This window comes from Macrotis lagotis, chromosome 1, assembly GCF_037893015.1.
Source record: "Macrotis lagotis isolate mMagLag1 chromosome 1, bilby.v1.9.chrom.fasta, whole genome shotgun sequence".
NCBI classification, from domain to species: domain Eukaryota; kingdom Metazoa; phylum Chordata; class Mammalia; order Peramelemorphia; family Peramelidae; genus Macrotis; species Macrotis lagotis.
Window position 1 is genome coordinate 117,389,796 of NC_133658.1, and position 72,089 is coordinate 117,461,884.

The 72,089-nt window shown below is 35.7% G+C and overlaps 1 pseudogene; it reads left to right on the top strand.

Moving 5' to 3' along the window:
- The first annotated feature begins 43,765 nt into the window (after window positions 1–43,765).
- Window positions 43,766–44,626, top strand: LOC141514586 (small ribosomal subunit protein uS2 pseudogene; annotated as a pseudogene).
- The last annotated feature ends 27,463 nt before the right edge of the window (window positions 44,627–72,089 follow it).

Below are 72,089 nucleotides of genomic sequence, written 5' to 3' on the forward strand. Positions count from 1 at the left end.
CTGCCAGAGGTAACTCTCCCAATGGCAGAGCACTTTCTGTCTTGCCTAACTTTAGAACTGATTAACCTTGCCTTTTTAAAGCCATTAGGGGAATGACTGATTTTTTATCCATCAAGGTTAACTGAGAAGTTTCTTCATACCTCCTAAAGGAAGAAGTATAAACGCATTTCTTTTCCTTATATTTCTTTTATGTTATATTTGTATTTATCTTGTATAATTGTATTTATTATACTACTAATTATATAAGTGCATTCTCTGTCTTATATGGAAGAATGGAAGTTTCTTGAGAGCAGGGACTGCTTCATTTTTGTCTTTGTACATGCCAGCACAGAGAAGGCATTTAATAAGGCTTATATTTATTGATTGATTGGTTGATTGAATCAGCTCCATTAGACCCTCATCACCTCTTTTCAGAGCAGTAAGTATGTATTATGATCTATTCTTTGAGACTAAAATTACCTCCAGAACTTTTTCAGACAAACTGCTAGCTAATTGTGTCTCCTCTAATCTTCTATTTATGAGGTCAGTTTTTTGGACCCAGATATAATACTTTACATTTATCTCTATTAAGCTTATTAGCCTTGATCCAAAATTCAGTAATGCTGAGATAGTTTTTTTTTAAATCTGACTCTGTCATTCAGCATATTGGTTAAATGGCCCAGTTTTGAGATATCTACAAATTTTATAAGCATGCTATCTAGTGTCTTTATTGCTCATTTAAAAAAAAATTAAGCAACACATGCAAAACACAAATTAGTGGACACCCTACTATAAATTGCCTTCAAAGTTGAAATCAAACCAATAATGACCATTCTTCATTTCTATCCATTCAACCAGTTCAGAATCTAGCTAACAGAACTATTATATGATCCATATTTCTCCATCTTATCCACAAGAATGATATAAGAAGTTTTTTCAAATGCTTTGTTGTAATCTAGATAAATTATATCATCAATGTTCCCTGTATCCAAAGCAAAAAAAGAACCTGTTAGTTTGGCATGACTTATTCTTGAAGAAGAGATATTGGCTCTCACTGATTAAAAAATCTACCAGGAAAAGACTCTAAGAAACTCATTAATATTAAGATGTAAATGCTTAGAAAGTTTAAGCTTTGTCTTTCTCAGTGGGTATTTTAACAGGTCAAACAAAGCCCTTAAACTAAAATGTCATTCAGTGCAATTTCTGGCACTTGGTAGTGATGGGGGAAATTTGGAAGTATGGGCTGTAGCAGAACCTTCCCAGTGTGTGAAGAGAATTACATAAAGTCACTCATTCTGCCCCATGTAGGGGTTGGCCTGATCCTTATAAGGGCAGACTGGTACAGTTGTCCTGATTTCATGCCCCACGTGAGATCCTCACAAAAGCCTTATTTACACATAACCACTGGAACCTAAGGAGTGAGGCATGAGTCCAACTTAATTCTTATTTTTGCTCTGAAATATGATCTGTTCACAGCAAGTGTTAGCCTCCTCAACAAAGAGAAGAGTTAAACCTTAGCCACTGCTGAGTCTATCACAATGGCATAACTGAGAAAGATTGTTAGCAAGGTAGTTATAAGGACAGAGCAGGATCCAAAAGTGGTGGGAAGGAGTCATCAGAGCATTGATTAGAATCCTACCCATTTCAATTCTAGTTTAGGAGGATAGGGGCAGAAGGAGGAAGAAGTACAGGCATTTCTATATGGGAAAGTTGGTGGAGAGAGAGAGAGAGAGAGAGAGAGAGAGAGAGAGAGAGAGAGAGAGAGAATTACTAATTTTCCCTGTACAGTTATTACTAACATTCCAATACAAGATGCTGTAGTACAGACAACCAGGATAGGGGATTTCAATCCTGGAACATTCCCTCAAAACCTGGTTTAGTTAAGTGAGCCTATAATTCAGTCCAATGTCTTTTTCTGTAGTCACTTGAAAGTCCCATTAATTCAAAAGAAATTCTAGATTCCCAGGGTTCCCAAAGGATTTGAAGGACTTTATTCTACAAGCAACTCAGATTCATTCATCACCTTCAGATTCATCAATTTTCCTTTAAGAGTAATTACTCTGATGTTTTCTTAGTCCCCATCCTTATCTCTCCTCTGATCTGTGTATAGGAGGGGGCATACTAGTTAAGTAAGTAGCTTCCTCCTTTCCTCCTTTTTTCTTTCTCTTCATTCTCAAATAGTCTTGCCTAGATGTACATGTGTCATACTGATACCTCATGAATAAAGCAGTCCAGAACTGAAGATCTATGCCCAGGACAGGAACAATAGGGGAATGGGGGTAGGGAAAGGGGTTTTCATCCTGAATTTCTAGTGTCTGGGAATGCAATGATTAGTTTCTATTAGTGGGTCTGTGTACCCCCAAATATCTAGCAGGAAATAAAGGCAAAAAATAAACTTAACATATGCTGGAGGACTCTTGGAACCATAGCAGTCATGTACTCAGGTAAGCAGTTAGCTAGTACAAGTTAAGAGAGCTAGGGTTGAAGTCAAGAAGATCTAAGTTCAAATCTAGTCTCAGATAGTTACTAGTTGTGACCCTGGACAAGTCATATAATCTCCGTCTACCTCAGTTTCCTCAACTGTAAAATATGAATAAAAATAACTCCTATCTCTCAGGGTTGGTTGAAAGGATCAAATAATATTTGTAAAATGACTAGCACATGGATCTTACTTAACAAATGCTTTTTTCCCTGTCCATCTTCACTATATTTGGAACCTTTGATTGCCCTTACCTCTCTCCTAATAGAGTGTGAATATGAGTTGTCTCAGTTACTAAGTTGACCCAAGAGGAATTAGTTGTTTGAGAGTCATCTGTGAATGCCTCCCAGAGGGTAAGTTTCAGTGAAGGGTCTGCATTCTTGATGATTTGGTTGGCTCAGATTCATAGGATGTAGTCTATTGAAAAAAGACACTCACTACTGACCCATAAAAGTAAGTCAACAGATCTATTCAGTTCATTATTGACTTCATTATACCTTTACTTTGGATCTTTCTTTCAGGAGAGATGATGGGTATAAGGAAAAAAAACCCTTCCTCAATAATAACTGTCTTGAGCTAGAAGAGCAAGAGAATTCCTTATGAGCCCTGGTCTACACACCCAAAATGAGATCTCTGAAGAAGCTAATTTCCTGTGGCAGTGGATCAGTGAATTATTAAGAATTATTCAAAAAGCCCAAAACAGAGGTGCTTATCATGGTCCGAGACAATTCATAGTGTTTCTGAACCCTAGTTTTCTGTAGAGGATAGATTTTTTTTTTAATTCCAGGGCACTATAAATATGGAATCTATTTTTTTTTCCCAGAGAAAGGAGATTACTTGGGCACCATCAGTCTTGGGGATTACCTCCTAATGACTCAAATCCAAGAATTTTATTTCTCCATCTATCATCCATCCATCCTTCTATCTCTCTGTCTGTCCCTTTTTATCTATCCCACCATTCATCCATTCCTCTATCCTTCCTCCATCCTCCATTCATCTATCCCATCTGTCTGTCTATCTACCCATCTAACCATCTACTCATCTACTTATCTATATATCTATCTATCTGTCTGTCTGTCTGTCTCTCTATCTCTCTACATATATGTGTGGGTGTGTGCTAAGATAACATGCTTCCTTAGGAAAGAAGAGGTCAATGTAGATAATATAACATAATGTACATAATATAAATAGCACTTTAAGATTTACAAAAAAATTATATATTAACTCATTTGATCCTCATCACCTTGAGAGATAGTTGCTATTATTATTCCAATTTTTCACATGAGGAAACTGAGGTAAACAGTGATTGTGATTGTTCTTTTGGGAAAACAACACCCTATTCAGCAGTTAGAGGCTTAGTTCAAGAGTTCTAGGTAACCCAGGGTCAGAGGAGAGTGAAGTGACTCCTGCCTCTAAATCAAATCTGGCAGGAAGCAGATTGACACAGATATGGAGAGGCAATTGATAAGGCTAGTAAGCAGCTTCAAGAAATGACATCTGGCAGCAGGAAAAAAAAAGGAAGAACTAGCTATTGTGATCAAAAGAGCAGAAAGATCCCTTCTTCTCCACCAAAGAAGTGAAAAGACCTGCCTCCTGCCTTCATTTACGTGAATCTTATTAACTCTAGTCTTAGTTATTTGAAAGCCTCTGAGGGTAGGGTTAATTTTCAATCTAAGCAATAGTTGTCTTTCCTGATTCAATCAGAAAAAGATGTTCATATTTCATATAAGAATCTTAGAATGCTAACATGTTATCTAGACATCTATGATGAGATGCAATGAGTTGGGAAGGGGAACCCTTTCCCTCTACACTAGATCAGGGTAGGGGAACACTCACTCACAGTTGTATAAGGTCCTCAAAATCATTTGGTCTGGTGCTGCCAAAGCAATAACAGGAGGGACTCAAAATTTAGTAAATCCAGGAACTTTTTAAAGATGAATTAATTAAATGGTTGACCAAATATAGCAGGCTAATTTTTAAGTTGATAATTTTATATGATCCATGAATGATGTTATAAATATCCAAATGACCCTTGGAAGAAAAAGATTCCCCACCCTTTCACTAAATTATAAGTGAATCTTGAATATTTCACTGAGGAGATTCAACTTTTTATTGTAGGCTACAGGATATATGATAGAAGGTTCTTGAGCAGGGGAGTGGCTTGATTTCATATAGTGTGATCATCTTATTGCTGAATATATCCTTGCCCCCTACTCTACTAGCTCTTGAAATCATCCCTTGGAATATAGATTTAAAAGGAAAAAGAATAAAAGACAGTTCTGCAAAACTAACAATTACATCATCTAAGTCTAATAGTATAAATTACAGTTCATCATCTCCCATATCTGCAATGAAATGAATGAGGTGCATTTAATCAAATTTTCTCAATCGACAAGCTTAATCATCATTCTTTTTGTTCTCTCTGTTTACATTGCTGAAATAACTATACATATTGCTTACCTGCTTACTTTATTCTGTATCATTTCATGTAAGTTTTTCCATGATTCTCTGAACTCACTTTTTTTACAATGCAATATTTCATTATATCCATGAACACAATATCTATAAATCATTCCCTGATGAATCATACTTTGATTCTTGTTCTTTAGTTACCACTGAAATAGAGCTGTTATGAATACTTAGATTTACACATGACTTTTTTCTGTCTTTGACTGACTTGATATTTGCCTTGGAATCTTTAGGTCAAAAGGTATGAATATTTTGGTTACTTTTTTAAAATCATAATTCCAAATTGTGAGTGGTTTTGGAACAAAGAATAGAGATGTTCTTCAGGTTCAAGTCTGTTTTTTCTTTGAACTTTATCCTCCAGGACTTTGGGTATCCATCAGAGAATGTATCTTAGTTTATGGGGTACATTGCCTTTGTCTCATGGTTTAAACCTCTGAAACCTACACTATTCTTGCTCACACAAAGATTTACCAAACAACTCTTGAATTTGAATTTCCCACTTTTCTGCTACAAAATTCTTATACTCTCCTAGTCATGTAAATGAAGAGGTAGAGATATTGCCTCAGGAAAAACTGAGATCTAAGAAAGACCTTAATTTAAACCAAGATTACCCACTACATCCAGAGTCTTTGCCAGTCATCTTGACTTAAAAGTCTTGCCACTGGATTTTAATAACTCTGGAGGCGAGAGTGAGACTTTGGGCAGCTCTGTCTCACCTTAGTCCAATTCATGCACAAATCATTATCCTCATGATGTCATTGTTCCTGCAAGGATGAACGTTAAGCATGACTAGCCCAGGAAGCAAATTTATTACCTCTTTCATCAATTCATCTATATTCTTGGTCTTTCATATGCAGATTTGGCCAAAAAAGCCTAAAAAGGTATTTAATGATAAAGATAAGATCTAAAGTCAGTTCTGCCTAATTCTTTGTCTAGTATACTGTCTTTCCATGCTTATCTGCTTCTTTTTCCTTTTCTCTATTTCTATCCAAGCTTAACTTGTATAACCCAGAGTCCTTATTGGCACTTGGAATTTGGAATGGTAGATGCTCCAAGCTCCTAGAGAAAAAGCCTTTAGGAAGAAGCTAACATGTAATGGAACCAATAGTTCGAACATGTCCCTATTCCCCCAAATCTTTCTCTTCCTCCAAAAACCTCCCCCATAAAGAGTTAGAAATATATGTATCTTCTAGAAGCCGAAAACTGAAGAATTCTCCTCTTCCAAGTTCTTGGTAAATACATCTACTCTACAAAATATGGCCATCAACACAGATATGGAGCACTGAGTGATCCCTTTATAATGAAGGGAATCTTATGCAAATATTGAACCTTGGTTTACATTAGTTCAGTAAAACTCATTTTCTCTTCAAAAGTTTTTTAACTTTAAAAAAAAGTTTTCAGAGTCATGAATTTTCAATTGCTCTAAACCACCTCCATCTGTTTCCCTTCTTTTGGCAAGTCAATTAATGAAAAATTCAAATGATCAAATATTGTCCCTCAAAGTTGAAGTAAAGGACCCTCAAATGTACCCTTAAACCTAAATGATGAAATGTGTGAAAGACAAATGAGAAAAGGAACAAAGAAATGAAGGATTTATTAAGCATCTACTATGGGTCAGGCAGTATACTAAACATTTTACAAAGATTGTCTTATTTTATCCTCATCACAACCCTGGAAAATACTATTATTATTAACCCTATTTTATAGGTGAAGAAACTGAAACAGAGGAAGTGATTTGCCCAGCTAGTAAGTATCTGAGGTTATATTTGAACTCAGGTCTTCCAAACTGCTGATCCAGAGCTCTATTTACTATACCACTTAACTTCAAGAAGGCAGTAAAAATAAATAATGAAATACTTTTGCCTTTTTTCAGAAGAGAGTTAAGGGACTATAGATTCAGAATGCCATATGTGCTATAAGATACAGATGTTTTATCAGTTTTGCTTGGTTAATTTTTCTTTTTTTAATAAATGAGGGATCAGAAAGAAATGACAACTGTAGAAAATAAAAGGTATCAGTAAAAACAGTTTTATTTAAAAGTTGTGGAATTTTAAAAATTTGCCAGTGGTAATGTTTATCATCTAAAAATCCAACTATTAGGGAAGGAACTTTCATTTCACTTTATATGGTAATTCTATTAAAAAATAGAAAAGTTATTCATACAACCCTGTATCATGACTTTACAGTCTATAGTTTTAATGGTTTTAGTGTCCCTATAAATGATTATATATTCTAAAATAATACATTAAAAAGAATCAGATGCAGTCACTGTATTTCCACTCAGTGATCATTCAAAATGAATATTGATATATACATGCTAGTCCCCAGCACAGACTTCTACTTCTGGACTATTTAGATTGAGACTCATGAACTTCTGAAAACATTAAGATAATATGATGAAAACCAGATATTTTTACTCTGTTTTTGCCACCCAACCCTAGCATCACCATGTAGTTGTTCTTAAAAAATAACCTCTCTCTCTCTTAATATAGTTATAGATATGGGAATTCTTTCTCTCATCATTAAAAAAGAGAAATTTTTATACATAATATGGTGAAATGAAATGATTTAAAGTGAAGTTTGGGGAGGGGGGGGTTGTTGGTTTGTTTGTTTGTTTAAGAAAATTAAAACTGCCTGATAATTCTGACGAAAAGAACTTTTTTAAAAGGTGAATGAGAAAGCCTCACCAGAAAAGCAGTAAGAACTGGCCTTTCCCTAACTCCAAAGTCAGAGCAGTTCAGTTGACCTGATTAGGAATTTCATTATTAAGAAGCTTAGGGATAAGATTACTCTTTGACTTAAAGAATATTTTATTGGCAGCCAGTTCCTGAAGAGATCTTTTCTTTAAATATTCACTGCTTTCAGCATTTCCTAGCAGCTCAGGGATTTACTGTGAACTCAGGAAAAGTCTGTTTGCATTCTTAAGTAAAGGTTAGGCATTTTAGTTGTGGGTTTTGTGGATATGTGGGTTTGGTTTTTTCCTATAGACACAATGGAAATCCATTTATCAAAAAAGAAGCTTGTTTTTCTATGAGGCAGCTCAAACTAACCAATCTTTTTAAGGTTCACAAAGCTTATCTCTAAGGCTCTTAGTAATCTCTTAGTATCAGAAAGGTTCTTAAAGTGTCCTAGCCTTCATTTTTCCTCAAGGGTTCAGCAATAGCCACCCACTTGTTGGTATGTCCATTTGGATCAGATCCAGGGGAACCATATCAATCATATTAACTTAAGTAAAGTGAAAGCCCAAGTAGTTCTGGAAAAATTCAAGGATTACAAGGTTAAGGAGACCCTAGGAGATCAACCATGAAGGTTGAATCACTCAAATTAATTTGGTAATTTAACAAACAATATTTAACGACAGTGACACTCCAAAAGTGCTCCTCCAATGATTTCTCAAGATGTGATGTGTCTTTACATTTTGAAAGTGGAGTTCAAACTCTGTTCTATCAAGCTAAAAAGGTTTTATTTGTGGACTTTGTAAAGGACTGTATGTCTGATGTTCAAGGACCAGCCTAACTCACATCAGAGGGTTGGCCCCCAAGTGATGATATTTTGGGGGGGGGGCCTCCCACATTTACTTCCTGGGTGACAACAGATAAGTCACATAAACTTTCAGGGTCTAAGGATCTAATATATATAAAATAGGAAAACTAGTATTATCATAGAATGGATACCACTTCACCTGATTTTAGCCATGATACCTGAGTTAAGTGAAAACACATCTCAATCAATCATTCATAGGCTTTAGACTAAGCACTTAAAAGGTCTTTTAGAATACAATTGGAATGACCTTGCACAAGAATATTATTTGATAGGTGGAGGAAATTTGACCACATCTCAGAGATTTATCAAGTCAATTGGATATAAGTTGATTTCCAGAAATTAGACCAAGTGTGGCTTTCTGGAATGCCTTAACTCTGGCCTTAGTCAGATCTCCTCCCCTTCTTCTGCTTCCTCTTCGGCCAGAGGAGGACTTAGGAATTCCAAAGGTTCTGGAGAATTTTGGCCTTCCCTTCCTCCCATCTGCATTTTAGCATCATCATTCCAGGACAGAAGTAGTTGGTGGCAGTGCCAGTATCAGGACCCAAGGACCGATTAGATTCATTACTCTGCAAGGAGCCCAGTAATAAAAATGAGAACTTATACATACATACATATATATTTACATACATACATACATATGCATACCCATACATACATATGTACATGCATGAGGATAAGAGAAAAAGACTTCCAGCAAATAAGAACTAAGAGTTATCTCTTTGCCATATTTGCTGTCTAAACTTGAGACTCAATTTCCCCTGGATACTGGAAGACCTTATGGGAAAGTGTATCACAGACCTTGGAGAATGAAAAATACTTTATACCATCTATTCTTACCATACACCTAGTTAATATAAGTTTTTAAAAGCTAATTAAAGTTGACAGGCTAAATTGATTATCAATGATAATAGGGAGTCAGGCAATACACTGGTGGGGAGGGGCTCAAATCAATGGCTTTTGAGAACCACCTCCTGACCCCTCAGGGATAATCTTAGAACACAGAATGGGAAATAGAATCAAGTGAGCTCTGGGAACCTGACTCTTCTGTGAGAGTAGAAGTTGGGATTTCAATGCCTCAGAGTTTTCATGGACTACATTTATACTTGTGCATTCTAACTCATGGGAATAATGTTAGGAAAATACTCTGAAAGCTTGAAGGTGCTATATAGATGTGAATTTATTATTATTATTATTAATAATAATATTTCTTTTTTGGTGAGTTTATCAATACAGAGATTCAATTCATACTTGCACTTGTGTCTAAGAAAGTTGCAAGGGTGTCAGGGGGGAGGGAGAGTGGAGGCAGAGAAGACAGGCAACAAGAAATTAAAGTAACTTGTCCAAGATTTCATAGTGAGAATGGGGCAGAGGGCATGTTATTAAGCCATACTGTCTATCTTTTATTATTATTGCAGTAGTAGCATATATTAATTAATATTTGAAATTAGTTTTAATAATTTAACTCTATATATTAATCTATTAAATGACACATAATAGACTAATAGATAATTACATAAAATTATAATATATTGATATAATTATCAGTTGATAATTTACCATTTTGATCTTTAATATTTAAAGTTAATAATTAATAACTATTGATCATAATTCATAATAAACTTACTCTCCAATTACTCATTTGAAGTATTTGTATAAGATTTATGGATTTATTCTCTCTATCCCTTCCTCTTTTTTTCTCTCTCTCTCCTACATCTCCCTCTCTATTTCTCCCACCCTTTCTCTCTGTCTCTCCATCTCTATGTATTTTTCTTTCTTTCCCCCTGGACTGGAACTGGCATATATCCACTTGCACCCACTTTGATGGATTGGCATCTTCTACTTCTCAATCTCCCAGAGTCCTAGCGAAAACCTTTGTGGGCACCTATTTCTATCAACACCATATCTCATGAGACTCTTGGGAGTTAGATGGTACATAGATAGAATGATGGCTATGAAGTCATTGAGACCTGAGTTCAAATCCTGACTCATAGTTCCCTCATCTATAAAAAGGAATTAATAATAGCACCTACTTTACAAGGATCAAATAAGAATATATTGTAAAGTATTTTGCAAACCTTAAAGGACTATGCAATGCTCATTATTATCATTATTATTACTATTTCCCATGAAGAAATCAGCTACTATTATTCTATCCATCTTAAGCAAAACACACTAAAAATTCAAAGCAAACACAGAACATTTACACAAAATATATAAGGCTAAGTTAAACTCCTCCATCAAAATGCACAGTGTTCATGGGGAGAATGAGCACATAAGTAAAATTTCAGGATAATAAAGCATTCATGTAAGGAATGCATGTGTCCAACAAAACTCACAACTGTAGAACCAAAGATTTTTTGGTGATGGTTAACTTGCCCATATAAGTTCCTGATGAATTTAATTTCTGTGTTAAACAGATGCTTCTAGCTCTAGCACCATGCTGAGGTGATCCCAAACTGTGGTTTACTAAAACCTCTCTAAGCATACTACCTTAGCCAGATTAGTCAATCTTTGGGGATATTTCTCTAATTTTCTACTTCTAAGTTGTTCCTCTGCTCAACTGAACTTAAAAGCTAATATAGTAACTACATTAACTCCAGCTTATACTTCCAGCTAAAGTAGGGTTATGCTCTTTTAAGCAAAGGCAAGGACATTTTCCCAAAAGTTGGCAAAAGCCTCTCCTATCATGTTTCTTCGCAGGATTATTCTTCTCCTTCTGACCTTATCATGAAGAGAAATATCTTCTCTTTTCTTCTTATCGACAAATCACAATAGAAATCAGAGGATATTCACTCTACTTTTTCTTCTCTTTAGTAAGTCATAATAGAAAGCAAAGTATATTCTCTCCCATCCTTCTTCTCAGCAGTAAGTAGCAGTAAAGAGGTCTCAGGTTTCTCATTGATCAATCAGTCTTCTTGGCAACAAACTACTCATGGTTGTTGTGTTCCAACTCTTCATGACCCCATTTTACAGATGAGGAAACTAAGGCAAACATGGTTAAGTGACTTGACCAGGGTCACATGTCTAGTATGTGTCTGAGTCCAAATTTGAACTCAGGAAGATGAATCCTCCTAACTCCAGACCTAGTGCTCTATCCACTGCACCACTTAACTGCCCCTAGCTTTAGTAGCCAAATTCTCAATTTGGGTCTATTACCATGTGTCATAACCATAGAACAGTTCTGGTATTCTAAAATTTTTCAGTTCTTCATTTGTGAATCACTGAAGTAGACTGTGTATTTTATTCATTCCAATGTGAACTCTAAGTCAGACTTTTCTCTTTAAGAACCTTCAGGTAAACCTAAACCCCAAATAAATGAGCTGTCAAGTCAGACAACTCAACAACTATATGTTCTCAGAAAAAAACATGCTCCAGATGAAGATAACCTCTTTATATTTATCCATATATGTGTATGATACTTGTAAATGTTTATGTACATACATATATATGAACATAAATACACACACACAGAATAACATAATCCATTAAAATATTAAAGCATATCCAGATTATTGAAGAGAATATCCATCCACAGCACCATTGGAATATTATAACATTATGAATATGCATATATATATAATCAGAATATACATAAATACATACATGCATAATATATATTTACTTACACCATTGCCCCTAACTATAACCTCTATAATTCAAGCATAAAATACATCTGTATTTCCTACCAGCACATAACTCAAAAGACTCAGAATTTTGCATCCTTTGTATTTGAGGCCAAAATGCTTGGGAGAAGTCTTTGTATGGTTTTTTGACTGTACCTGAGAAATATTAGTCACAGAAGGAAAGCTGAAGAGAATTGAACTTTCAGACTTCTCAAGGAGCAACAGACAACTCTCTCCTCAAGACTTTAATAGCCAATTTAGATATTTTTATTCTCATTTTAGTAAAGAGATTGTTTTATCTATATAATAGTGACTCTCATTTCTAAAGGGTTTGAAGGTTGGTATTCATTGAACCCATTATTTCATTGATTCTCCATCAACTTTTCAAGGTAGTGTTTTTTCTTTCTTATTTTACCTCTAGGTACTGTAATGAATAGAGTATTGGCACTGGAGTGTGAAAGAGCTGAGTTCAAATCCTACTTCAATTACTCACTGTGTTCCTTGGGCTACTCAGTCTCTCTCAGACTCAGTTTTCTCACCTAACAAATGGGGATAATAGTTTGTATCTCTCAGGGTTATTGTGAGGATCAAATGAGAAAATATATATTTAAAGCATTTTGAAAATCTTCAAGCACCATATAAAGGCCAACTATAATTACATTTGAGACTCAGAGACATTAAATGACTTGCTTAGGGGTCAAAGAACTAGTGAGTGTCTATGATAGGATTTGAACTCAGTTCTTCAAGACTTCTATCCCTCTCTCTACAGTGAATGAATAAATTTTTTGGATCTCATAATGTTGACTTGTTGAAATATTATGGGAATGGGAGCATGAGCCAACCTAGGTATGAATTGTGATGGAATTGAATTATACATTAAAATTAAAAACCTTGAAACAAATCCAAAAAAAACAACTATGAGAGTCTATAGCCTAAGCACCATTTGGTAGTCAGAAAAATGAATGAACCACATCTTTGGGTCCTGAAAGAACTTGCAGATGTGATTGCTCAGTCATTGTCAGGAATATTTGGAAGATCAGAAAAAATGTCAGTGATGCCACAAGATTTGAGAAAGTTAAATGTTCCAATTTTCCAAAATAAGGAAGAGAGCAGAGCCTACAAATGATAAGCCAGTGTCCTTGACTATGATTCTTGAGAAAATTCTAAAACAGTTTTTTGATGATATGGTTGGCTAAAAACCTAGAAAGGGAAGTAATGATTACAAGGAGTCAATATGGTTCATCATGAACAGGTCAGACCAGAATAACTTCATTTTCCTTTTTGATGATATTTCTAAAAAAGTAGAGGTTGCTGTTGTTCAGTTGCTTCAGTATATACACTATTCATGATCCATTTGGGGTTTTCTTGGTAGAGATTCTTGAGTAGTTTAATATTTCCTTCTTCAGTTTATTTTATAGATGAGGAACTGAGGCAAATAGTTAAGTGACTTACTCATGATTACATGGCTAGAAAGTAGCTAAGACCAGATATGATCTCTGGAACATAAGCCTTTCTAACTCCAAACCTCTATTCATTATGCCATCTAGCTTCCCCTTTCCTATTTATACACCAAATAAATAGTCAAATTTTAGTCAAGATTTTGCTAAAGTATCTTCTACTATCCTCAGGGAGAAAACAGAAAGAGATATATTGAGTAATAATAAAATCAGATGGTTTTTAGATTAGACAGAGGACTAGACCCAAAGAGTAATGTTTCAAGGTCAACATGACTGGAGGCTTCTCCACTATTTAACATTTTTCTCAGTAATTTGAATAAAGGCATAAATGATATGCTCACCTAATCAGGTTGTTGTTAACATTAAGCTGGGAGGAATAATTAACACACTGGATGACAGGGTCAGGATCCAAAAGAATCTTGAAAAGTTAGACCACTGGGTTGAATCTTAAATTTTAATAAGGGTATATAAGAGGACAGCAGTTTCCTGATTCAGCTTCCTCCCCACCCCACCCCCAACTTAGCCTTAGATTTTCTAGAGGCTTCCTCTGGTGAAGTTTCAACTTCTCCACAAACACTGAATGGTCCCAATTTCTCTGATGCAGCTCCTGCACTACTTCAATTCTGCCTTCCTCATAGAATGCAGCCCCCTCACTGATGAGGGCATACCATGCTGGGCGATCCTGAACTATTATCTCCCATACTGAACAATCAATTCTAAAATTCTTAAATAAGACCTTCAGGCTGTCCCAGTATCGCTTCATCTGACCCCCTTTAAGACTTGCCCTGTGTGAGTTCACCATAAAATAATCTTTTTGGCAAGCATATTTCTAGCATTCTAACAACTTGTCCAGCCCATCATAGTTGCCCTCTCTATAATAATGTTGGAATGCTGGGCAGTTTAGCTCAAGAAAGGACCTCAGTGTTTAGGAGCTTATGGCAGGTGATCTTCAGGATCTTCCTAAGACAATTTAAATGGAAGCTATTCAGTTTCTTGACATGGCTCTAGTAGAATGTCCATGTTTCACGGGCATATAGCAATGAGGTCAGCACAACAACTTTGTAGACCTTCATATGGTCATCAGTCTAAAAACTCTTCTCTACCACACTTTCTATAGAAGCCTCCAAATACTGAGCTAGCTCTGGCAGTGGGAGTGTCAACTTCATTGTCATTGTGTACCTCCTTGGAAAGGACAAGGCCAAGGTAAGTGAACTTGTCACAGTACTCAAAACTTCTCCATTTCCTGTAATCAATGGTGCCACATATGGATGGTGTAGTGCTAGCTGATTCAGCACTTATATTTTCTTAGTGTTAATTGTTAGGCCAAAATTAGCACGAGTAGAGAGAATTGATGCTTACTTTGTTGCCTCTCAGCTTCAGAGGCTGCATTGAGTGCACAATTGTCTGCAAAACAGAAGATCATGCACCAACATTCCTCCACTTTGGTTTTGGCTTGTAGCCTTTTCAAGTTGAAGAATTTGCCATCAGTGTGGTGGTAGCTGACCTTGGGGTCATGTTCATCCTCACTGAAGGTGTTAGATAAGATGGCTGAAAACATCATGCTAAAAAGAATGGGAGCAAGGACACATCCTTGTTTCACTCCATTGGTGATTGGGAAATCTTGAGAGCATTATCAACTCTCCAGAACCCATGCAAGCATGGTGTCATGAATCTGATGTACAATACTGATGAACTTCTCTGGGCAACCAAATTTTGACATAATTTTCCACAATCCTTCATGACTGCCAGTATCAAAGCTGGTATCAAAGTCAGATCTACAACTGTTCTCTTCCTGGAGTTGTCAGGTAGCAAACACCATATCGACTGTTCCTTGACCCTTTCTGAAGCCACACTGGCTCTGAGGGAGGTGATCAACTTCCAGGTGACCATTGAAAGATCAATATATTGAGAAGGACTCTGGCAAGAATCTTACCAGCAATGACTAAAAGAAAAACAACACTGTATTTGTCACAGGCCAATCTATTCCCTTTATCTTTATAGAGATGGATGATGGAGGCATACTTGAATTTCTAGGGGATAACTTTTCATGCCATATAACCTGGAAATTTTCAGGCAGCTTTTGGATGAGCAGTGGACTCCCACCTTGTAGATAGTCTCAACTGGAATAGAATCAGTACCAGGTGCTTTGCCATTTGAAAAGAGCCTGATGGCATTCAAAACCTCTTCTTCAGTGGGAACTTCAGCTAGAGACTGACTTCAACTTGAGACAAACAATCATTGGCTTCTGCATTGATTGATGATGGTCTGTTACGAACACTATGGAAATGTTCAGCCCATCTCTCTAGGATCATGTCCCTATTGTTAAACTAATCTATGTGAATCCATCAGCACTGAACATCTGAGATGCACCATAGGTCTTTGGCCCATAAATAGCCTTCAGAACATCAGAAAACCATTTTGTAAGACTTAAACTGAAACTGAGACTAGTGGTAGCTCAATTGAAGAGGTAACACTGGAATTAGGAACTTTCAAAATGTGTTTTAGAATCTGTTCTTTGTTGTCACTTGTTTGATTTAAGCTACTTTAAAATTACCTAAGTTAAATTCTTAGAAAGTTAGGAGAGCTGTTTTAGGAATGGAGCTCAGAATACCCTAATATGATATTCTTTGAGATTGAAAGACAAACATCATCATCATCATCATTATGGTCCAGGCATTGTATGCTGTGCTACAAAAAAAGGCAATAGACAGTCCTTGCCTTCAAAATGTTCACACTTTAATGGAGGAGATAAAAACAAATATATACAAGCAATTTATTCATACGGTAACAAAAGGAAATGATAAATAAATGGATAGATCAATAAATATGATGCTATAATTAAGAAGGATTGGGAAAGACTTCACTTTGGGGGATTTAATTGGAACTCAAAGGAAACCAGGAAAACCATCAGGTAGAGCCAAGGGGAGAGAGTCTTTCAGGAATGAGGTACTGCTAGAGAGTATGCTCTCAGGGGAGAGATGAAGTGTCTTATTGTGCAACAGCAGAGGACAGTGACACTGGGATCAAACAGTAGGTATCAGGAAGCAAAGTGTAAGAAGACTACAAAGGCAGAATGAGTTTAGGGTAAGAAGGGCTTGAAACACCTTGTATTTGATCCTGGAGGCAATGGGAGGCCACTGGAGTTTATTGGGGTGGGGGTGTTATATGACATGATCCCATCTATGTTTTAAGAAAATAATTTTGGTGGCAGAACAGAGGATGGTTTGGAGAGGGGAGAGATTTGAGGCAAACATATCCACCAGTAGGCTATTGCAAGGTGATGAGGGCCTGCACTAGAGTGCGGCAGTTCCTTAGGATAGAAGGGGAAATGTTTAAGAGATATTGGAAAAATGAAATTGACAGGTGAAAGATTAGATATGTAAGGACTGAGAGATAATGAGGAATTGAGAACAATACCTATAGTGCAAGCCTGGACAATAGTGTTGTCCTTTATATAGTAATAGAGAAAGTAGGATGTGGGGGAGGTCTAAGGGGGAAATGAGTTTGATTTTGAACATTCTGAATTTAAAATTTCTATTGGAGATCCACTTTGAGCTGTCTGAAAGGCAATTGAAGATGTAACATTAGAGGTCAGTAGAAAGGTTTGAATAGGATAGGTAAATTTAAAAAGAGTCAGCATAGAGGGAATAATTAAATCCATAGGATCCCCTAGTGAAGTAGTATAGAGGGAGAAGAGAAAAGGGCCTAGGTCAAAAGCCTATTGCTCACCTTTGTTTTGAGGGCATGGTCTGGATGAAGGTCCAACAACAGAGACAGAGGAGAAGACAGGTAAGAAGACAATGATATCCTGAAAAAAAGAAGGAAGAGATCTACTGAAGAGGAGAGGGAGATAATAAGCTGTAGGGAGATCAAGAAGAATGAAGACTGAGAAAAGGACATTGGACTCAATTAAGAGATCATTGGTAACTGAAGAGAGCAGTGTTGGTGGAATGAGAAGATCCAGAAACCAGACTGTAAGAAATTTTAAAAAAGGAGGAATAGGAGAAAAGGTAGTGGCATCTATTGTAGATGGTCATTTCAAGGAGTTTAACCACAAAAGGAGGAAGAAGGCAGTTGAATATGAATGTAACCTATAGCCTAATACCCTAAATAATGAGCTTAGATCTACCCCATACATGAGTAAGAATCCTCAGACGCCCTTCAAACATTCAAGGTAACAATGTTTATGAGGTACAGGATGACCTTTATTCCATCACAATCAGGAATTCCCCATTTTCAGTCCCTATATGCACAAAAGCAAGTCTTCCATCTTGTACCTATCCCTAACATCATGCTATAATAAAAATCCATAAAAACTTAACAGAAGAAAACATAATTTAAAACAGCCTTAAACAGAGTTATTAATAGTATTCATTAAATATTATTAATGAATGAGACACTACTGCAAAATTTTAAAAAAGAAAAAAGACATTAAAATGTAGAGCTACCCCAGACTTACCTTTGAAGTGTGAGTGGAACGTCCAGGAGGGACAAACAATTCTAGAGTTTTATCAGTTAGACCTAAGGTGCTCCATGGGGATCAAGATGCTTCACAGATCAAAACCTAAACTACAGGAAAAAATCCTTACTGGATTAAAAAAAGATCTCAGAAAACAATAATATTTAAAAATCAAATGTAAATGTCTCAGTTATAAAGTGAGTGCTATACTAGTTACACTGAAAGATATACTGAATGTTTTTTTTAAATTAATTCAATTATCATCCATCAAAGCCACTACTAATACATCCCTAAGGAAGAATTAGTTGGAAAGAAAATTATTACAAAACTGGTGATCTCCAAAGCTGACTGAATAATGTATGTATTACTTTTTTAAGCAAGGTATATCACCAGGTAATAATGATGGTAAAGCTTATATTGATTAACTGATTTATAATAATAATAACAACAATTTCTGTTACTTATATAGCACTTTAAAGCTTACAAAACACTTTATTAATATTAGCTTATATGATTTTTACAATTTTTTGAGGTTGTTGCTATAGTTATTACTTATTCCCATTGTATAGACAAAGGGGCAGTCTTAAAGAGGGGGAAATGACCTAGTCATGAAGCTAGTGTCAAAAGCACGTTTTGAATGTAAGTCTTCTCTCCTCCAGTTTCAGCATTCTTGCCAGTACATCATGCTGCCTCCAAAACAACCAAGTTCTTACATAGTGATAATAATTTTTTAAATTAATTTGTTACTAGCACCTCCATTAAAGTTCTAACCCAATAGCTTGTTGTGGAATGGAGGAGACTCTAGGTTCTCAACATCTTTGTTGATAAATCAAAGTTTCTTCAGGTCCTACTTAACTGGAAAAGTTTTGAGGGTGGACCTAGTAATGGATTTAGATTGAGGAAAGTCATAGTTTAGTTGTCACCATGTGATTGGCCACTAGATGGTGTAGCTTTTGACAGCAGCAATTGAAAAAGTTATTAAATTATGGAGAAAGCTGAAATCTGTGTTGATAGAGTAATAACTCACATGGATGGAATTACCCATCCCTGATGTATTGAGGTATTGCTTTTGATGGCTGATGTAACAGAATATAAGTTATCAATTCTAGTACCCCATTTAAACAGCACTAAAGATACTCCCAAATAAACTTATAAAGGTAAATTTAGCTGACTGGATAACAGTGAGACGCTGCAGACTTCCCTTCACAAGGTCCCCTGGAAAGAGAAGGTCCAATCCTTCTTAGAAAGAGATCCTGGGACTTAAGACTCCATAAAAAGAGAGCTTAAGCTTAAGGACCCACCAAGAAGATTGTGAGGTGGGCTGCTACTTTGGAAGAAATCAGGGCCAGTCCAAGAAAGGAAGGGTTTCCTTAGTTAGAGAAATGAAGTTCAGTTGTTTCTACCTACTATAATTTTAAGTCATTTCCCTCTAAATTTTGGCTCTCTGAGGAAAAGCTCCAGTGATCCCCATCTAATCTTGAGAAGAACTTTATTTTTCAAGTCTAAGCTTTTTTCATATTAGATTGGATCAACTTGAACTTCTCTCAAGATATTTCAACACATCAATATTTGATATTTGTAAAGCTTTCTCTCAACTTTAACTTTTAACTATAAATTGTTTCTGAGCATAACCTCCAATGGTTTCATAATTTCTAGTCTTTGATTTCCATTTTTGCTAGTATTTATAATGTCACTGATCTGAAGAAGAGTTACTGGACTATTATAAGAGCTATTTATTCCTTAGTGTCTGTGGCAGTAGTTTCTAAAAAATTAAATTATTTTTATTAAGCTTCATACTTAGACATATATATATAGACATAGTCTATTTATAGACATATAGAGACCTTTAGAGACATATATAGACATAGATACATACACATACATACTTAGACATACAACCTAAACATTTTTAAAGCTTGTTCATTTCACTTTAAAAATGGTAATAATACCTGTGTCCCCTTCCTTCATAATATCTCAAATCCTTACCATTTTAGTAAAAATTTTTTCCAGCCAGCCTGATACAACAATCTCTCTATGTTTTTACTTTTCATTAGAATAACCAATGTACCACAAACTGTAAATTGCAAGGTGATCTGAGAGATTATATGAAAATTTCATTTGTAACCAAATTTAAGAATTCAATTCTGGATTCCCCAGGTTTCTGATATTTTGATTTGACTAAATTACAACTAACAAAATACCGTACATGGATATTGGTTATTTCCATGGAAGTCACTAGAGGGCGTGTTGTGACTAAATACACTTCAGGATTATAAAGAGAATTTCTGGAACTGGAGACCTTAGAGGTCATTTAGTCCAATCTTCCCCTCAACCAGGAATCTTTTCAACAGAGTCCTTGGCAAATGTCTAGTCAGTCTCTATAGTCTTCTTGAACATTCTATCTCAATTTGTACAGCTCTATTCAGAGAATGGGAGTGTGTCATTCATTGAATAAATTTGTTCCCCACCCCTATCCCTGCCAGCCCACACATGAAAGGTCCCCGGGTTAGGCACAGCATGGGTATGAATCTAATACAAAACTATCTGCCTTTACAAAGATAATATAGCTAACATTTATATATATAATATAGTTTGCTTTACTCCTTGATTCATAGCATGGGGGTGAATTTGGCGTAGCAATATCATACAATCATGTAACATATAAACCAAGAAACACAGAAAGACAATGCTACTTTGAAAGATGGAGCTACAATATCAGCAGGTGATCAAAGATATGGAACCCCAATATAATAAGTTTAGAGTGTAGCCGCTGGGAACTAGGGTGACCTAAAGTCCTGGAATATATTTAGAGAAATAAATTTTGGGATCTGGAAAGCTCCAATTCACTCAGAGAGAGTTCTTTTGGGTAGAGCAAGGATTTGGCTGTAGAAGAGCACTCACTCTTCCTCTTTACAATTTACAAAATTTGCATTTATTCATATAAAATATATTTTCTATATAAAATATATTTCAGGTATTTGCTATCTAGGAGCATGATGTTCTTTTAGATTCAAAATAAAAGCATTTTCTGGTTACTCTGACTTTGATGTAGTCTTACCCCAGACCTAGAGGATAATAATTGGTTCACCCCATACCCATTTAGCTCTCTCTCACCAAATGCTTATTACACAAAAGATCATCACACATATCAGAAAAATATAATTATCCAAGCAAGAAATAAAAGAAAAATCAAGATTAGTTTAAATGATAGAATACACAAAAAATAAATGAGGTTTTCGACTCTGGAGTGAAATAAAATCTTAGCTCAATTAGTAGAGAATGATCTCATCAAAGAAGACTTTCTCTTAGCAATATCTAAGGTTGCTGATTCTTGGAATCAACAGCTATGTTGGAAGGTTGGTTTCCCCCATATATTTGTGGCTCTGGGGACTCCTGATGACCATTCAAAAGATTCTTGCATTTACTCTTGCCCCATCCCTCTAGGGTGCTGCCCTCTCCCAAAAGTTTCTCAAAACCATCCATCTCTCCATCAGTCAGGAATCACATTTCCCTCTGAATTCATAACACACAGCATCACAGGACATATGACAAATCTCCTTGGGATCATAAGAAGGCATCAACCATCTAGTGGGATGAAAGCAAATGGAGATGTTCATATTCTTTTGAGAGGAAGCAGATCACAATAAAAAAAATCAAAGTTTGGAAAGTAGGCCCACAAAATTGCATTTTCTTAGGAAATATTCATTCATTGATCGGTGGCAAATTGTTTGAGATTTTATTTCAAAGTTAACATTCTTTTTAAGTGATACTTCTTGTTCTTAATTATCCAGGGATATACCCAGAGAGACAGCTATTAGTTAATGATCTGAATCTAAGATGGAAAGACAGGTCATAATAATTTTCATTCCATTTTGCTTATGTTTGACCCTTACGACTTAAGTGGAATTACTAAATCTCTCTGTCTTAGAGTTATCCCATCTTTTCCATTTGTTGAAGGAGGGTGCTAATATTTTAGCCTCTTCCCACAGGCATTAAGAGGATTAATGTTTCTGAAGAGCTTTGAAGAACCTATTATAGAAGTCCCAAGATGTAACCAGAAATGAATTATCTAATACTCTTGTGTTAGCTTACTGTTAATGGCCAATTTGGGAAGAGAAGATATAAGAAAGAAGGGATATTATTGGGAGAGATATAACTACTTCTGCTGATTTCTTGTATTAAATACTTTATACTCTGGTTCAAGCAATAAACCACATCCTACAGTGGACAAAATAGAAAGAATGGTCCTGGGGGAGAAGATAAAGCAGAATAAGCATAATTCCTATGACCTTATGGTAGTCCTTTCTAATATTGAGAATCACAAATGTGGAGCTGGAAGGGACCTCAGATGTCTATTAATTAATACAGCAATCTCACAATAGAAACTGAGAGAGGAAACTAGAGAGAAATTAAGGAATTTTCCCAAGGATATCAGGATTTGAACCCAGATCCTTTCCCTCTAAATCCTCCCTCACCCTATTCCTCTCAAAATTAGTACTAACTTCAGTTGTTCCACCAGAGGCACATCACTTCCCTTCTCTGAGAATAAACCTATATCCAGACCCTTCTCCAGTGTCCTGCTCTATATCTTGCCAATGGGTCTCCAGAGGAGAAAGTGAGGCACTTTACACAGTCTTCTTTTTCTTACATCCAATTTACTTTCATATTATGGCATCACCTCCCTGATGTCATGGTCCTCTTCAACAACAAAAGATAATACCTAGCTGTGTGACCTTGGGCAAGTCACTTAACCCTATTGCCTTGCAAAAAAATAAAAAAACAAAGGACAAACAACAACAATGACATCACTGATGATATCTTGACCTGTAAATGGATGGCATTTAAGTGAGGCAGCTTTGCACAAAATTGTCAGTCTTCCAGAGTCATCAAAATCCAATGACAGGACAAAAAAAAAATCAAGGAGATTGGTGATGGCCCAGGATGAAGTGGATGACCTTGGCCTCTCTAATGTCTGACTCAGCTCTAAGCACTCCACAGGGCTACTGCAGTCACCTATATAGCCAATGGAACAAGTGTTCTCACCTGCCCATTCCTATTCCAGCCAGGAAATAGTGAAGTCTACCCTAATTCATCAATAGGTTTGAGACTCGTCAGTTAGTCCTGACCTGGTTTAGCTCATCAAAGGTAATGTAGTATGGTATAGAGGGTGCTGAATTTGAAATCAGAGGATGTGGGTTAAAATGCCAGTCCTGGGTCTGTTAAGTAACCTTAAACATATCACCATCATTCCTAAACCCACTCAATTATTTTTGCCCCAAAATGAAATGCTATAACTCTGGTAAGGAATAAAATATTGATTATTTATAAATTATTTTGGATTTTTTTGGCTCGAATAAAAAAAAAAGTGTTTGCCAAGACAGCACTACATCATTTATGGAGATAAACTGCCAAACAAAAGTGCAAAAGTCAAAAAAGCTTCCTCAGCATCTAAAGACAAAATGTTCAGGATTAGAAAATCAATTAATCATTTTTTTCTGATGTAAATCTTCTTAAATTAAGTGTAAAAGATTTTTAATGTATATTAATTAATTTGAGAAATATTTATATTTTATTAATTTTCAAATTATTGTCAGGAAACATTATTTGAGCTGCAAGAACATAAATACAATTATGCAGTAGTGACAGGAGATTACAATAGTCCTCTATCCATTTTTGACAAATTTAACGGAAAGATAAGAAAAGTGAAAATATAGAACTGAATAAGTTTCTAAAGAAACTAGAGTTAAAAGACTTCAGGTTTCTTCTAAATGGAAAAAGCAAAAGAATATCCATATTTTTCTGTCCCACATGGAATTTTATAACAATTGTCTACATACAAGGAGACAGATATGTAAATAATCAATATATCCTTTATAAACCAAAATGAATAGAAATAGATTCAAAGAACACAAAAAATACAGGTTGAAATGGAGACTTAACAACAAAATCTTAAATAATGAGTGGGTCAAAGAATATAACATAGGAACTATGAAAAACTATATAAAAGAAAATTATAATGATGAAACAAATCACCAAGATTTTGGTATTCAGCTAAAACAGATCTCAGAGAAAATCACATCCTGACAATCATACATTATTAACAAAATATTAAAAGAGAAAATTAATGAACTGACTAAACAAATAAATCTAAAATAAGAACAAGTGAGAAATTAACCATTAGAGAAATAAAATTTTTAAAAATATTGAAATAGCAAATTAAGCTAAAAACTTCTTTAAAAAAAGACTAATAAAATTAACAAACTCCTAGCTCATCTGACTAAAAAGAAAGCAGAAAATCAAATCACTAAAACAATAAATAAGCAAGGTGAAATTATAGCAAAACCAAGAAATCAAAAGAATTTTCAGGACATATTATGCACAGTTACATGCTAACAAAACTGAAAGCACAAAAGAAGTAGAAAAATACCTTCAAAAATATAAAATGCCCAAATTATCAATGAACCAGACAAAGATTAAATAACCCAATATCAGAAAAGGAAAAAGCTAGTTGTAAATAAATTGTCAAATGGGGAAAAGAACCTGGATCTTAAGGATTCATAGGAAAATTCTATCAAACTTTTAAAGACCAGTTATTACCTATAATTCACAAATTATTCTCAAAATTTGTGAAGGAAAAAATCCAGAATCCTTTTATGAGATGACTACATAATTGCTCTAATTTAAAAAAAAACTAAAACATCCAAAACCATACAATAATCTCAATAGTGCAGAAAAAGGCTTTGGAAAAGTACAACATTGTTTTATGCTAAAAACTCTACAAATTATAACCATAGAAGGATTTTTTAATATTACAAAAAAAGCATCTCTCTAAAACAAAAAGCAAGCATTTATGCAATAGGAATGTACCAGAATTCTTTCCAATAAATAATAATAAAATTGCCCTTCATTTTCAAAGAAGACCATGACCTCAGGGAGATGATGCCATGATGTGAATTGGATTTGAGTGAGAGAGTGCTGTGCTAAGTCACCAGCCCCACTTTCTCCTCCAGAGCCAGTGGCCACATATGAATCAGGACAATGGAGATGACCCTGGATTCAAGGTAAATAAGGTTAAGTGACTTGCCCAAGGTCACACAGCTAGTGTCTGAGGTCAAATTTAAACTCAAGTCCTCCTGACTTGAGAGCAGCTGCTCTCCAATAAATATAGGAATGAAGCAAAGATGCCCATTCTTCCCACTATTATTTGATATATGGAAGTGCTAGCAGTAGTAATAAGAAAAGAGAAAGGAATAAAAGAATAAAGATAGATAAAACTACCTCAATTTGCTGATGATATGCTGATTTACTTGGAAAAAACCCAGGGAATCAGTAAATATTGATAAATAGCTTCAGCAAATTTGCAGGCTACAAAATAAATCATTAAAAATCAGTAGCATTTCTATGCAATAATAACAAAGATGAGAAGCTACAGTAGAAAGGGAAACCTCATGCAAGTAACTACAAAATGTATAAGATATGTGGAAATCAACCTTCCAAAGCACACAAAAGATTTGTATAGATTCAATTACAAAGCAATCCTTAAAGAATTGGAGTTACAACCTAAATAACTGGAGGAATATTCAGTGTTCATATCTATGTTAAGCCAGTACAATAAAAATCATGACACTATCAAAATTAATTTATACTTTGAATGATATACAAATTACCAAGAAGATACTTTACATAACTTGATAAAAAATAATAATAAAATTCATTTTGAAAAACAACAGTTCTAGAATATCAAGGGAAATGGTGAAAAGTAAGGACAAAGGGGAATAGCATTTCCAAATCATTAAGAAGCAGTCATTAAAAACATCAGATATTGGTTAAGGAAAATGGATTGATGGAACAGTTTAGAAAAGGAAGATTCAGAAACAATAGAACTCAATGATCGAATGTTTGGTAAAGTGGAAAATGTAAGCTTCCTAGAGGAAATTCCATATTCGATTTTTTAAAAACTATTAGGAAAATTAGAAAGCAGCCTGATAGAAATTGGGCTTAGACCAATACCTTATACCACATGACACAATATAATCTAAATGGATGTATGATGTTACTTTTATTTTAAAAAATTATAATAGAAACAGATCATGAGTCTCATCATTGCAGTAATAAGAGAGGTATTCGTAACCAACAAGAAATTACAAAAAAATAAAACAGGTAACTTTGATTACTTGAAACTGAAAAGTTTCTGAACATACAATTTTAATGCATCCAGGATAAGAAAGAATGTGGTTGAAGAGAAAAAAAAACATGTATCAGTTATTTCAGATAAGATTTAGTATCCAAGATATATAAACAATTAACAAGCATATTTAAAACTAATAGATATTCTTCAGTGATAAATCATCTAAGGATATAAACAGTCCTTAACAGAAATGTAAAATATTCATAACCATATGAAAAATGATCCAAATGACTAATAAGAAAAGAAATGCAAATCAAAATAACTCTGAAGTTTTATTCATACTCTGCAAATTGAAAAATAACAACAAATGTAACAACAATCAATGTTGGAGAGGTTGGAGTGGGAAAATAAGTACCCTAATACATTGTTAGTAGAGCTATGAAATGGTGCAACCATTTTTAAGGCAATTTGGATGCAAATAAATGCAAATAATGCAAATAAAGTGAGTAAACTGCCCATATTGAAACAGACTCTATTACTGAGTTTATACTCATAACTATTGATAAGGAAAAGACATTCCTATAGACACAAAAATATTTCTAGCAATTCTTTATTGTGATATCTCAGAATTAGAAACAAAGCAGAGGTTCAAACTGTGATATAAGAATATATTGGAATAGTACTGCGCTATAAAAAAAGATGCATGATATATATATATATATATATATATATATATATATATATATATAAACATGGGAAGATCTATATAAAATTATATAAAGTGAAACCCAATAATTGTACATGGAAAGAACAACACACCAAAAAATCAAAAGTAAATGTAACAAAAACATAAAGATCAATTGAAATTCAAATGAAGAAATAGGGGGAAACATCCCAAATTTACCCCTTCATGGAGGTGAAAGGTTCAGAGGTGTTACACATGAAAGATATTTCTGGAATTTGGTGGCATAAGAAACAATAAATATCGATAAAAAAATTTTTAAGGTCACTATAATAGACCAGTATGAATTTCCATGTGAATGGAAAGAATAAAACATAAATGATATTATGAAAGTAAAAAGAAGAGTTGAACATAGATTCCATATGTGGGATGAGTACATGTGAGGAGTAGAGGATGATACTCAGTTTGACAGCATGATAGACTGCAAGATGGGCAATATGTACCCTCTACAGTAACAAAAATTGGACAGAGAGAAAAGTTTGAGGAAAAGATGTTTTAGATATGTTGAACTTTAGATGCCTATGAGACAACCAATTTGAGATGTCCAAAAGTCAATTGGTGATATGAAACAAAACTCAAAAGGATTAGGGATGAATATATAGATCTGAGAACCATTTGCAATAGAGATAATCATTAAACCCAGGGAAATGGATGAGATAAGCATGCAAAATAATGTGGGGGGAAGCAAGAAGAGGTGGTGAAAGGGATATACACCCACAATTAGTGAGAGTGACCTAGATAAAGATCCTTCAAAATAGACTGAGAAGGAGCTGGCAGACAAGTAGGAGGAATAACAGAATAGTGTAATGTCATAAAAACTTAGTGAGAAAAAAATGTATTCAAGAAGACAGGGCAATCGACAATGTCAAAGATTGCAGAGAGAACAAGAAGAGAGATAATTGGTAATGTTGGAGGAGAAGTTTCCAGTTAAGTATGAAGTTGAAAGCTAGTTTATAGAGAATTATAAGCCAGTGACAGGAGAGGAAGTAGAGACATATAATGTAGACTAATTTCTCAAGGAGTTTAGTTGAAGAGAGAGGAGATATAGATAATAGCTAGTAGTAATGGGTGAATAAAGTGAGAATTTTTTTAAATATGGAGGAAACTTGATTATGTTTATAGGAAGCAAGGAAGTAACAGGGAGAGATAGAAGAGTAGAGAAAGAATGGGAATAGTGGGAGCAGTCTTCTGGAGAGGTTAGATTAAATGATGAATATAGAAGGGTTTACCTTGGCAAGAAGAAGAGGTAAAGGAGAAAATTGGGGGGGGGGGATATCTGAGTGATATGAGATGAAGAGAGGAAGAAAAGAAGTTCTTGATGAATGGTTTCATTTTTTTTTAGTATGAAGGTCCTTAGTTGAGAGGGTGGGGGAAGATGGTACAATGCGAAGCTTAAAGAGGGTTGTGAAAATAAAGAACAAGGTAAAAGGATACAAGGAATAGGGGGAAATGAAATAATGAAAAATTATTATCAGATAAAGGAATTTCAGAGTTTATTAACCTGAAAATAGAAGTCATATTTGTAACCCCTGTCCCAAAACCCATTGATATGAGACTCTCCTTATCTAAGGAGATGAATGCCCAGCTCTGTTTAAGAGGTTGGGCAGAGTTAGAAAGAGAGTTAGTAAGAGCAAGAGAGTTTCAGCCTTCTTCTGTCCTCTTTAGGACTCTTCAAGCTTCAAGTCTTCTTGGAGTCTCTTCAAAGTTGAGTTGCTTCAAGCACTTCTGCCTGAAGAAGATGAGAGAGGCTAACTTCACTTCTTAGTAATGAAGAAAAAGACTCTGGTAAGACATGGGAAGAGCTGACAGTCTCCCTCATGTCTCTATTCCCAGATAGAGGAGAAAATTCCTTTGCTCTAAATTGTTTGGTTTCTATTCTCTTATGTATGCCTTTTCTAATTTCTGTATTGCTATAATCTGTTAAAATAAATGAGTTTCTTTGATATTTGCTATGTGCATTCACTGTGGAATTGATATTTATTGGGAAAGAGATCAAGCTTCAGATATAGAACTAGTGTTCTATTTCCTGCCAATAATGAGAAACAATGATCATAAATTAGGTTGAATCCAATCATATCCCTTAGACTAACAATATTTAAAAGAACATATGGATATAATTCTCGTCTTATATTCCCTTCCTTTAATGCAGAGACAGGGAAGCATTGCCTCTATATCATCCATGAAGGGTCAGACATGCTTGAACAACAATACTATGCTAAGTATTTTATAAGTATTATCTCATTTGATCCTTATACCAAATTTTGGTAGTTAAGAACTATTATTATCCCCATTTTACAATTGAGGAAACTGAGGCAAACTGAAGTTCCAAGATTTGTACAAGATTACATCACTAGTAAGAATCTGAGGCTGAATTTCAACTCAAGTCTTCCTGAATACAGGACCAGTCTTCTATCCATTGCAGCCTCTCAGATGCAATATTCCTTAAGGCAAAGATTATAATCTCAAGAATTTATTATAATTCTGTTGAAGGGAAAAATAGATTTTTAATTAAATAGAAGATTTCAATTATTTTTGATGAAAATATTGAAATGTGTAGAAACTTTGGTTCAAACACAGGATTCAAAAGAAACATGAAAAGACAAACATGATCAATCTTAAGTGATTAAAGAAGGGTAAACTGTTTTCATTCTAATACAGGGAGATGATACTTGTGTCCTCTCTGAACTGTATCATCAAAGATATTCAGATTCTACTTCAATATTTAGAGTTTTCTTCTTTACTCTCAAGGCATTTGCTAGATAGGCTTGAGGCCTTGACTATAAGGATTGATTCATGACTAGAGAGGCTAACACTTCCCCAATCCACCCTAAAAGATAGCCAATTCTGTCTGATGATAGAAAAGCAATCTGCTCACTGAATCTGACAGGAAAACCAGTTGTAGCCAGGCCTTCTCTCCCCTCCCTATCCCCCAGAAGTTAAACAGGGAGGGAACCAAAGTGAATGTCACTCATATCATCCAATTTAGGGAATCTGAGGCAGCCCTGGAGCTCAGCCCTGGGGTTGTATAGTGGGAGAAGCAAAGAGTGAATGAGGATGGAATGCAAGAAAAAGACTGAAACACCAAAATATCAAGTGAAAAAGCTTCAGTGAAAGATGACCGCACGAAGGCAAGAATTCCTGGAAATTCGTTCCCTAGAAAACTCCAAAAGCTGTCAAATTATGACTCTAGCCAAAATTTAAAGGGGCAGAATCCACAGAAAGACTGAGTGATACAATTTCCCAGTCTAAGACACTTAGAAGTTCTGTGATAAAGGTCTATTTCACCAGGACTGGGGGTTGGGAAAAGTCACAGTGCAGCCACAATGTGAGATAGCCAGGCCAGGTGCCTGGGTTGTGGCAGGGGGGAAGTTTTCAGACCTCTTGGCCCAGGTATCATGAGGACAGCAGGAATGCATGGTGACAGAACTCTGCCTCACCAGAATGAGTGCAGAGCAAGCACCAGCCTCAGAACAGTCCTGTGGTGAGAACCTGCAGCAGGAGTGGGCAGAGCCACCCAGTACATCCAGAGATCTCAGCCCATAGATGATAAGAGGGTCAGGGGAGACTGCAGAGGTCTCTCTTGATCTCCCAGGGGCAGGACTCAGCTGTTTGCCCATACTCAGATCCAGGTCACAGTCTGGGTCCCACACCACCATAGCTGATCAGGGACTGTCCTCACAGCTCCAGAGGAGAGGGGAGGGCTTAAAGCCTCTCATAAAACCTTGGAAGAATTAAGGTCCCTGTGGGTTGTCCCCAAAATCCCCCAAAGTCTTGGAAGTGTGGTAAAGCAGTCATAGGCTGAGGAATGAGCAAACAAAAGAAAAAAAAAGAATCTGAACATAGAAAATTACTTTGGTCCCATGGAGGACCAAAATACATACTCAGATGATGACAAAATTGAATCTTCTGTATCCAAAACCTCCAACAGAAATAGAAAATGGCTCAGACTATGGTTGAGGTTTAAAAAGACTTTGAAAAGCAAATAAGGGACATAGAGGAAAACTTGAGAGGAGAAATGAGAGTGATGCAGATAAATCATGAAAACCAAGTCAGCAACTTGGTGAAAGAAATAAAAATACTGAAGAAAATAACATAAAAAACCAGTTTAGAACAAATGGAAAAAGCAACACAAAAGGCAAATGAGAAGAATGCCTTAAAAAGCAGAATTGCCCAGCTGGAAAAGGAGATAAAAAAAGCTCTCTGAAGAAAATAACTCCTTCAAATGAAAAATGGAACTAAAGGAAGTTGATGACTTTGCAAGAAATCAGGAAGAAATTAAACTATTCCAAAAAACCCCAGAATTAGAAGAAAATGTGAAATATCTCATTGGAAAAACAACTGACCTTGAAAACAGATCCAGAAGAGAGAATTTAAAAATTATTGGGCTACTTGAAAATCACAACCAGGAAAAGAGCCTAAGACTTCACTTTTCAAGAAATAATACAGGGGTGGCTAGGTGGCATAGTGGATAAAGCACCAGCCCCGGAGTCAGGAATACCTGGGTTCAAATCCAGTCTCAGACACTTAATAATTACCTAGCGTGTGGCCTTGGGCAAGACACTTAACCCCATTTGCCTTGCAAAAAAAAAATAATACAGCAAAATTGCCCTGAGATCCTAGAAGCAGAGGGTAAAATAGAAATTGAGGGAATTTACCGATCACCTCCTGAAAGAGATCCCAAAAGAAAAACTTCCAGAAATATTATAGCCAAATTCCAGAATTCCCAAGTCAAAGAGAAAACACAAAAAGCTGCCAGAAACAAAAAATTCAACTACCAAAGCGCTATAGTCAGGAATACACAGGATCTGGCAGCATCTACATTAGGGGCTCATAGGGCTTGGAATATGATACTCTGGAAAGCAAAAGATCTTGGTTTACAACCAAGAATCAACTACCCAGAAAAACTGAAAATCCTCTTTCAGGGGAAAAGATGGAGTTTCAATTAAACTGGACTTTCAAACTTTCCTACAGAAACAACAAGAACTGAACAGAAAGTTTAATGTCCAAGTACAGGACTTGGGAGAACCATAGAGGGGGTGAATGAGAAGGATTAATTATGAGGAACTTAATGATGTTGAACTGTTTGTCTTCCTGCATAGGAAGAAGATACTGATAACTCATAGGAGCTTTCTCATTCATAAGAGCAATTAGAAGGAGTATATATAGGCAAGGCACAGGAAGGAGTTGAATAAGATGGAGTCAATGGGTGATAAAGGAAAGTACTAGGATGAAGAGAAAGGAGAGGAAGAAGGGGATAAGATATTTCACATAAGAGTCAAGAAAAGGGGGGGGGGTGGAGCCAAGATGGCAACAAGAGAGGATCGTATCTTAGGCACTCTCTCATAAATCTTCAAAACTAAGGACTCTTAACTAAATTTTCAAGAGACAGAACCCACAGAGGGACCCAGTGAGGCAGTTCTCATACTCAAGGTAACCTGGAAAAGATCAGAAAGGCTCTGCTCCCCAGGGTTGGAGGGGCAGCCCACCAGAGGGGTGGCCTGTCAGAGCAAAAGAACTTCAGCTTCCCGGAGGCAGCCATAGGGTGCTGGGAGCCAGGGCTCACAGCAGCAGGGGAGTTTCCTGATCTGTGCCCCAGGGAGCACCAGGCACAAATTGGGGGAACAGCTGGGGGACTTCTGCCAGAGTGAGCACGTGAAGCCCAGCCCTCAGGGCACACAGCAAGCAAGGTGGCCACCACAGGCCAGATCCAGGAAACAGAAACAGGCAGAGCCATAAGCAGGCGCCCCCAGGGCACGAGCCCATTGAACCTAAGGAGGGGAGTGGAAAGAGAGAGACTGCAGAGCTCTGCCCCTGGAACAGGACTCTGGGGCTCTGACCATATTCAGATCTTGATTGCAGTCTAGCCCCCCCCCATAGAACAGCAGGGTCCCCCCACCTCAGCCCCGTGGCAGAGGGGGGCACTTATGGTCATTCACAAATCAGGAGGGAGGACAGAGCCTCACACACTGAGACCCTTGTGGGAGTGTCTCAAAAGCTAAGGAGGCACCCCCAAAACAGGCTTAGGCTGGTAAAATGAGCAAGCAGAGAAAAAAGAGGAACACCATTGAGAAATATTTTGCATATGAGCCCAAGAAGGATCAAAACACTCAGTCTGAAGATGAGGAGGCACAAGCTCCTGCATCTAAAGACTCCAAGAAAAACAGAAATTGGGATCAGGCTATGACAGAGCTCAAAAAAGACTTTGAAAATCAAATGAGGGAGTTAGAAGAAAAAACTAGGAAAAGAAATGAGAGAGATGTAGGAAAAATAGGAAAATGAAGTCAGCAGCTTAGTCAAGGAAATCCAAAAAAAATGCTGAGGAAAATAGCATGCTAAAAACCAGCTCAGGTCAAATGGATAAAACAGTTCAAAAAGTTATGAAGGAGAAGAATGCTTTAAAAAGCAAAATTGGCCAGATGGAAAAAGAGATAAGAAAACTCTCTGAGGAAAACAAATCCTTCAGACAAAGAATAGAACTCAGGGAGATTGATGGATTTACAAGAAACCAGGACTCAATACTTCAAAACCAAAAAAAATGAAAAATTAGAAGAAAATGTGAAACATCTCATTGAAAAAACAACTGATATGGAAAACAAATTTAGGAAAGATAATTTAAAAATTATTGGAATACCTGAAAGTCATGATCAGGAAAAGTGCCTTGACATCATTTTCAAAGAATTGCTACAGGAAAATTGCCCTGATATCCTAGAAGCAGAGGGCAAAATAGAAATGCAAAGAATCCACCGATCCCCCCGAGAAAAAGATCCCAAAAAACCAACCCCTAGGAATATTATGGCCAAGTTCCAGAACTCCCAAGTTAAAGAGAAAATATTACAAGCAGCCAGAAGGACACAGTTCAATTATCATGAAGCTGCAGTCAGGATCACACAGGACTTAGCAGCAACTACATTAAAAGCTTGTAGGGCTTGGAATATAATATATCAGAAGGCAAAAGAGATTAGAATGCAACTGAGAATCAACTACCCAGCAAAACTGAATGTCCTCTTCCAGGGAAAAAGATGGACTTTCAATGAACCAGGGGAATTTCAAATGTTCCCGTTGAAATGGCCAGAGCTGAACAGAAGGTTTGATCTTCAATACAGGACTCAGGTGAAGCATAGAGACTGGAGGAGAAGGGGAAAATATGAGGGACTTTATGATGATGAACTGCATGTATTCCTACATAGAAAAATGACACTGATAATACTCATATGAATCTTCTCAGTTAATAGAGCAGGTAGAGGGAGCTTTTATAGTTGAAGCACAGGAGAAAGCTGAATTTGAAGATAAAATATGGTGTAAAATGGAGTCAATAGAAAAAAAGGGAAATGTAATGGGAGAAAGAAAAAGGAGAGGGGGGAATAGGCCAAGATATTTCATATAATAAGATTTTTCTTTATTACAATGAGCTATTGCAATGCTATGGAAGGGGGGGAAGGCAAGGGGGAATGAGGGATATATATTCAATGGGGTATAGGCATCTGGAGTAAGAAGGAGAGGCGGGGGACAGGGGGAAGGGGGGATATGAGTGATGGAGGAGAGGATGGACCATGGAGGGGGGGTAGTCAGATATAACACATTTTCTTTTTTACTTCTTGCAAGGAGCTGGGATTGGATGGCCTGTCCAGGACCATAGGGCCAGGTGGATGCTAGGCCTAAGGGTTGGTATGGGGGCTCAGGGCCTCTTGGCCCCAGGGCCAGGGATCTGTCTGCTGTGCCACTCAGCTACCCTACAGCAGAGTCAGAGTGAAAGGAGAGGAAAAAATATAGTACATGGTAGTGGAGAAATATGAAAGGAGGGAGTTGCGATCAGCAATAGCAACAGTAGAAAAATATGGAAGTATCTTTTGCGATGGACTTATCATAAAGAATGTGATCCACCCACGATAGAGTTGGTGGTGTTGGAACACTGACTGAAGCACATTTTTTATTATTATTATTTGGGGGGGGGTACAGGGCAAATGGGGCTGGGTGGCCTACCTGGGGCCGCATAGCAGGGTGATCATTGGGTGTCTGAGGCCAGATTTGGACCCAGATGCTCCTGGCTCAAGGGCCAATGCTCTGTCTGCCACCCAGCCACCCTTACTATTATTATTACTATTTTATTTTGGGTCTTTTTTCCCGTTTTTGGTTTTTGCAGGGCAGTGGGGTTGGGGTGGCGTGCATGTCACACAGCTGGGTGATTATTGAGTGTACAGCCCTGGATATGGGCTCAGGTGCTCCTGTCTCCAGGGCTGGTGGTCCATCCATTGCGCCACCTGGCCATACCTACAATTATTACTATTTTTTTATTTTAATTTTTTCTCTCCCCTTTATCGCTCAAGCAAGTATATATATATTTGGGGGGAAGGGGTATTTTGTTTACTCTTAAGCAAGAATATTTTATTAATGTATAAAAAACATTATTTGTACAAAATGAGAATAAATAAAAAAATTGTTAGTGCAAAAAAAAGTCAAGAAAAACACTTTTACATTGGATTAGAATGAGGGAAGGCAAGGGGGGATGAGTAAGCCTTCATTCTCATCAGAAATGGCTCAGAGAGGAAATAATAGGGTGTATAGAAATCTATATTACCCTGGAGAAAAATAAGAGGAAAGGGATGGGATAATGGGAAATTGGGGGAGGGAAGGGGGAAGTAGGTGATAGAAGAGAGGGAAGATCATTCGAGAGGGTACTCAGATACAACATACTTCTAAACAGGAGGAATAGGATGAAAGGAGAGAGAGTGGAATAAATGAGAGGAGGAATAGAGTGGAAGGAAATGCAGTTAGTGATAGCAACTGTGGGGAAAATATTGAAGCAACTTCTCTGGTGGCCATGATGGAGAAGGCAACTCATCCCAGAGACAAAGCCACTGGAATCTAAACACACACTGAAATACACTTTTTTTTCTCTCACTATTCTTGAGGTTTCTCATCTTTTTGGGGGGAGGGGGATTTATGATTACTCTCACAACAAAATTATCATAATAATATAAAATACATTGTAAAATTGTAAAATTCAAAAAACAATTAAAAAATAAAAAAGATATCATGAGGAGTCGGGCTTCAGAAAATTCTGGAAAGACTTGCATAAACTGATACTGAATGGAGTGAGCAGGACCAGAAGTACACTGAACAAATTAATAGCAACATTGTGTAATGATCAACTATGATGGACTTGGTCATCTCAGCAGTACAATAATCAAAGATAATTCTAAAGGACTGTGATGGAAAATACCTTCCACAACCAGAGCAGGAATGATGGAGTCTGAATATAGACCTAAATTAATGATTTCCAGTTTCTAAGATTTGTGTTATGTTTTTTCCCTTGAATGGTTTTTTTTTTACTTTTTCTTCTGATGCTTCTTGCACATTATGATTTATATAGAAATATATTAAATTCAGTCATATAAAAAAGCTTCAGTGAAAATCTTAAATACATAAGTAGATAAGTTTACTGATAAGATATTAAAGGTTGAAAAAATGAGAAAATTTTCAGAGAAATCAAAGCTTATCATTTATTGTGATGAAGGAAAGTGAACCAATAGATTCTAATGAAAAATAGAATCCAACTGATTCCTAAGAAATAATGGGGGGGGGGGGGAAAGTCCAAAACCTCCAGAATTTACATAAATAAAATAATTACAACTTAAGTACAACAACCCCAGTTGCAGAGGATCAAGAGATAAAAAGTTTTCCAATGATTCATTTAGAATTTTCAAATTAAATTAACATACACTTTGATACTTAGGGGCTTAATTCAAAAATGATATTAGATGAAAATGGAAATATATAGACTAGAAAATATAGGGCAGGTATAAAGAATGAGAGAAGCAAAGATTTATTCTTTAAGAAAAAAGTAGAAGACATTAAACAGAAAATATCACCAAAAACAATGAAATCATCTAAATTTTAATAGACAGGTATTGAATTAAATGTTTAATTATTAAATTTTAACAGGGTGACATGAACATCAAAATGAAATTAGCTGTCTGTGTGCTATCAGAATACCCAAAAGTCAGAGGAAAACTATAGAAAAGGATAATGATTAGGAAAAGATATGTTATATACTTGAAACAGCTCAATCCTGATCTATTAAAATAAATGGTCAATGCTGAAAATGAACAAAACATGGACAGAAGAAATATAATCAAACAAATTATTGATATTGAAAAATGGGATGTTAACAGAAAAGGGACATAGGCACAACTATAATAACATCAAACAAATTTAACAAATATAAGTAGATTGCCATAACAAAGATCCTGAAAGGCACTCTAGTCAGCAAACATTAGACTTATTTGACAAGTGAAGAGATGACAGCCACAGGCACTAACAATTTAGAATATAAATTCATTTGTAAAATCATATAGGGAAGGAAAATGGAAGATTATAAGAATCACAGAAACAGTAGAAGCTAAACCATTGTATAGGAAAGGTTAGAGAGCTAAGTAAAATTATCCCAAGAGTATTTAAAAATGAAAATCCAAGGAAGATGACAAATCAAAAAATGAAAATGATTTACAAAGACTTCTGGTCAAGTTGGCAGAATGAATAGAAACAGAGCAGCCCAATTCCACATATGTACTTCAGAAAAGAAAACAAAGGAATGCCAGAATGAATTGTGATTAAGAAATGAGGATAGAAACTATGATAAATACCTGAATCCAACCTAAAATCAGCAAAAGCCTCAGAACATTAAAAAGGGAAACCAGTCAGACAACTGGGATAAAGCAAATGCTGCTCTTCAGATCCTTTTATGTTTAGCTCTATGTCTCTACATGGTGAGAATTGTTTCTCACTATTAAACTCCTCTAGAGAAAACTATAAATTTTGTCAAAAATTACGTAAGGAAATTCCATCTTAAAAGTCACTAACTACAGAAACTGAAAAGGATGAGAATCACTAACTTTGCACCACAGCTGTCCCTTGGGTATGCATAAATAATGTGCCTTTCCTTTTTCCTTCTAGCCATAAAGATTGACCCTTTCATGGCTCTGTTTCTGTTTTATCAGTTGGTACAGAAACACCAAGACTCCACTTTCACATTTATTGGTAGTCAAAGAATTAGTTTCTTTCATTTTATGATCATCAAGAGAATTAGCAGAAATCTCAGCATTCATATTGTCTCTGTACAAGTCTTTCTTTCCCAGGGGTCCTCCTTGAAAGTTAGAAAAGTAGGAAAAAATGGAGAACTCTGAATTTCCATCTATCTCACAAATCTCAACCTTGATTAGCTCAGATTATTACACACGGCTTCCTGATGTTCACAGGGACAAATTACAAGATTTTACTATGTCTTTTCAATCTTCTAAAATACAGAACTCTTGTCTGCCAAACTCTTCTCTGCTACCATAGGCTAGGATACAGTAACTAGTCATCAATAAGCATTTATTAATGCTTATTACTCTTTGCCAACCACTGTGTTAAATGATAAGATATATAAAGAAAGGCAAAGGACAAGTAGCCCTACCCTCAAAGATATATCATATATAACAATCATCAAAGTTCTTAGAACTAGAAAACTCCTGCTAGCTAACATTAAGCTTATTTCTCTTTTTTTTAACAACTATCCTTCTAGTGACAGCTCATAAGGTAATTGGGTTTAAACCATGCAATATGAAGTTATAAATTCTTTTTAACTTCTATTAAGTGTTTTACTTTAAGTTTGTATTTCCATAACCAAACTCCAAAGAGTTCACAGGAAAAGGAGGTAGAGGGAGGATGGGATTGGTTTTGGTTGACATCTCCCCTTCATTTCTTGGATGCTCCCTAACTAGCATGCAAGTGAAATTAAGGGAAAGAACAAAAAGACTAGACCAAAAAAGTAGCCTACCAATTAGTCTCCATCCAGGATCCACGTAAGTTAGCCTTCTCCATCTCTCTAGTCTTATTATCAAAGTAAAGCCATCTCAACAGTTAGGCTAAACCAAGTTAAAGCCAACTGACAAGCCTCAGATCCGTCACTGAATTAGTTGACCCCAAGAATGTGAAGATTTCTCCCAGCAGAACAGACAAATAAGACCATTTTGTTTCAAAAGCCATGAAGGTTGCAGAAGCAGGAGCTGTGGCACGCCTAGAGCTTGGTCAGGCATCAAAGATACCAAGGTCATCCATTGCATTTCAGATCATAACCATCACATTGACTTTTGTGTTTTTACTGGTCTTTAATGACTCAAGGAAAGAGTGAAGTTGACTCTGTTTCACTTAAATTCAATTCATGGGTAAGTCAAGATATCACCTTGTGATGTCTTTGGTCCTTTTCTAAAACAAAGGAGGAGCAACAATAACAACAGCAATACCTTACTCCCCCAAAGTATGCTTCAATCCAATGATACTAGCCTCTTGACTATTCCTCAAACAACACTCCATCTCTTAGTTCTTGGCATTTTCTCTATCTGTCCCATGCTGGAATGCTCTCCACTGATGAAATCAACTACTGACCTCCCTGGTTTCCTTTGACTCACAGAAATTTTCACTGGAAAATCTGCAGTGATTTCTATAGGAAATATTCCCATCCCTTCTGTTAATTAGTTCCTATTTATCCTGTATATAGCTTGCTTAGTATATTATATATTTGCCTGCTTTAGCTACTTGAGGGGAGGGTTTGTCTTTTGCCTCTTTTTGTATTTCCAAAGGTTAGCACATGGTAAAGACATAGTAGGTGCTCAATAAATTTTAATTTATTGTTATACCTGCCAACAATAACAAAAATCATTGATTTTTTCAATTTTTTTTCAATTTTCACTTTCATGCAAACAATTCCCACATATCCTAGGTTGTCTTCCATTCACAAGATAATGTAATGATAGTTTAAATAAAGCTCGGTCTTGACTCAAAAACACAAAATGCTAAGGATTCTAATGGAAAAAATATTATTAGCAAGGCACCACAGTGCCCCCTCTGGTCGCTGGTCAACCATGTGAAGTGGGAAAGACTAAAGCACAAATCACAGACTTTTTTGGTTAACTTACAATACATTAAATGATCTCTGATGGGGAAGTTGACTCACAAAACCCTTCTCACCAGGCTGAATCCTAATCAATAATTCTATCCCTTAGAAAAATAACATACATGAGCAGGACCCAGATATTGTTTGGCCTTCTCCCAATCCTAATCTTATTTACATCTCAGTTTCTCCTTTCCTCTCTTTTATTTGGAAAGTGGAGTCAATAATCTTAGGATATAAAGTACTTTGCTCAGAAGAGTCATTATAAGAGTAATTAATTGCTTATAATTTTTCAAACACGAAAAAGTTTTAATATTCATCTCATGGTCAAGAAAGCAAAAAAAACAACATTCATACACACATGTACAAGCATACAAGAATAAAACATGTACAGATGTATATCCAAAATATATTAAAGATGTCTTTCATATATATTTCTATTTCATAGGCATTTCTTCTTACATATATGAAATAGCCTATAGATACAATCATATATGTGCACATGTATATAACATTGTTTGCATGTGAATAAATATATATGTACATATACCATTACTTATATGTGTAAATATATTGTATGTATACATAATTATATATGGATAAGCAAAAAGCCATCAAGTTAATAAGGAAACTTTAAGGAAGAGGGATTAAATTAAAGCAAACTTTTGAAATGATATCATTTTAAATTTACCAAACAACTCTGACTCAATAAAGCCTTAACAGGCTGGTAACTAACAAAGAGTGAGAAAAAACAGTTTTATATAAAGCTTGAAAAATTTCAATAATTATCAGTATATATCCCTGTCTGAAAGGTTTCTCATACAGCAGCAGACCAAATTATATCCAATCTCAGCACGGATCTAATGAATTTCTAACAAAGACTACCACTAGACATGATAAAAGATGCTGCATCAGGGGTATTAGTGTCAGACTTGAATGCTGAAGACTAGATGTGTGACCATGTCTGAATGGAAATAGAACTGACAGTCAGAAGAGAAAAGCTGCTAGGTAAGATCTGGGACCAAACAAGATGTCTTTTGTTTGAACATTTTAAAATATTTTCTCCTACTTCTTCAAAATACTGTATTTTTTTGTTACTTTCCTTTTAAGTGTCAAGGGGCCTAGGGAAGAAGGGGCCAAAGGGAGGGAGTGGGAAGTTCACATAGTCTTCTCTCTCCACAGAGAAATCTAAAATAACTATAATAATAAAATGATTTTAAAATCTTCTCTCCTTATTTTAATGTTGATTTCTTTGTTTAACCAGACAAACTCATAAAATAATAAGTCATAAAGTCCAGGATATACCTGGAGAGGTAGAAATGAAAGAAGACCTAACATGAATGAAACTCTCACAGTCCCTGCTCAGGGCCTGAGAGGGTTTATCCTTTACAGCGATTCATTAAAGTTTAAAACAGAAAGCATAAAAGTTTATGCGGAAAGTTTCATCATTTCCAAGTCTTCAATGTAGACCAAATGCTAAAAGACAAACACAACACACCTTGTAGTGTGTGTCTGCTTTTAGCTGAATTACCCAAGGACCTCATCCCAAAGTATTTTTCTTCTCTAAAGTACTAAAGTATATTAAAATGCAGCATGGCAAAGTAAAGAGCTTTATATTTGCAATCATCAGAGCTCTATTCTCAACTCAAGCCTTAATTAACTAATATGACCTTGGACAAAAACCTCACCTCTCTGAGTTTCAACTTCCTCATCTATGAAATGAGATTTAGACTAGCTGGTCTCCAAAGTCCCTTCTACCTCCAATATTCTGTGATCTTACTGTAACTGATGATGATCATAATTGGTATTGATATCATTGTGGAGTCTGCAAAATACTTTATATATCTCATTTAAACTATACAATAGTCCTAAGAGGTAGTTTCTAGAGGGGTTATTATTTAGGCTCTGTTTCCATATACTTTGCTATATGAAAATGAACTGAGAAGCAACCCAACTGAGCTAAAATGTTAGCAGCCCCTGCAGATCCTTTGGGAAATGACATCTCACATCCTTCTCAACCAACAGGGTTGGAAGAACCACTAGTTCTGAGTGAGGGATAACTCACCTTAATCAAAATGAATATTCTCCAAACCTCTATCCTTACCTCTTCTCTCTTCTTTCTTTACTCTTTTCTTTTGCAATCTAGTCTTCTCTATTGGCTTCAACAACCAGTCTTTTTCATATTACTCTCAGTAAAGATGCAATGAAGATTTGTTTTTTTTATCAATAGAGTGAGATGGTCAGACCTTCCATCAGACAGATTATTATCAGTTTTGTAAAAGATGAATTGAAAAAGGAGCAGGCACTAGAAGAAAGAGGTCAGCGAAAAGGCAATGGCAGTGTTCCAGGTGAAAAGCAATTAGCGGTTAAAGTAAGTAGGACAGTGTGAGGTGAGAGAAGGGGATGGATGTGAGAGATGCATGAAGATAAACCAGCAGGATCTGGCACTTGACTGGATGCAGAAGGGTAAAGAGTTAAATATAATACTGTAGTTTTGAGCCTGCAAGAGAAACAGAAAACATCCCTGGGCTCTTCATTCTTCAAAAAGTAAAGAAGTTAACTTAAGGAATTGTTTTCATGATCCCAATTCCCACCAACAAGAAGCTGGTTGCCAAAATCAAAGCTATGAAAACCTTACAGAGTTGTAGTAATCTATCCCAAGATCAGAAGAAAATAGACACAAACAGAAGCCTGTGCTTCCATAATGATGGCCACAAAAAAAACTACCTTCAAGCTAGACCAAGAGTAGAAGCTCGTATCTTAATGGGTATGTCATTTGTATGTTTTCCTCCCTTATATGAACCTTGACTTTGTTCATCTGTCATCATAGCTCATTTCTTTGCCAGATAGTTGAGTACTGCTTAGAAGTCATTAAAAGTAAATTCTTCATGGAAAATAATTTGATTGTGCCACTTCTAGTTTTGGTGAAAGAGGATTGTTATATTTATCTTTGTATATATTTTAATTCTTTGAGTTTAATGAATTTAGATTCCTGTTTTCAAAGAGTTTTGAAAGTGGGTACAATGTACTAAAATACACCATTGTGTTTCATACTCTTCAGAGAAAATTTTCATGCTCTTCAGACTCAGAATATGTATTAAAGAAATGCATTGAATATGAGAAATTAATGAATAAAACATTTATATGTGAAGCATTCTGCTAAAAACAGAGAATACAAGTGGAAAAACAAAACAGTCTCTGCTCTTAAGGAGGTCATATGCTAATGGAGGAAACCATATATCAGGAAGGTTTTAGCCACCAAGTCAGAAGGGAAAAGTCCATGATTCTTAGGGCAAAGAAGCAAAGTAGATGTTAAGGTCTCTTTTTCGTTGTTGTTTTTAGATTTTTTCAAGGCAATGGGGTTAAGTGGCTTGCCCAAGGCCACACGGCTAGGTAAATATTAAGTGTCTAAGACCGAATTTGAACCCAGGTACTCCTGACTCCAAGGCCAGTGCTCTATTCACTGCGCCACCTAGCCACCTCTTTTTTGTTGTTGTTGTTTTTAGATTTGTTTCAAAAGGTCTCTTTTTCAATATCATATACAATGATAAAATGATATCAGTTTCAGGTCTTGTTAGTGGCAGGTGTTGGTATTGCCTTTTCTCCTTCAGAGAATGTACTGGCTGTGGCTTAGGTTAGTGGTCTTATACAAATAGATGATGACCCCACTACATGACCATTTATAGGGCTTTCCTTTGCCCACACAACATAAGCAAGGAGCAGCAACAGGGCCCCAGATAAGTTGAGAAGTTGGCAGGGCTCCTTGGGGGCAGTGCTCTTATGAGCCTAATTTATGTCTTTGGAAACAACTCTGTGGATGAAAATGGCATAAAGATAGCAGATGAGTGCTTTTCCACACTGCCCAGAAGAGGGGTCCATACAGTGTTGTTCACGGTTTCCATTGTAACTTTCAAGGGAAATTTTCACAATGTCCAGAGCCCTGGATGTCTTATAGATGAAGGAGGAGGATGTCCTCAAATTCCTCGCTGCAGGCACCCATTTGGGTGGCACCAATTTGGACTTCCAGATGGAACAGTATATCTACAAAAGGAAGAGTGACGGCATCTATATCATTAATTTGAAGACAACTTGGGAAAAGCTTCTGCTGGCAGCTCGTGCCATTATTGCCATTGAAAATCCAGCTGATGTTAGTGTCATCTCATCCAGGAACACTGGCCAGAGAGTTGTTCTGAAATTTGCTGCTGCCACTGGTGCCACACCTATTGCTGGATGCTTCACCCCGGGCACCTTCACTAACCAGATCCAGGCAGCTTTCAGGGAGCCTCGCCTCTTGGTGGTCACTGATCCTCATGCAGCTCATCAGCCTTTGACTGAAGCATCATATGTTAACCTTCCAACCATTGCACTGTGCAACACAGACTCCCCACTTTGCTATGTGGACATTGCCATTCCATGTAACAACAAGGGAGCTCACTCAGTAGGTCTGATGTGGTGGATGCTGGCCCGAGAAGTCCTGCAGATGCATGGTACCCTCTCCCGTGAGCATCCATGGGAGGTCATGCCTGATCTTTACTTCTACAGAGATCCAGAGGAGATTGAAAAGGAAGAGTAGGCCACAGCTGAGAAGGCAGTGACAAAGGAGGAACTTCAGGGTGAATGGACTGCACCTGCCCTAGAATTCACTGCTGCTCAGCCAGAGGTGGCTGATTGGTCTGAGGGCATCCAAGTACCATCTGTGCCCATTCAGCAGTTCTCTACTGAAGATTGGAGTGCTCAGCCAGCTACTGAGGACTGGTCTGCAGCTCCTACTGCTCAGGCCACTGAAAGGGTAGGAACTACCACAGAGTGGTCCTAAGTTTTACCCAGATGCTCTAATAGTGTTGGAAAAATGCTGATGGAAAATAAACATTGGTTTCTTAACAAAAAAAAAGATAGCAGATGAGTTTGACAATGAACTTGTGTTCTTTTAGTTGCTCAAGTGAATGGAAAAGTATTTTTAAGGATTTTGGACAGATTATCATTATATCTACCAACCCCTGCCTCCTCCCAGACTCTCTGCTACAGTCATATACCAACATCAGTACTGGTTAGTCCTGGAGTTGATTGGCATCCTGCTGCCCTCTGAGTGACCATTAGCCACAGGCTGAAGGTTCCTAGAGCCAGGAATAAATTGATAAAATAAAATAGAAGGTTTTAATGTTAAATCATTTGACTGTACCAGGGACTCTGAAAGCAAGAACTTTCTTTCTTGTGGCTATAGCACCTCTAAGAGTAGTTGCCAAATTATATCTCCACAGGGATTGCTCCCCAGGATCAAGATTAAGGACACTAGGATGGAAGCAATGCTGTTTTAAGTGTTCCTGAGTTCAATGTCCTGGACTGTCTCCCTCAGGATCTGAGGGAATGTGGTGATTGTGGTGGTGGTGGTGGTGGTGGTGGTGGTGGTGGTAGTCTGACTGCATGACACATGTTCCTTCTCATCTCTTCTATGCTAGCTTGCTTGTCCTGTAAGAAGCAGTTGGTTGAAAGCTGGTAGGGTTGATAAGCCCCTTCTTCACTAGAGCTGCTTCCACAGTGGAGTGCTACAAGGATTGGAAGCAGAAAGGGTAATCTGGGAGTTATTGTCATTCAAGGTTCCTCTATTTCCATCTATAATGGATTATAGTTTCAGAAAAAACTGGGAAGACAAATGAAATGATGCACAGTAGAGTGATAACCAGTTCATATTCTAACTTCAACAATTTTAAAAATGAATTTTGAAAGATTTAAGAATCCTGATCAATATAGATTATCAACCATAACTCAGAAAGCTAATGAAGATAATAATGAAGAATATTATTCCACCTCCTGACAAGAAGCCATAGACTAAATTTTCAGAAACATATTTTTGGACATAGTCATTATGAGAATTTGTTTTGCTTGATTATGTATATTTTAATGCAGGGTTGGTCAACTTACTTTTAAAAGTTTTATTGAAACAAAAGACAATATATTTTGATTTGCCATTTTGGTGACATTCTGTAGTAACTCAGCTTCATTTACCAAAGCATTTAAAAAATCATCTGCAGGTTTCAGAAAATTGTCCTGCAGGCCACATGCTGCCTGGGTTGCATTTTGGACAGCCCTGTTTTAAGAGGTTCTCCCTCCAGTAAGGGTTAGCAGAGAAAGGTTTATAATTGAAAAAATAATTAGAAATTTAAAAAAAATAAAAGATGCAGAAATCCTTGAGGAAAAAAAAATCTGATATTTTTGTTTTTGTAGAACTATATTACAAAATAAGAGGACACATAGAAAGAATGGAAGTAAGGTAGAAGGGAATATGTGATGTAACCTGGTCAAGTCAAAGGCTAACAATGAAGGGAAAATGACTCCTGTAGTTTCTAAAGAAGAAAAAAGCCTCCAGGAGAATAGACTAAAAAGAGCAAAGGGCTAGATTGAGAAAGGGAGAAAAGAAGGGGGAAATCTTTTTTTTCAAAGGTGCAAGGGGGTACCACTGATGAATCATACAAAAGAAAAGATAATCTATAAAGGGAGATGGGGGCCTTACAATAGCTATTATTTGCAGGGATTTGATACTTAGAAAGATCAGTCATTCTACTTCTGGAAAAAGGGAACCAAAGTCCAGAAGGCAACTGACACCCAGAAGAGTAGGAGGACATGACCTCAGGAAGAGATTTTGAGGCAAATGGGGAGGGGAAAAAAGAGTATGGGGAAGGCAAAGGTCAGTAGCAAATTGAACAATTAGGGAAAAAGAAAAAAAATTGACCATGGGACAATATACTCTCTTTCACCTGCATGAATTGGTATTTCTAAGAGTGAGATACAACAAAGAGACTTTGGGGCAAAAGCTCTAAGTTAATAACAGAAACTGTTTAAAAGAGAGAATTCAAAACAGGTTTTCAAAACTTTTAATTCCATGAGAAAGACAAAGAACTAAATAAAAATAAGGCCAAGAATCAAAGAATAAAAGTTTAGAATAGAAAGAGAAGATAAATAATGAAGAGAATGAGGAAGAGAAATTCTTTCTAGAAAAAAGCCATAGAAAATCAAAATCTAAAAATTGATGAACAAAACAGTTTCAAGGGGAAAAGAAGGTGGATTCTAAATGAGTATTTAACCGAGAGGAGAAAAAGAAGAGAACTAAATAATTAGGTAATAGCAAGAAAGAAAAATGAACTTATAAGCAAAACACCAAAAACACAAAAAGGAGTGGTTATGTGTGAGAAGAGAACTATTGGGAATAGGAATGCCTCAAAAAAAGAGATTAAGTTAAAATAACCGAAGAGGCACAATTCTATGTTCAGAGCGGAAGGGGAAAATAATAATTTTGGAGGAAAAAACTGAGACAGATTGAGAAAAATGTAAACCAAATCTCACAACTTTGTGAATTAAAAAATCCAATAAAATGAAAAAAATGACAGAATGAATAAGAAAACAAAACCCCATAACCTATTACTTATAAGAAACATTTTTTTAAATAAAGTGATATGTAGAATAAAAATGAGGAGCTGCAGAATACTATGCATCAAGTTGCAATCATACTACTAGACAAAGCAAAAGCAGCCATTCAAAAATAGAAGAAGGGATAAACAAGGAAATGACATGCTAAAAGGGACAATCGATAACAAGTTAATATCAGTATTAAAAATATATTCTTCAAATTCCATTACATCTAAATTAATAAAAAATGAGATAAAAGAACATGTAACAATAGTAACAGATGATTTTAATATCCATCTCAATTCTGGATAAGTCTAAGAGAAAGTTAAATAAAAGGGAAATTATAAAACTGAATAAATTGCTGTAGACACTAGAACTAATGGACTTATGGCACTCTCTAAAAGGACCTGAAAAAGAACATATGTATTTTTCTGTATCACATGGAACTTTTATAAAAATCAAACATGCATAAGATTTAGAGATATTGCAAACAAATTAAAAAGTTATGAATAATAAATGCAACCTTTGTAAGCCATAAATAAATAAAATGAGTAATAAGTTCAGGGACCACAAATAAAAGATTCAAAAGGAAACATAACAATGAAAGCCTAAATAATGAGTGAGTCAAAGAATAACTCATAAAAACAATTAATAACTATGTAAAACAATTTATAATGATGAAACAACATACCAAAATTCTGGGATGCAGCTAAAGCAACCTGAAGAATGAGAGAAATCATATCCCTATAAAAAAAAAACTTTAGCAAAATAAAAAAAAGAGAGATGACTAAAGATTGACTATGCATTAATCAGAAAACTACAATAAGCAAAACAAAAATAAGCACAAAAGACATTAAAAATTAAAGGACAAATATCTAAATATCTAAACTAGAAACAAAAAACTATAGAAATGATAACAAAATTAAAAATTTGTTCTTTGAAAAACCTGATAAATTGATATACCTTTAGTCAAGTTGATTAAAAGGAAGAAAGGAGGAAACCAAACTAATAATGAAGAAATAGGGTGAAATCATAGTAAAAACAAGAAAAAATGAACAATCTGAACCTATTATGCAGTTTTTTGCCAACAAAAAATGAAAATACAAAAGAAATAGAAGTATACTTTAAAGAATATAGACTACTCAAAGTGACACAACAGCAATAGAAATCTTAACCCAATCTCAGAAAATTAAATAGAACTATTCATAAAAGAACTACCAAGTGAACAAATAAACACCTTGACAGGATATATAAATTAGTGAATCCTATCAAACTTTTAGAGAATAATTAGTACCCATATTACATAAATTATTCTCAAAAAAATGAAAACACTCTCACTAGAATCTTTTTAGGAGACTAATACCTAAACCTGGAAAGAGAATTGTAGACTAATAACAATGAATATTGATTCAAAAATTTTAAATAAAATTCTACCAAAGTATAGATTTATCCAAGAAATTTTTCATTATGACTAGATTGGTATGCAAAGGATGCAAGGATGGTTCAACATTAGTAAAACAATAAATATTATTAATCACATTAAAACAAAACCATATGATTTTCATACACACAGAAAATGCCTTTCACAAAGTACAGCTCTCATCTATGGTATAACATTTTGAAAACCTAAAAAAAAATGGACATATAGGAACCTTTAAAATTTTTAAACTCATTTTTTCCAATTACATGTTAATATTTTTTAATTTTGAATACCAAATTCTATCCCTCTCTCCATTCTTATACATGTGCAATCATGTAAAACATTTACATATTATTCATTTTGTAAAAGAAAAACTAGAATGAAAGAAAAATGAATGAAGGAAAAAGAAAATAGTGTTTCAGTCAGTATTCAAACAATATTAGTTCTTTCTCTGGAGGTATATAGTATGCTTCATCATTAGTCTTTTGGGATTATCTGAAAATAGTTAAATCATTTACAATTCTTCATCATACAATATTGCAGTTATTGTGTACAATGTTTTCCTCTTCACTGTGCATCAATTCATGTAAGTCTTTGCAAGTTTTTCTGAAATCATCCTCTTTGTCATTTCTCATACATAATAATATTCCAGATTCCACAACTTGTGTAATAATTCCCAAATTGATGGGCATCCCTTTGATCAAGGACTTTTTTAATGTCATGAAAAGTGTCTATCTAAAACCAAAAACAAAGATCATATGCAATGGGATTACACTAGAACTTTTTCCAGGAACTCTGGAAGTAAAGCAAAGATGCTTATTAATATCAGTAATAAGACAAGAGAAAGAAATTAAAGACATAAATATAATTTAAAAAGAGATAAAACTAAATCTATTTGATGATAATATGAGGGCATACTTGGAAATTCCTAGTGGATCAACAAAGATACTAATTAAATCAATTAATAGTTTCAGCAAAGTACCAGCCTACAATAAATTCTCAAAAAAAATCAACTGCATTACTATGTAATAATAACAAAATCCAAGAACTAATAATAGAAAAGGAAATCCCTTTACAAATAACTACAAAATGCATAAAGTATCTGGGGATCAATCTACCAATGCACACAAAAGACTTGTATGGCTTTAATTATAAAATTCTCCTTAAAAAAATAAAAAATAACTTAAATATCTGAGGTTTATTTAGTGCTTATGGCTGGAGCATGATAATGTAGTTGAAATTACAATGATACCAAAGCTAATTTACACTTTTAATGCTACACTAAATCAAACTATCGAAGGGGTACTTTATAAAACTTGATAAAAATAATAACAAAATTTCTTTTAAAAATATCTAAAATAACAAGGGAAATTATGGAAAAGGGATGGATATGAGAAGGGTAATAGCATTTTCAGACCTCAAACTATATTATAAAGCAACAATTATCGAAACCATATGGTATTAGTTAAAAAATACATAGTTCAATGGAATAGACTAGACAAGGGAGAATCAGAAGCAATGAAACTCAATAACCCAGTATTTAGTAAAGTGAAAAATATAAATTATTTAGGAAAAAACTTCCTATTTGATTTAAAAAAATACTGCTGAGAAAATGGGAAAATATTGTGGCAGAAATCAGACTTAGACCAACATTTTGTGTCATATTCCATTTTTTTATTTTAAGTGGATACATGATCTCAATAATAAAGTAGAGCTATTAAAAAAAAATTGACAATTGTCCTTCATTCTCAAAGAAGACAATGGCATCAGGGAGGTGATGCCATGACAAGCACATGTACTGGGTGAGAGATTCTGTACAGAGGCTCCTCCACAGCTTTCTGGGTTCAGTGGCCAGCTATGGTTCAGGACAATGGGAGATGACCTTGAATTCGAGGCAATCAAGGTTAAGTGACTTGCCCAAGGTCCCACAGCTAGTAAGTGTTAATTAAGTATCTGAAGCTGGATTTGAACCCTCCTCATGACTCCAGGGCTGGTGGTGCTCTACCTACTGTACCACCTAGTTGCCCAATATTTAAAAAAAATTAGTAGAGAAGCAAATTCTATACTTCCCACAGCTATGAGCAAGAGAGATATTCTTAACCAAACAAGAAATAGAGGCAATTGCAAAAAAATAAAATAGCTATCTTGTATTACATGAAATTGAAGATTCACATGAATACATTCTCTATAACAAGTCTTAGCGAGTTGTCTAGAACATTAAATAGTGAGTCATACATTCAATATGCATCAAGAGCAAAATTTTAACGCAGGTCTTCTTCTGTCATCTCTCTGTCCACTATAGCACATGACCTCTATTGATATATGCACACAAATTATTACTAGCTTCACTTTTAATACAGTCATCATAAATGATGCTCTTTACAACCAATACCCAATTACTAATAGATCTGATTGCCTCACTTCTAGATTATCCAGGTCTTTTGTTTCTCTCACTACTTTCTTCTTAACCTGATTATACTCCTTGGTTACACTGATCAATATCACTCAGATTAATGACTTCAGTGAAGTTTCTCAATTCCAGGAAGCATGCCCTATTATTCCCGACTTCCAAGAATAATCCACGGTTCTAAAAATAAAGTCACAGTCAAGTCCAAGAATCTGGGGTGCTGCCCCCTTCCACTCCACTAAGGACCCTCCCCCCACAGGACTGACCAGTCCTAGGGAATTTGACCATTCTTCCTATGTAACAGGAGATTGGCCACTAAATTCAACCCTTTATGAACATGATAGAGTACAGCTAAGGGGGAGATGTCAACCAGGCTCTGGAATAGCCAACCCACAGAGTACTTATTCATGGTTGGGCATGCATAGGAGATAACGAAACCCCACTTAGCAACTTAGTAATAATAGCTATATGACCAGGTGGGAAATGTGTTACTAGTTTTTTACCATATTGCTCTAGGGAGAAGATTAAAGAGTGTTCCTGTGTTCTGCAGCCTGAACTAGAAGGAAACCCCCAAGAGTGAATTACTCCCAGTTAAAGGTCTACAGAATTATTGGATCTTCCAATTTAATAAGAATATTGCTTCATCATCCTTGAAGTTCGCCCCAGTTCTGAGTCACACATTGTGTCCAAAAATAGCCATCATCCCAAGTGTACTGAAGTACCCAACTATAAATCAGGCAGAGAAACTCTGAATGATACACACAAACATAAAAACATCTTTATCATCAGATTTATATCAATAAAGGCTATTTATTAAATGCCTATTGTGTGGGATAAAAATACACTTAAAATAATAGACTTTTCTGAGAAAAAAAATGTTTATTTTGGCTTTTCTCGAGAAAAGGGCACACTCCAAGTGTCACAAAGGTAATGAAGATAAAGGAGCTGCCCCAAGGTGACAGTTAAGCAAGATTATATGGCCTAGCAGGATTCCCCCCTCCCTAGCTCCCTCTCTTCCAACCTGATTGGTTAAGGTTTTCAGAGTTACAATATTTACGTAAAAAAATCTACAGTAACAAAGAGAACAATAAAATGTTTTCGTAGAATATTACCTCACCATCCAGATGGTGAGGATATCAGAAGATTTCTAATGACCTTTTGTTGTCTATCTAAATGAATTAATGTCAGAGTATGCAAGGTCTTCTAAGAAAATCTACTATCTTCTTAGCTTAGTACTTATCATCAAACAAGGGGAGGCAGTCTACTGTTCTCCCCCTGGAAAAAGTCCAGTTCCCCCCCCAACAGAATCTGGAGGGTGCCTGGCTTGGAATGAAAAGACTCTCCCTCTTTTTTCTAAGAACGGTCTAAGAGTAATAGTCTGTCTTTGTTTTAATGATTTTTAACCCTGAGAGGACTTCACTAGGAATATTAACTCTTAAGAGGGAATTTTCCACTCACTGCTATGTGCTAGTCACTATACTAAGTGCTGGGGGAAGGGGGGGAATACAAAAACAAAAGGCCAAAAGACAGACCTGCCTTCAAGGAGCTTACAACCTAATGGGGAGAGAAAAGGTAAAAAATATATTCAAAGTAAGAAATGCAGGATAAATAAAAAATAATTAACAGAGAGAAGACACTGGAATTAGGAGAGGTTGGAAAAGGCTTCCTGTAGAATGTGGGGTTTTAGTTGGATCGTAAAGAAAACCAGGGAGATCAGTAGCTGAAGTAGGGGAAGGAGAACATTACAAGAATGGGAGACATCAAAGAAAGAATACCCAGAACCAAGGAGTGAAATGTCTTATTATGGAATAGTTAGGAAGCCAGTGCTACTGGACAGAAGAGTAAATTCTGGGGAGTAAAGGTGTAAGGAGACTTGAAAGGGAATTAGGTTATGAAGGTCTCTGAATGTCAAAAAAGAATAGATTTTATTTGATCTTGGTAACAGGAAGCCTGTGGGATAAGTTGTGTATGAGGCTAACATGATCAGACCTATGTTTTAGGAAAATCACCTTAGTGGTTGAATGGAGGATGGATTAGAATAGGAAGGAATTTGAGCAGGCAGACCCACCAACAAGTTATTGCAATAATTCAGGCATGTGATAATGAGGGCCTGCACCAGAATGAAGGCAGTGCAAGAGGAGAGAAGTGGGCATATCTGAGATATGTCAAGAGGTCTTGGCAACAAATTGGATATGGAGGAATAAGAGATAGTGAAGATATCCAGGATAACTCCTAGGTTGCTAAGCTTAGAGTTCTGTTTTTGGAAATATTGAGTTTAAGATGTCTAATAGATATCCAGTTAGAGATGTCTGAAAATTAGTTGAAGATAAAAGATTGGAAATCAGTAGAAAAATTGAGGCAGGAAAGTAAATTTGAGAATCATTAGCATAGAGATGGTAATTAAATATGTGATGAGATCGCCAAGTGGAGTAATACAGAAAAAAAGGGAATCCATGACAAAACCATAATGAATACTTATGGTTAGAAAACATGATCTGGAGATCGACCTAGTAAAGAAGACAGAGAAGGAGTAGTCAGGTAGAAGAAACAAAAGAAGGTAGTGTCCTGAAAATATGTAGAGAAAAGAGTATCAAGGAGGGGAAAGTGATAAACAGTGTCAAAGGCTGCAAAGATGTCAAGGAGAATGAGAATTGAGAAAAGGTCAATGGATTTAACAGTTAGAGGTTATTAGTAAGTTTGGAAAGAGCAGTTTCAGTGAAATGATAAAGTCAAAAGCCAGACTGTAAGGAGTTGAGAGTGAGAGTTTGTCTACAAAGAATAAAAGAGATGTGGGAGAACAGGAATGAACAGATAAGGATAGAGGAAAAATGTGCATGTATATAGGCAGTAGAAAATGAGCATATGGAAAAGGAGAGATTGAAAAAAAGTGAAAAAGTGGAGATGACAGAGGGAGTAATCTCTAAGATAACATGGGATCACTTGAACAAGTAGAGATAATAATCTTGTTAAGGAGTAAAGTCATTTCACCATATGAGACAGGGGTGAAGGAAGAGATTGTGCTGAAGGCACATGAGTGATTGGAGATAAAGGAGAGGGGAAAAGAGGGAGTGGTTTCAAAAATTTTTTCTGTAAAACATGAGGCAAGATTCTCATCTGAAAGAGTGGGGGAGATGAGAGTCATGGGAGATTTGAGGAAGAATGAAAAGTTTGGAAGAGCCACTGTGAAAAGTGGGATAGTGAGTTGATAAAAGAAGTATAGTAGGATTGCCTAGCCATTGAGGTTATGAGGCATATATTTGTAGTGGTCCTCATCAGAGCAGTAGTGTGATTTTTCTTTACCTTTGTTCAGGAGCATGCATATAGAAGCAAATGGTGTGAGTGATCCAAGGCTAGGGCCAAGGTGTAATCAGGGATATGATAAAGGGGTTAGAAATTCAAGAGAAGAGGACAGTAAAGAGATGATTTTTTTCACAAAGGAATCATTATGGGGAGAAGATGAGAGAATAGTGCAAGAGAGATGATATAGGAGAGAATTGAGGGATCAAGGGAATAGAAGTCATGGTACAAAGTAGGGTTTTATAAGGGAAGACAGAGGTTAAAACTAGTAGATTGTGGTCAGATAAGAAGGTTTCAAAATTCTTAAACAAAAGTATTATTATTTTTGCATGTGTGATTGAGATTGAGTGGAAGAGTAGCTCATAGGAGGTAAGTAGGTTGAGGAACTGAGTGGTTATGGTATTTGAGGGAGAATCAATATATATAGAAGCCTCCGAGTATGAGAACAAAAGTTGAGGTGAGAAAAATTGTAAGCCAGGTATCAGATCATTGAGGAAGAAAAGGAAGTGATCTAGGAGACTAAAGACAATAATTTCCAGGATTTTAATTAAGTGGTAAATATGAATAGCATGATCCTCAAAGGAAGAGAGGTTACTGAGTGATAGAGGAAGGGAGAGAACCTGGAAGTGGCAATGGGGAGCAAGGACTGTTCCAACTAGTGATTGTTGAGATCAATCAAAAAGGAGAAACAATCAAACAAGGAGAATGATTGATGATGTAGCTTGTATTGAAAAGGATGTTCAGGAAAGCTGCAGGGGACATGGTGAATCCATTAGAAAATGGAAGGTTGGGGGTAGCAAGGTGGCACAGTGGATAGAGTGCTGGCCCTGGAGTCAGGAATACCTGAGTTCAAATCTGGCCTCAGACACTTAATAATTACCTATCTGTGTGGCCTTGGGCAAGCCACTTAACCCCATTTGCCTTGCAAAAACCTAAAATAAAATAAAAATATATAGAAAATGGAAGGTTTAGTGTGTTAGTACACCAGGGGTCTGAAGACTTCTCACTGGAGGAGGTTGGTTTGAGGCAGCAACAAGAAGAAAAAGAGGCAAGTGAGACTTCACAGAACTTTCTGTAGAAGCAAAAATGTATTGAGGTATCTGGTGTTTGGCATAAGCCTTATGCTAAGGCATAAATCTTAGGGCAATTAGGTGGCCCAGTGGATAAAGTAAGTATGAAGAGTTAGAGTCAAGGGAAGAAGAAGGTAATAAATATTTATTAAGGGTCTACTTGAGTATCTAGGTAGCTAAGTGGCTAGAGGACCTGGAGTGAGGAAGACCAGAGTTCAAATCAACACTATTGTGTTGTCATTTAACCCTGTTTGCCTCAGTTTCCTCATCTGTAAAATGAACTGAAGGAGGAAATGACAAACCACTCCAGTATTTTTACCAAGAAAACCTCCAATGGGGTCACAGAGTTGGACACAATTGAAACAACTGAAAAAAATAACAATAAATACTTATTGATTGATTGACATCATGTGTGAGGGAACCATAACTGTTTTGCTTATGTGCTTAACTAGTAGGATAAAATAAATATTTCAGCAGAATGAAAAACAATTATGTAAAAAGAACAGTTTTTATGTCTTAATATAGAATTAAGAGTCAGAATAAAAACACCTCTATTGATTTGATAACATCTTTGTAACATTTAATTTGGTAACCAACTAGTTGGGGTTTTTTTTTAACACTTAAACATTTGAACTAATCTTGACTTTTCTGTCTATAGAGGGCTATAGAAAATACTTTAAACTATTTCCTTGAGTAAAAATATCTGGCAAGAATTCAACAGTTCAATCCTCTTATAAAATATGTGATGATGATGATTGCATATGTATAGCCTATCTAAGATTGTTCACTGCCATGGGGAGGAAGAGAGAAGGGAGAGTGATGGAAAAATGTAGAACTCAAAAACTTGCAAAAGGATGGAAGTTGAAAATTATCTGTGTATGTAATTGGAAAATAAAATAATATAAAATATGTGATGAGTGGTCATGTATTAACAGAACCATCTAAAATGTAAAATATATCAAGAGTTTCAGGTATCCTTAACAGCAGTCACAATCATTTCCTAAGTCACACTCCAAAACAAGACTTGCTTGTATAACAAGTTGGTACAGGTATTTCAAGTAAGAAAACTACCAGCAAGGTTACTGGCAGGTGATTAGAAGAATACAGGTTGAAAATTTAACATCACTTTTGCTCATTAATCTCCAACAGTTCTAGACAAACAAAAAGCAAAATTAACATGATTGTAAAGTAAGCACTTGCTTCCCGTGGCTATCTATTGCTCTGGCCTGCTGAGAGTGAACTAGAATGATCAAGGGTCCTCCTTGAGAAGGGGAAGATTAGGACTGCTTCAGAGAGCACAGTTAGTCTCCATTACCCAACTCATTCTAAGAACAGGTGAATAACATAATTAATCTTGGCTTCAATTTGGAGCAAAATAGGAAACCAGCCTCCCCATCCATTTAGCTTAAATGATGATCCCCTAGTATTTGTCCAAAATGGTTAAAATTGACGTAGTTTTTCCTTCTCATCAGAAGACAGAGGGAAGAAAAATCTGGGAAAGATCCATAAATTCCCTGAAAGCAAAATGTTAAGCTACTTCTCCAGGAAAGCTGTTGATTAATACCTTGCCTAGTTTGGCACACATGAGTGAGGAGATTGGAAAGTTTCCTCCAGTGAATGTGGCTTATTTTCCATTTCCAGCACAAGAAGCGTCACCTCCACATCCAGTTACTAAACCCTATTGATTCTTCTTCCTCATATCTTATTTGATCTATTTTCATTCTCACTGTCTAGTGTAGGCCCTCAGCATCTTGTCTGAAATTTGGCTTATTCCTTTCTCTTCTTACTCCAATCTTATCTTTCATCCTCCTCAAGTAATCTTCCTAATGTATCATTTTATTCAACCCTCTCTCAACCTAGCTCAAAAACTTTCATTGGCTCCACATTACCTGTCATATAAAGTGTAAACAGAAGTCTGGTATTTGAGGCTTCAAATTAATTCTACTTTTCCAGTCTATTCCCCAATCTTATCCTGCTCTCTCCAATCTCAGTGTTTTTGCTCACTCAATTCCTGATGCCTGGAATGAATTATATTCTCTAGTATTGCTTGTAGAAATCTTTGCTGTCCTTCAAGATCAAACTTAGATACTATTTACCTGTTGAGGCAACAGATTTTCCTGCTGGTCAGCCAGAAGATCAGTGCTATTTCTGTGAGAGCAACAAGACAGGGAGCAATGTGACAAAATGATTCCTTTCCTTTGTGACTTTTAAAATGAATTGCTTAATAATGATTCTAAACAAAGTCCTCTGGATAACTCTGTTTCCCTCTTCTCTGAAAGAACAAAGAGATACAATACAGAAAATAATAGAGAGAATTGGAAATTCAGACTTAATCAGAAGCAGCTGGGGTTATTTTCAACTCTTAGGTGTAAAACTACATTGTAGGAAATATATTTTAGCCTAAATGTGATTCTTTGATGTCACAATGAGGAAAGTGGAAACAAATGTTTATTTGTAGAGAGCAGGGGGTGCAAAAGCCCTTAAATTAATCAAATGAATTATGAGTTATTAACAATATTAGACTATTCTTATCCCTACCTAGAAACAAGGAAACTGAGAGAACTAGGAAAAGCTATATAGTGTGAGCATTCTCAATTGGTAGTCAGCTTGTAGCTTGTAGCTAGCTGCCTCTGTGTTTTGTTGTTCAGTGGTGTCCAACTCTTCTTGATCCTATTTGGGCTTTCTTGGCAAAGATATTAGGATGCACCAATATACTAGCTACATCTAATGAATTCTTTAGCCACAACACTCCATGAAAAAGGGAAAAATATAAAATGGTCCTCAGTCCTTAGCCCCCTTTTCCTTAATTAATGAAAAAGGATAGAGAATGGGACAGAGAATGCTAAAAATGAGTTTTTATATCATTTAAAAATTTTTAAATTTATTTTCCAATTTTATGTAGAGATAATTTTCAACATTCATTTTTGTAAAGTTTTCTCCATTTCACCCTTCCCTTACTCTAGGAGAACAAGTCCTCTAATATAACATTATACATGTATAATCAAGTTATACATATTTCCATATTGATCATGCTATTAAAGAAGAATCAGAATAAAAAAGAAAAATAACACAAAAAGAAAAAAAACAAAAAAATGAAAAATGGTATGCTTTGATCTGCATTTAGATTCCATAGTTCTTTCACTGGATATGGGTGGTTTTTTCCTATTGCAGATCTTTTAGGATTGTTTTTGATCAATGTATTGCTGAAAAGCACTAAATCCAGCACAGTTGATCATAGCACAAAGTTGCAGTTAATGTGTACAATGTTCTTCTGGTTCTATTCATTTCACTCAGCATCAGTTCATGTAAGTCTTTCCAGGTTTTTCTGAAATCTGCCTACAATTCAGGTTTTCTGAAATCTTTGTTATAAAGCAATAATATTCCATTATATTCATATGCTACAACTTGTTCATCTATTCCCCAATTGATAGGCATCCTCTCAATTTTCAATTCTTTTCCAACAGCAAAAGAGCTTCTATGAAAATTCTTGAATATGAAGGGTCTTTTCCCTTCTTTGTGATCTCTGGGAAACAGACCTAGTGATGGTATTGCTGAATCAAAGAATATGAGTAGTTTTGTTGTCCCTTGGACATAGTTCCAACTTGCTCTACAATGGTTGGATCAATTCCACCAACAATACATTGATATCTCAATTTTCTCACATCCCCTTCAACATTTATCATTTCCTTTTACTGTCATATCAACCAATCTGATAGGTGTGAAGTGGTACCCTCAGAGTTGTTTTCATTTGTAATTTTCTAATTAATAGTAACTAAGAACATTTTTTCCATATGAATATAGATAACTTTAATTTCTTCATCTGAAAACTGCTTGTTCATATCAATTGTGTAATGATTTATATTTCTATAAATTTGACTCAGTTCTTAATATATTTTAGAAATGAGGCCTTTATCAGAAACACTGGCTGTAAAAAATTGTTTCCCAGTTTTCTGCTTTCCTTCTCATCTTGATTGCATTGGCTTTGTGCAAAAACTTTTTCAATTTAATGTAAACAAAGTTATCCATTTTGCATTTCATAATGTTCTCTTTGTCTTTGGAGGTCATAAATTCTCCTTTTCTCCATAAATCTGACAAATAAATGATTTCTTGATCTTCTAATTGGCTGATGGTATCACACTTTATGTCTAAATCATGTACTCATTTTGACCTTATTTTGAATAGGGAGTGAGATATTGGTTTTTGCCTAGTTTCTGCCATACTATTTTTCAGTTTTCCCAGCAGTTTTTGTCAAATGGTGGCTTCTTAAACCATTAGTACTCGTGTCTTGTGAACCTAACCTATTCAAGATCCTTCACTCTATTTCTTAGCCAATACTAAGTAGTTCTGATACTGCTACTTTAAAATAGAGTTTTAGACCTGATAGAGCCAGGTCGCCTTCCTTTGCTTTTTTTTCTCATTAATTTCCTTGATATACTTGATTTTTGTTTTTCCAAATAAATATTGTTTAAAAAATTATTTTTTCTAACTCTATAAAATAATTTTTGGGTAGTTTGATTGATATGATGCTAAATAAGTAGATTAATTTAGATAAAATTGTCATTTTTACTCATGCCTACCATGAGCAACTCATTTTTCCAGTTGTTTAGATCTGGCTTTACTTGTGTGAAAAGTGTTTTATAATTATATTTATTAGTACCTGGGTTTGTCTTGGCAGATAGATTCTCAAATATTTTATGTTGTGGTTTTGAATGGAATTTCTCTCTCTATCTCCTGCTGCTGGACTTTGTTGATAACATATAGATTTATGAGGGTTTATTTTATATCCTGTGACTTTCTATAGCTGTTCGTTGTTACAAGTTTTTAGTGGATTTTCTAGGATTTGCTAAATATACCATCATATCATCTGCAAAGAGTGAAATTTGTATTTCCTCATTGCCTATTCTAATTCTTTTAATTTCCTTTTCTTCTCATTGCTAAATCCAACATTTCTAGTACAATAATGAATAGTGGTAATAATAGAGATCTTTTGTTTCACACCTGATCTTATGGGAAGGTTTCTAGCTTATCCTCATAGCATATAATGCTTGCTAATGGTTTTAGATAGATACTTTTAACATTTTGAGTGAAAATTCATTAATTCCTATGCTCGCTAATATTTTTATTTTGTTTGGGGTTTTTTTTTAGGCTTTTGCAAGGCAAACGGGGTTAAATGGCTTGCCCAAGCCCACACAGCTAGGTAATTATTTTAGTTTCTGAGACCGGATTTGAACCCAGGTACTCCTGACTCAGGGCAGGTGCCACCTAGCTGCCCCTCGCTAATATTTTTAATAGGAATTGGTGCTTATTTTTGTCAAAAGCTTTTTTTCAGCATCTATTGAGATAAGCATATAATTTCTTTATTATTCATATGGTCAATTAGATAGATAGTTTTCCTAATATGTCCTAATATTATTTTCTTAATATAAATCCTACTACAATTAATCATAGTGTATTATCCTGATGATAACTTGTTATAATCTCTTTGCTAATGTTTTATTTAGATTTGTTGTACTAATATTCATTAGGGAAATTTTCTATAATTTTCTTTCCTACATTGGGTTCTTCCTGATTTAGGCATCAGCACCATATTTGTGTCATAAGAGGAATTTGGTAGGACTTCTTTGTTTATTTTTCCAAATAGTTTATATAGTACTGAAATTAATTGTTCTTTAAATGTTTGGTAGAAATCACTTGTGAATCCATCTGGCTCTGGAAATTTTTCTTAGGGAATTCATTGATGATTTGTTCATTTCTTTATTTTTTTTGAAGTGGGATTATTTAAGAATTTTCTTTCTTCTGATAATGTTCATCCATTTCACTTAGATTACCAGATTTATTTGTGAACAGTTGGACAAAATAACTCTGAATTATTGCTTTAATTTCCTCCTCATTGGATGTGAGTTTACTGTTTTCATTTTTGATACTGGTAATTTGGTTTTCTTCTTTAATTTTTTAATCAAATCAACCAAAGGTTTGTCTATTTTGTTGTTTTGTTTTATTTTTTTTTTAAACAGGGGCAGCTAGGTCGCACAGTGCATAGAGCACCAGCCCTGGAGTCAGGAGTACCTGAGTTCAAATCGGGCCTCAAACACTTAATAATTACCTAACTGTGTGGCCTTGGGCAAGCCACTTAACCCCATTTGCGTTTCAATAGCCTAAAAAAACCCAGCTCTTAACTTTAGTTGTTAATTCAATAGTTTTCTTACTTTCAATTTTATTAATCTCTTATTTGATTTTCAGGATTTCTAATTTGGTGTTTAACTGAGAAGTTTTAAATTTTCTTTTTATAGCTTTTTTTTAGTTGTATGCCCAATCCAAATATCTCTTCTTTCTTTAATTTATTCATGTATGCATTTAGAGATAGAAATTATCCCCTAAGAACTGCTTTGGCTGCATCCTATAAGTTTTGATATCTTGGTTTATTATTGTCATTCTCTTGGATGAAATGTTTGTTTTAATTCTTCCTATGATTTGTTGTTTAACCCACTCATTCTTTAGATTAGGTCATTTGTTACACATAATTTTTATTGCACCATGATCTGAGAAGTATGCATTTAATATTTCTTCTTTTATGCACTTGATCGTGCAGCTTTTATGCCCTATAATACGTGATCAATTTTTGTGTAGGTACCATGTACCACTGAGAAAAAGGTATATTCCTTTCTATGGCTATACAATATTCTCCAGAGGTCTATCATATCTAACTTTTCTAATTTTCTGTTCACCTCCTTAACTTCTTTCTTGTTTATTTTGTATTTAGATTTATCTAATTCTAAGAGAGGGAAATTGAGATCCCCTACTAGTATAGCTTTATTGACTATTTCTTCCAGTAACTCACTTAGTTTCTCTTCTAAGAATTAGGATGCTTATACTATCTGGTATATATATATTTAGTATTGATATTACTTCATTGTCTATGGCTCCTTTTAGCAAGATGTAGTTTCCTTCCTTATCTCTTTTAATTGAGTTTATTTTTGTTTTTACTCTGAGTTCAATATTACTACTCCTGCATTTTTTTTTTACTTCAACTGAAGCATAATATATTCTGCTGTGGTCTTTTACCTTTATTCTGTGGATATCTCTTTACTTCAAATGCATTTCTCCTAAACAACCTATTATAGGATTCTGGTTCTTAATTCACTCTGCAATGCACTTCCATTTTGGGGGAAAGGTCATCCCATTCATATTCAACATTTTTATTACTAACTATGTATTTCCTTCCAGCTTATTTCCCTCTCATTTAACTTTTTTCTCCTTTTACCCTATCCCTCCTCACCAGTCTTTTACTTCTGACCACCACTTCCCTTATATCAGTCTCCTCCTATATCTTTCTTCTTTCCCCTTTTAAATCTGTCCTTCCTTCTACCCCCTTCTTCCCCTTTATTTCCTCTTTTCCCTCCTATTTCTCTGAAGATAAATTTCTAAACCCAATTGGAAGTGTATATTAATCCTTCTTTGAACCTAATATGTTGAGAGTAAGATTTAATCAAAGTTTACACCCTCCCTTCTTTCCCTCTCCTACAAAGTCCTTTGTGCCTCTTCATACAATGTGATTTTTCCTCTTCTTTTTCCTCCACTTCTCCCAGAGAATTCTTTTTTGCGTCTTTATTTGGTTTTTTTAAAATATTATCACATCATAATCATCCTATACCCATACCTTCTGTCTAGGTATACTCCTTTCAACTGTTCTAATAAATATACAATTCTCAAGAGATATAGTATCATAGGATCATAATCAGTTTAAACCCAAACCTTCTGCCTAAGTAAACTCCTTTCGACTATCCTAATAGAAATACAATTATCAGGAGTTTCAAGTATTGTCTTCCCACATAGAGAAACAGTTTAATCTTACTGACTATTTCTTTCTATTTACCTTTCCGTCCATCACTTGGGTCATGTATTTGAAGACAAAATTATCTGTTCAGTTCTGGTCTTTTTTATCAAGTAAATTTGAAAGTCCCCTATTTTGCTGAACGTTCATCTTTTCCCCTGAAAGAAAATGCTGAATTTGGAAGAGCAGGAGATTCTTGCCCTTTTGAATATCATAATCCAAGTTTCCAAACTTTTAATGTTGAAGTAGCTAAATCTGCATAATCCTGACTGTGGCTCCTTGGTATTTGAATTGTTTGTTTGCTTCTTTAGCTGATAAATCTGAAATCTGGCTATAATATCCCTTGGAGCAGTTTTGTGCTGGGGGTCAGGGTTCTTGTTGCTGGCTTTCCACACTGTGGTCTCAGGTGCTAGTGGCTTACTCTGTGCATTAGGGTAACCCAACCCAGTCCTGCCTGTTTCTATGGCTCACAAAATGCCCTCAGCACTAGAGTTGGGCCTCACTACTGACCTATTGTATTGCCAACCCATGGACCTGGGATCTGCACTGTAGGATGAGTCTCCCAATAGCCTCACTGTATGTTTGACTGTGCTCCCCTTTTACCCAAGTGAGGCAGACCTTTCCTGAAGTCCCTCCAAGATATCTTGAGCTGAACAGTTATTTCACTCTGTCTTTTTTGTGGGTTCATTCACTTTAGAGACTATTTAGTCTTCATTTAAAGTAGTTTCAGAGGGAAACTGGGAAAACTTTAAGGAGCTTCCAAACTTTTCTCCATCATCATGATTCTGCCCAGGAAGTCTATCTAAAAACATTTGATTATTGACACTTTAGCATGATAGTCTTTTTGTCAAAGAAAAACAGTTAATACTGATCTCTAGGGAAATAAGCTTTTATTCATTTATGATTATTCCAAATCAAAGTATTTCTTTCCTTAAAGGGAGAAATTTCCAAACTTCTAGAATCTTCTCATGCTCTAGGATATCTCTCTAATACAAGTCATTTGAAGTTCTAACTTATAGTATTCTTTCTTTTTTTTTTAAGTTTTTGCAAGGCAATGGGGTTAAGTGGCTTGCCCAAGGCCACACAGCTAGGTAATTATTAAGTGTCTGAGGCCGGATTTGAACTCAGGTACTCCTGACTCCAGGGCCGGTGTTATATCCACTGTGCCACCTAGCTGCTCCCTAATTTATAGTATTCTTGGACAAGGATCCAAAAATCTAGGTAACAGTTTACTTTAGCAATCAGAACATTAATCATAACTGTGTTAGATATACTATATACCCTTGGAGAATCTTTTTCATAAAAACACACAATCCCTTCCCAGATTTCTCCAGCTGGTCAAAAGCAAAATGAATTATTATTTCAAAATGTAGAAACCTAGCAGAATAAATCAAAATTACATAGGTACATATCATCCCCAATATACTGTCTCCTATTGGAGTGGTACCAAAGATACCATCCAAATATTTTTAACTCAAATTTAAAATTTTTTAAAAAATTTTACTCAAAGAATTTTATTCACAAAAGTATAGAATATGAAATTTTTTTTAAAAAATAGGACTGTAATCTGTCCCAGGACTGTTTCTATCTAAATCTTATCATTTCAATTCAATAAACATTTATTAAATACCTTCTATGTGCTGGACGCTGTGCCAAACACGAGTTCAAATCATATATATCAATGCTTCCTCTTAGGTCCCTGGTCCATCATATGGTCCTCCATCATATCTCAGTTTTAGATCAATTCAGTTATCTTATGCCTTCCCTCAGTGTATTGCTAAATGAAGATGAAGAAAATCACTCAACCATTCTGACTCATTCCACTACAAATTTATGTACCATCACCTCATCTGGTCCTTCACTACTGCTAGTCAATTTTACCTCCCTTATACCTCTCCTATCAACTCACTATCTCTTTCATTATATCAACTATTCCCAGCCTTTTTATCCTTCCTCAACCCTTCCATGGCTTCTCCTCTCCTCCCCCTCTCAGCTGAGAACTTCATCTCATGTTTTATTGAAAAAATTAAGACTATTTAGCAAGAACGCCTTCATCTCCTCTCCTTTTCATCTCATTTCACTCAGAAACCTACAAACCTCATCATTCCACCAAAACTGCTGTTTCCAAAGTTACCAATTATCTCTAATTTCCAGATCTATTGCCTTTCTCATCCTTCTTGACTTCTTGATCTTTGATCACTATTGACACTCTTCTCTCTAATACTCTCTTTTCTCTTCTTTTCCTGGAAACTACTCTCTTCTAGTCCTTCTATATAACTACTCCTTTTTAATCTCCTTAATAAATTTTCCAGGTCCTTCTTCTCTCCTCCTTCTATATCATTTCACTTTGAGATCTCATCATCTCCTAAGGATTCCAAAGTCAATTCTTTTCCCATGATATTTAAATTTACTTATCCTATGTGCCTTAACCTCCAATCTTGCATCTCCAACTGCCTATTAAACATCTTGAATTGGATGCCCAGCAGACACCTTAAACTCAACATGTCCAAAACTGAACTCATTATTTTCCCCCACCTTTCTAACTTCCCCATTACTGTCAAGGGCACCACCAGCCTTCTAATATCCAGACTTACAATATAGATATCAACCTCAACTCATTATCTTTCACCCCACCATAAATCAATTCTGTGACCAAAGTCTACCACCTTCACCTTTGGAACATTTTTCAAATATGTCCCCTTCTCTACTCTGATACTGCCACCACCTGGGAGCCATGCCCTCATCTCCTTACACCTGGACCATTGCAGTAGTCTGCTGGTAAATTTCTCTGCCACAAGTCTCTCACCACTCCAATTTATCTTCCATTCAGACACCAAAGTGATATTCCTAAAGAACAGGTCCAATCATGCCATACCTTTATTCAATAAACTCAAGCGACTCCCTATCAGCTCTGGAATTAAATACAAAATCCCATTTAGCATACAAAACACTTCATAATATGGGTCCTTGGGGCAACTAGGTGGCATAGTGGATAAAGCACCAGCCCTGGAGTCAGGAGTACCTGGGTTCAAATCCAGTCTCAGACACTTAATAATTACCTAGCTGTGTGGCCTTGGGCAAGCCACTTAACCCTGTTTGCCTTGTAAAAACCTAAAAAAAAAAACAATATGGGTCCTTTCCAAGTTTCTCATATCTTACATTCTCCCCTTACAGATATTCTTTGATCTAGAGACCCTGGCCTCTTTACTGTTCCTCCTACAAGTTACTACATCTCCTGACTCCCAACATTTTCACTGGTTGTCTCCTGTGTTGGGAATGCTCTCCATTCTCATCTCCACTACTTGACTGCTATCTTCAAGACCCAATAAAAATTCCACTTTCTAGAGAAAGTTTTCCCAATCTCTTTTAATAGTGTCTTCCCTTTTTTTATTGTGTTCTTTTTTTATTGTGATAAGGTATTGCAATTACCTAATTGCAGTAAAACTTCCTGGATGTATCCTCTCAGGAAACATTGGCATCTAATAGACTAAGTGATTGAAAGAGAAGAGACAGACAGGATAAGAGAGTGACAAAGATAATGTATGGTACAGAGTGCTGGACTGATCACAGACTCATCCTTTCCAAGTTAAATATTCACATTCACCCAAAGCTGCATCCCCAAGACAAAATGACTACTTGAAGAATTAATGTCACAAAATTAGAGTGTCTCACCAAGCAGAAACAGTTTGTTGCTAACTTGGAGGTAAAGCTAAGACAAATACAGTTGGCAACCGTAGAGCAGATAAAGAGTGGGCAACTTTAAGAGATCTGGTGTACAGCACCACATTTGCTCATCAGGGTCAGAACGTTCACAAACATCAAGACTGGTTTGATGAAAATGATGAGGAAATATAGATGCTGCAGAATGAAAAACAAGGACTCCATGGCTTTACCAGAAAGATAGTTCATCCATTTTTAAGAAGGTCTTCTATCAAAGTAAAGTACAAGTGAATTAATTTAATTTGATGGAATTTAATTTCATCAAAAGTAAAATACAAGTGAAGCTTAGAGAGATGCAAGATTCTTGACTCAGTAAAAAGGCAGATGAAATTCAGTTTTATGCAGATAGTAATAATACAAAGTGCTTTTATGATACATTGAATATTATTTATGGACCAAACACAAATGGTGCATCTCAGCTACTCAGCAGTTGATGGAGTCACATTAATTAATGATAGGGACATGATCCTAGAGATGAGTTAAACACTTCCATGATGTTCTTAACAGAGCATCATCAATCAATACAGAAGCCATTGACCACTTATCTCAAACTGAAGTCAATCCATCTCTAGCTGAAGTTCCAATGAAAGAAGAGGTTTTGAATATCATCAGGCTCCTTTCATGTGGCAAAGAACTTGGTGCTGATTCTATTTCAGCTGAGATTTACAAGGTGGGGAAGGGGTCCATTGCTCATTCAAAACATGTCTGAAATTTTCCAGGTTATATGGTATGAAGAGATTATCCCCCAAGAATTCAAGGATGCCTCCACTGTCTATTTCTATCCTGTGACAATAACAGGGGTATTTCTCTTTTAGTCATTACTGGTGAGATTCTTGCCAGAGTCTTCTTCAATAGTCTGATCCTTCACCTGGAAGATGGTCTCCTCCCTGAGAGCCAGTGTGGCTTCAAAAAGGGTCAGGAAGAGTCAAAAAGGTGTCTTCTGCCTGACCACTCCAGGAAAAATGCCAAGAGTCAAACAAAGATCTGTTTACAAGGTTTATATAACTGACCAAGGCCTTTGGTACTGTCAGCTATAAGGGATTAGGAAAACTATGTCAAAAGTTGGTTGCCTGGTGTTCATCAGTTTTGTATGTCAAGTTCATGAAGACATGCTTGACCGGGTTTTGGATAGTGGATGATGCTCTTGAGATTTTCTGGCCACCAGTAGAATGAAACAAGGATGTGTTGTTGCTCCAGTGCTTTTTAGTACAATGTTTTCAGCCATGTTATCAAATGCCTTCACTGAGGATGAGCATGGCTACCATACTGATGGTAAATTCTTCAATTTGAAAAGGCTACAAGCCAAAGCCAAAGTTGGAGGAATGTTGGTGCATGATCTTCTGTTTGCAGACAATTGTGCACTCAATGCAGCCACTGAAGCTGAAGTACAACAAAGTATGGATCGATTCTCTGCTGTTTGTGTTAATTTTGGTCTAACAATTAACTCCAAGTAAACACAGGTCCTCCAGCACCACACCATCCCTATGAAGAAACATTGATTACAGCAAATAGTGAAGTTTTGGATTCTGTGGATAAGTTCATCTATCTTGGCAATGTCCTTTCCAGGGAGGTACACATTGATAATGAAGTTGACACAAACATTGCCAGAGCTAGTTCAGTATTTGGGAGGCTCCAAAAGAAACTATGGGAGAGAAGAGGTATTAGATGAACTACAAAACTGAAGGTCTACAGAGTAACTGTGCTGATTTTATTACTGTATGTCTATGAAATCTGGACAGACTACCAGTGCCATGTCAGGAAACTGAATTGCTTCCATTTAAATTGTCTTAGGAAGATTCTGAAGATCACCTGGCAGGAGAATATACCAGACACTGAGGTCCTTTCTTGAGCTAAACTGCCAAGCATTCTAACATTACTACAGAGAGTGCAAGTATGATGGACTAGACAAATTGTTAGAATGCCAGAAGTTCACTTGTCAAAAAAAGACTATTTTATGAAGAACTAAGACAAGGCAAACACTTACAAAGAGGTCAGAAGAAGCAATACTAGGATACCCTGAAGATCTGTCTAAAGAATTTCAGAATTGATTGTGTAACATGGGAGACACTGGCACAGGACTGTCCAGCATGGCATACTCTCATCAGTGAGGGTACTGCACTCTGTGAGGAAGGCAGATTTGAAACAGATCAAAGGAAACGTGAGATACATAAATGCATCAGGCGTTTACATGGACTATTTGTGCCTAATCTATGATAGAGCATTCTGAGCTCACATTGGTCTGATCAGTCAAAGTAAGGCACATTGTAACTCACCACTAACATTACAATGCTATTTTGGTCTTCTTCAATAAAGGACAAGAACCAAGCCTTCCTTTTAATTATTTCCAATTGTGTTTCAGTTTAAAATCAATTTGTTCTCGAATGTTCAGTCCCCAAAAACTGTATTTTAACAAATTGTAAACTTTTCTTTGTTTAAACTTTCTATAAAAATTACCTTCTCTTTCAAAGACTTCTACAGTCAACTAAATAGAGGTGAAGAGCCTTGTAAACCTTAGACAAGGGTTCATGGAACTGAGCTGCCCAGTTTTGCTGATTTAGGATTACCAAATCTGATAACTTATGAGAAAATCCACCTCTGCTGGACACTTAGTAAGAGTTTATTTGTGCAGGTATGTGTGTGTCCATGTTTGTAGCCACTTGGTGTGTTACATACTTGGTGTGTTTAACTCTCTAACATAATGATGTCATTTCAATCTTCTTTGATAATGAAAGACAAGAACCAATCAACCATATAGCACTTTAAGGTATGCATATCACTATATAAATATTATCTCATTCACACAACAACCCTTGAAGAACCCTAGAACCCATTTTACAGATGAAGAAATTAAGGCAGGTAGAGGTTAAGTAATTTTCCCAGGGTCATACAGCCAGTGACTGAACAAGAATGGAACTCAGGTCTAGAATTCTAATTACTGTGTCACCTAGCTGCCTCCTTTTTCTTTCTTTAAAGTTTTTTCTAATTTCATATAAAAAAATTTAACATTTTTTAAAATTTTGAGTTCTGAGTTCTCACACCCCCCCCATTGAGAAGGCAAGCAATTTGATTTGGTTTATACATGTGCAGTTATAAAAACCATATTTTCACATTAGTCATATTGTGAAAGAAAACAAAGGACAGAAGGAAAAGAAAAGAAAAAAAGAAAGAAAACTTTGATCTTCATTTAACTTCCACAATTCCTTCTCTAAATATGGATGATATTTTCTATCACAAGTCTTTCAGGGTTGATCATTGCCCCCCATGTTGTTGTTAGGGTGTACAATGTTCTTTTGGTTCTGCTCATTTCACTCAGCATCAGTTCAGGCAAGTCTTTCCAGGCTTGAAAGTGATTGATCTTGAAATTCAGACATCATCACAGAAAAAAGGGGTATATATGATCCTTCAACATCACAAAGTTCCCTAGGAAGTGCTTAACTTCTTGCTTGAGATATTCCTGTTAATATTGAAGTGCTTAAAAAACATTGGTCAGGATACTTTCCTGTTTGGGAACATTATGTTCAACAGATTCTCAGGAATGGGGATCAAGACAGGCAATACTATCATTCCTCTATAAAAAGACCAGAGCAACTGTTATAAGGGTAAAATCAGGCTCCTGTGGGCCATTTGAATGTCCAACTTTAGAAAACATCAGGGAGCCTCAGAGCAGAGTGAAATATCCCTGTCCTAGGAAAAGTTGGGATTTGTTTCATACCCACTAGAGAAATGAAATGCATCAGTTTTTGCATAACATGATTTGGCTGAAGTTTTTCTCAAAGAGAATCTTTTAAATTAAGATTGCACTCAATTTATTGTTGTGTGAATGATAGTTTCTAGAAATTGAGGTTTTATTGTGAGTTTTCTATAGTATCTGTTCCAAAAAGGATGTTTGGTCCTTAACAAAGATAAAGGTAGTTTATAGGTTTTGTTGCTGCTTTTTGTTGTTGTTTTTTTGTCTCTAGTTGGGGGTGGGGGTAAGTGGGGGAAAAGAGGAAAAAACCCTTAACATTGCACTTAAGGTTGCCAACCTTACTTACATGCAAGTCTTGTTTTCTTAACTTTCTCCAACAATTCAGAGGAAAGGCAAATTTTAAGTGACTTCTGGAAATGAAGTTACTCAGAAAATGTTAAGCAAAATTGTTTTGAGAGAAAAATAATATTTCATTTTAGAGGTTGATTTATTTGGCCATAGTGAACTTATTTAAGATTTGGTGCAGCTTAGTTGTCTATTAGATTAGGAAAAAATCACCTAGAAGGAATTAGAATATGCATTTGCATGTTTTTAAGTAAGATACAAAATTGGAAATGTTTTGCTTGATAAAAGAGAAACTGCCTCTAAGCCTGGATGGTTCCACTCCAGTTACATAAAAGCAAAATTTTGCAAAGATTTGAGATAAATATAGATATACTGAATTGATTTGTCAAAAAAGAGGAATTCAATAAATATAAATTAAAATTGAAAACAGTTTGAATTTCGATGCTGTGAAATATATTGAAATTAATAGAATTTTAGAGAAATAAAAACTGAATTTTAAGAGAAATGCTATTCTGTGATTTGGAAAAATCAATCTGAGTTCATCCAAACCAGTAGCTAAATATATAGGATTAAAAGAAATGAAATTTAGTTTATATAGCAATGGTGAAAATGACATGAAACTCAGTTAAAAGACAATAAGAAATACATAAAGATGCCTAGCCTGGTAGAAAATGTAGAAATACAATTATGTGTAATGTGTATGTATATATATATATATATATATATATATATATATATATATATATCTCAGAAGCTCTGTGAATCATCTAAAATAGTAGAAAATGTAAAACCTTAGATTATAGAAAGCTGACAATGAAGTTTTAGGAAATTCATGGTCATGTTGAACAAAAAGAATAGTGAAACAGTTAACATTTCCAGGCCTGAAAAACAAAGATTTCCACAGGATTTTAAGATTTCTTGTGATTTCCAAATTTAGCTTCACAGATACTAGTATTAAAGATTTGGAAAAGTAATTATAATAATGCAAAATAAAGTAATTTAACCTGTCCTCCCATTCCTTTTTAGCTTTCTTTTTTCTTTTTTTATTAAAGATTTTATTTATTTTGAGTTTTATAATTTTTCCCCTAATCTTACTTCCC